The 72,089-nt window shown below is 38.0% G+C and overlaps 1 protein-coding gene and 1 pseudogene across 2 annotated transcripts in view; both read left to right on the top strand.

Annotated features, from left to right (window-relative positions):
• Positions 1–26,488: 26,488 nt before the first annotated feature.
• LOC121100489 lies at positions 26,489–37,351 on the top strand (annotated as a pseudogene).
• A 32,360-nt stretch (positions 37,352–69,711) lies between these two features.
• USP25 (ubiquitin specific peptidase 25) overlaps positions 69,712–72,089 on the top strand; it is a 111,350-nt gene continuing 108,972 nt past the window's right edge. For both annotated transcript variants that reach the window (XM_008701929.2, XM_040621092.1), the window contains exon 1: positions 69,712–69,788. The gene's annotated coding sequence lies outside the window, so the exon portion shown is untranslated. The remainder of the gene's footprint in view (positions 69,789–72,089) is intronic.

Raw genomic sequence — 72,089 nt, 5'->3', positions numbered from 1 at the left:
GCTTTTCCCTCTTCCTTTGCCCTTCCCCCTGCTTGTCCATGCTCTCTCTTTCTCTGTCAAATAAACACATAAAATCTTTTTCAAAAAAAAAAGAAATTTCAAAATAATCTGTAAGTTGAAAACATCTCACCTTCACAGAAAAATATTCTGGGAGAAAGAAAAACTATAATAATTCATGTATTATTTTCTCATCAGAAGAATATTATAGAGTTCATATTTATTCCTGGGTTACTGAACTTTTGGATTTTATATTACATTTATCTTTCTACTCTGTAGCATTCGGATATTTTACGTGGTGCCACGTGGTAAGAGAGATTCCATTCCCTGGGCTTCTTAGCTGGAATTTGTAACCAAACTTATGGAGCCTTAAAGACTTAGTGGTATGGTGAGCAATTGGTTGCATCAGCTCCAGGACTTTTGATGTTGTTTTCATACGTAAGTATTTTGAACTTTAGTTGCTCTGTATGTATGGTTTACACCTTCAAGTTAAATTATGGATCCCGGCGCTCAACACGGAGTCTGCTTAAGATTCTTTTCCTCTCCTTTTGCCCCTCCCCCTGCTCACACTCTCTAAATGAATGAATGAATGAATGAATGAATGAAAAATCTTTAAAAAGAAGAAAAAAAAATTACAGCTCTCAATGCTCACTATCATGATTGGAGTTGGCTATGATGTAGCCATTCTTGCTTTATCATAATAGTCATAGAACAGTTATACATTTTTTCTGTATTTTTATCACAAATATAATATCCTGACTATGCCATGTATTAAATAGGCTTCTGTAGGTTAGCCCGGGGACTAGAGTGTTTACAGTAAAGTAACAGGTCCTTTGTTCCAAATAATCAGTTTAGAAGTTTACCTTTAAAACATAGCTAATTGATACGCTAACCTGCCTATATCAATGCACAGTTGTAAAAGGGATAGGTTTATTACTGCGTTACAGTGCTTAGCAACACTGAGCACTCTAAATCAAATTAAATTCAGGCCTTGTTTCTTTATTACAGATATTTTTAGCTGTTGGACTCTCTCTCACTAGTGCTACTTTGTTTCTTCCAGATTAAATTAAATCAAAGGCATGACAAAATATTTTGGCAAATATAATACGTTTTATTTATTTCTGAAGAAAAAGATATATTTCCCCTTTGGAGTTGCAATTGATGCCTCCCCCTGTCATCTAGCTTATTCCCTTATCTCAAAAGCATTGACACATTCACAGAGGAATGATTCTGTATCAACCGTGTTACAGATCCCCCTAGAGGAACCGCATAAGGAAGTAAAAATTGAGTCCATTTCTGTTTTTAGTAAATTAAACTGAGTCATGTTTCCCTCATGATCTTTTTTGTTTTCTGTTCCAAAATGATAATTCAGTCAACTAAAGGATCTTCCATCTAACACACATACAGATACGCTTTATCTTCTATGGGAAGGATTTTTTTCTTCCGTTTACATCTCTAGTGAGATTTAACCATTGATAGGAGGCTGTCTTGAATGCACTGAATGGAGTCCTTTCAAAAACCAAGTGATCCTTCAGTGCTTATTGGTTCTTCACTCTAGTAAGGAGAGAGAAAAATATTTCACCAAGATGCATTTACCGAGGCTAAATTATTCATTAAGATACAAACTATGTATTGAATATCTTAATGTGCAAAAATAGCACATTGTAATGAAAACTTCCTGAGAAATGCAATTTATGTGCAGAGATCCACAATACGTAATCTACAGTATGCATAAAGGAAAAAGCATTTAATCATGAAAATATTCACTACTGAGCTCAAATCTTTTCCTTAGAGTTAATTAATTATAGTTAATGTTTGTCATTAATGAATTTAATGAGGTCTTCGTGGATCTCTTTTGAGCTGTGTCTATAATTTAACAAAGTTAAGTAATTTAAGATTAAACTGATCTCATCAACACCAATTGTGAATGAAAATTTTCTTTTTTTTAAGATTTTTATTTATTTGAGAGAGAGAGCAGAGCAAGAGAGAGAGCACAAGCACTGGGGAGGGGCACAAGGAGAGGGAGAAGCAGACTCCCCTCTGAGTAGAAATCCTGACATGGGGCTTAATCCCAGGACCCTGTGACCATGAGCTGGGCCACCCAGGCGCACTGTGAATGAAAACTCTCAAATGATTTTTTCCCATCTTGATATAAAGAGGAGAAAGTAAAATTCAAGATTATTCATTCCGGTTTTATGTCTGTTGCTATTTTAAGCAAGGTTTCCTTAGGCCGCCATAGCAAAGTACAACAGATTGGGTACTTTAAAACAACAGAAATGTGTTCCCTCACAGCCTTGAGGTTCTGAAATCAGGGTGTTTGCAGAAACTTGCTCCCTCTGAAGCCTCTAGAGGAGGACTCTTTCTTGCCTCTTCCAGATTCTGGTAGCCCTGGATATTCCTTGGTGTGTGGCAGCCTAACTCCAATCTGCCCCATCTTCACATGGCCATCTCCCCTGTGTATCTCTTCTCTTCATCTTATATTGATGACGCACCGCACTCCGGTATGATTGCATTTTAACTTAGACCAAGTAAATCTGCAACCACCCACCTGCTGCATAGGGTCACGTTCTGAGGTACTGAGAGTTGGGACTTCAACGTATCTTTTGAGGGGACACAATTCAACTCTTAAGAGGGAGCTACCAACATAACACATTTGTTTCCCACATGAGTTCTGAACCAATGGAAAAAGAAATCTAAAGAGACGACAAATGGTGAGCAAAATATCACTTTTATTGACGCTAAAGCTCATTTTGGAGAATCTGATTTATCTGAAGGCAGATGAGCACGGTCCCCCGAAACTCTGAAATCACATTTACTTCACCTGTTCAGTAGCAGATAGCATTGGACTGTCACGGATTTCTTCATGTGATTGCTTGCCCAGAAGAACGAATAGCACGGAGGAACAGAGCAAATGTGTCCTCTCTGCAGCTTGGGCTAGTGGATCCACAAACCCACCAGAAAATAAAAGAGAGAGAAAGAGAAAGGAAAAAACTCACGTGTCATGTTAGTATGGCTCCCCCCACATGAAAGAAACATCAGGAGTAGGGAATAAGCTTCCCTAGGACAGTAATTGCGTCTGCTTACCAAGACAGTTTCATGACTGTGAATAACCATCAGTAAGGCTCAGATCTTTTTTCCGGGGGCTTGATCTTAAAGATTTTTAAATATTCATATTATGAATGTATATATATTCTGTTCTATCTGTTCTGCAGAATTTTATGTTCTGTTTTGCAGAATTTTAGCCTAAGTTTAAAGTAAGGCTGTCTATAGTATTTTGTGTAATAGAAAAAAGTTTGGAACCCCACAGCACTAAACCCATTCTATATTGAATAACTTCGAGCTTGTCACAAGAAAGTTTACCAGGAGGATCATTTGGCTGAAACTGCATGTTCATGAAGGGCCTCAAGCATTGACTTTCATATATTTTCCAAAAGGAGTAACATAAACTCTTACAGGATTAAAAGAAACTATGTGTCTCATAACTTGAAATTTGTATCAGTACTAGACCATACCATATATAGTAGGCTACTAATAGCTTTTTGTAAATTCTGAAATTAGCTTGTTAAATAGAAAAATATATACATATTTGCATCCTGAAAGGGTTAGGTTGTATAATGTAAACAAGAAAGGTAAATTACAATTTTATTGACTCTTTGTATATACCTTTATTTTTAGTATGTTACAAGTGTTAAAAATAAAAAGAAGGGGGCCTTCTTCTTCAAAACTCTAAAAAGTACACAAACTTTTAGAAGGCTTTTGTTTCTGAGCAGGGAAATTTCTACTGAGGGCAGGATGTGGTAGGCAGCCTCTAAGATGACCACGTGTGAACCCTGCCTCCAGGCATTCACCCACCTGTATGCAATCCTCTCCCCTTGAGCACAGGCTGGACTTAATGACTTGCTTCTAATGAATAGAATGGAGTCAGTCTGATGGGTATCACTTCCAACATTACATTGTAAAAGAGCACGGCTTCCTTCCTGTTGGCTCTATCATACATTCTCTTGGATCGCTTGCTCTCGGGTAGCCCTGTGGGAAGATTCCTGTCGTGAGGGAGCTTAGAAGATTTCCTCCTAGTTGAGCCTTCACAGGAGACTGCGATCCCAGTCAACAGTTTGATTACAACTTCTTGAGAAGCCTTGGTCCTAAGGTACGCAATTGAGCTATGCGAGGTCTGATCCACAGAAACTGTGAGATAATAAATGTTTGTTCCAGGCCTCAAGCCACTAAGTTGTGAAGGAATTTATTATGCAACCACAGATAACTAAAAGGGGAAAAGCCAAAGATTCTGGTGTCATTTGCTGTTAAGATTATGGGTTTAGAAGTCAATTTGTCCAATAACTTAGAAACATTTTAAGTAATACGTAACATTTTCTTGTCAAAAAATTTCAGATATTGAAGAGATATAAACAATAGAATTCAATCTCCAATCTCCCTAAATTCACATCCCTCTTCTGAATTAATCATTATTTTTCCAGACCTTTTTCTCAGCATTAACATTTTCAAAATACATGGAGTTTTACTTCACAGAAATAAAAAAGAATATTCATGTTTTTTTAGTTAAACTTGTCCTAAAGATCTTCCCACAGCTGCACGTTAATATCTAACTTAGTCTCTTACCTTCTAGAGTAATCTATAATGGAACCATAGCACAACTTTATTTAATCCACCCCCTGCTGATGCATTTGAGTTATTTCTAGTATTTCACTTTGACCAACACTGCGGCAAGTACTTCTCTCTTTGTGCTTATGAACTGATACATCCCTATTCTAGACTTGCTTTCAAAGGACATGGGCATGGGATCTCATGTCAACTACAATTGAAATATATAGTGATTACCTAGAGCCCAGATCTTGGTCCTAAAAAACATGACATTCCTTAGAGATATGACTGAATCCACAGCTAGTACAGGGGAAGTATGAGATGGACTTGGAACAGCTTGGTACAGAAAGTATGGAAGCACTCAAAGAAGGATGGGGACATGCCAAGCCACACAGGAGCTGGCTTGAGTTTTTTGGATTTTAATAATTATATATCCTTCTTAGAAAATACACACTGGGTACTTAGGAGTCAAGCCGCAAGATTTCTGCAACTTGCACACAAATGGTTCAGGAAAAGTTGATTGATGATAGATAGGTAGATAGATGATAGAATGATAAAATAAATGTGACCACATATAAACAGTTGATCAGTCTGGGTCAATAATATATGGGAATTATTCATATGATTCTTGTAACTTTTCACTAAGTTTGAAATTATATCAAAATATAATTTACCCAAAAAACCAAGGTTTAGAACTTGTTTCTCATAATATTAGTAATTAACGTTCTTTGAAAATGGAATTTTTTTTTTCTCGAAGCATTTTGGCTATAGCTGTGTCTCTTAGATACTTAATTCAGCACAAAATTCACCATTTAATTCTCTAAAAAAAAACTTGGGAGCTCTTTCCTACAGTTAAATTTTCATTTCATCTTATGATTGCTATGAAATTTATGATTTATAGGTTTCAAATTGCTGCAAATCACAAATGAAATTAATTAAGAGTGTTCAAAATTAGGAGACTAGAGTAATATTCTAAAGCCCTGAATTTTGTTCTTCTGTTTGAACACCAGGCAATATAAATTAACCCTACTTTATTCATATGAATACTATGACTCTTACTGTTCTTGAACTCTTTTATACTTCTATTAACTATTTTTAATTACAATTCTCATTGCATATGTTGAGTTTTAATGTAGAAAAGAAAGTAAAACTCCTCCAGAAAATAATGGTGAGGAAGATACACATGTAGGCATATTTTTAGTCTTTATAAAAGCAACAGAAAAAGAACAGCCCTTCCTAGTCCACTCATTGACCAGCCTTCCTTGAAACCTCTGTTTTTTTATGCATGATAAAATTCAGAAAATAATTGGGAGAAATATCTCATTCTATAAAATATTAGTTTCAGTTTTCATTCAGGTTCAAACGTGAAAAATGCAAACCAGAAATATTATTTGTTCAATATTGTTAATTAAAACATTCTGTATCGGTGAGCTACAGTTTTCTGTGAATTACGCTTTCAGAGATCCAAAACAACAATGGATACATAGAGTATCTTTTCAGAAATGTAGTTTGTTATTCAAAAAGAGGAGAAATTTTGACATAGGCAATTTTGAAAATGGATAGATCATACCGTGTGAAACTGTATGGCTATGATTCTGAATATGGATGCAATTCATTACATATAAAAATAGTTATTTCGTGAAGAATTACTCTTCAGTGGAAAATATGATTTAGAAATTACTATTCTTTAAACATCATTTGCTGTTACTAAAGGTACTTGTGATCTTCTTTAATAGTCTTACAAATTCAATCCCATCTACAATGGCAATGTAAAATGTCTCTATTACCTAAATTCTAATTTAAGAAGTTGACAGAGTATTCGTGCGTTATACGCTGGTGATTCACAACCTTAAGATCTTTGGCCATTAAAGGAAAATAGGCTCTAAGCAAAGCCTATCATGAAAGGGTTAACCATACTATACAGGTGATTCTTGTAAACTGAAGCATTAGCTGCTCTAATGTGAAACGTAAATGCACTTGTCCGCAAGTGTTTTGAACAATTATTTGGGTAATAGGGTGAAATAAGAACTACAAAACCATTCTGTTTTCTAAATACTGTTTGGTAAGTACTTGGATTTAGAAAATACATTCCAAACTTAAAAATCTCTAGCCACAACCATAACATGATTTCAAAAAATGGCTTGTGGAGAATGGCAGTTACCCCACGGAATACCTTCTTGTGTAAGAATTCTGATTCATTTGCAGTATTCATGTGTCGAGTTGCATTTTGGTTCCAAGAACTTCAGCCCAGTTCCATGGCTAGTGTCCTGATTCAAGCAACTAGAACCTCTTCCTAAGGCAATATCCTCATTGATCTCTCTCCATCTTCTCTCACTCAATTTTAATTTATTTTCCATGGCAACGCCAGAGTAATTTTTTAAACATTATGTCACTGCCGCTCGAAACTCACCTGTGATTTTTCAATTGCCCTTAAAATACCAACCTCCATGATCTGGCCACAACCTCCCACTGTAGCTTCGGGCCATCTGGCTCTCTTTCTGTTTCTCTGATACGCCAACATGGTTGCTGCCTTCAGTCTTCTGCATTCCTTATGCCTTCCGCTCCTCCTCCAGCTCTTTGCAAGGCATTCCTCCCAACATTTGGATCTCAGCCCAAGTGTGTCCTTTCTAGAACAGCCTTCCCTGTAACTATTCCAGTACACCCTCACACTGTCATCATAATATTTATCACTAGCATTCATTACCTTGTTAGTTTCCCCTCCTAAAAACAAAATCCATGAGTGTAAGAACATTTGTTCCTAGGAGAATGGGTGAGGATGCCTAGCATAAAAGAGGAACTCAATAAGTATTTGTTTTATGAATGAATCTTCAAAGTAGGTATCATTTTTCTTCTGACGAGAAGCTGTTCACTTTGGTGAAACCCTGAAGTTCTCATAAAGTGCCTCTTGACTGTACATCGAAAAAGAGTTTCTTTAAAACTAAAATAGAAGTCTTCAGTTTTGTTTAATGTTTATATTCTCATTCCTTTTAAAATTAAATATATATATATATATATATAGGTAAAATCTGTTTTGCAGGTTTAGGGGAAACATCAAAATGTCTGCTTTGTGTTCAGATCCAACTGCAATGGAAACGTTATGGCTCGAGTGTTGTAAAGTGTGCAGGTATTATCTTTTAAGCATTTACATAACACAGATTCTTGTCATTGTTGAGTTTGCAAACAACACTTAGTTGAGAGGAAGAGGTGGCCAAGGCTCTGTCATGATTCACTGAAGTGGAATACTATTTATCTATCCTATTGTTTAAAACACAGAGCAGGCAGTCCACACAGATGTTTATCCTGGAAATGACATGAGTCAGATACTAACCTTGCCCTGGCTGCATATTCTCCATTGGAACCATAGTTCAGACACAAATGAAAACTGTGTGCAAACCTATCTCAGGTCACTTGAGCAGTCAGCAGGGGGTGTGTACTGGGCTCAGCTGCCCAAGGAGAGGAGCCCAGCCAGGTCCACACCCATATTTCCAACACCTGGCAGAGTACCTAGTGACAAATGAAAAATGAATAAACATATCATATGGGTAAGAACTGATCAGCTTCACATATGACTAGTTACCAATGAATTAAAAAAAAGCGTTGTTCTAAAATTGCATTTCCAAGTCAGCCATTTTTGTATTAGAAAAGATGTCCCTGGTTCTAATGCTAGCTGTCTAGGCCCATTAAGAAAGCAATTTTTCCTTCATTCCTTCATCAATATTTATCAAATGCTTTCTCCTGTGCTAGGCAATATGGGTACAGTGTGGGGGAAATAGACGTAAACCTGCCCTCATGAAACATATGGTTAATTAGGGAGAAAAAGTGTGGTCAGACAATCACCCAAGTATATAATTATGCCCTGTGATAAGTGCATTTGAAGACGCTCTGAGGGTACGCCTGCGTGGCTCAGGCAGTTAAACGTCTGCCTTCAGCTCAGGTCATGATCCCAGAATCCTGGGATGGAGCCCCCATCAGACTACCTGCTCAGTGGGGAGTCTGCTTCTCCCTCTGCCCCTCACCCCACTTTCCTGCTCTCTTTCACTCTCTCTCTCAAATAAATAAACAAATAAAATCTTAAAAAATATATAAAGCTTTGAGAGTGCATGGCAAGGACTCACGATTTAGTCTGAGGAGTCGAAGAAGGCTCTCAGGAGATCGTGGCTTTTGAGTTGAGATTGGGAAAATGATTAGGAATTAAAGTGAAGTGTTTGGGGAGAGTTGTATTTACAAAAAAGAAAAGCACCAACACAGGCCTGTGGTGGGAAGGAGAATGGGATATTGAAAGAACTGAAAAGAATAGCAGTGTGGCTGGAGATGAAACAAAGAAGGAGAGAGACTGCCACAAGGTGAGACTGGAGGGCGAGGCAAGAGGCGGACCACGGAGGGAGGAGGTCCTCGCGGGCGTTGTCAAGGGGACTTTGACATGCTTTGTACTAGATAATAGGAACAGATTTGTTGCACTGTTGTTCTGGCAACATGTTGGATGTGGAACCCTGCCAAATGCAAGGTTTCTACTGAAGGCTCGGAACCTCTCAGGCAATGACAGCAGCAGGAAAAGAAGCTAGCTAACGGCATCTGACCTCTTGATCCTATCTTTTCCCGGTACACGGATCAACAAGTCCTTGCAATAAGATAGTGGAAGCCGAATTGGAAACATATGCTTGGCCTACACACTCGGAAAATACAGTTTTTCACGATCATGGAGTCATCGAAACAGAATTGTTTCATAAGGCCATCAGCAATTGCAAATAAAACTCATAATCTTAAGGTCTTGTCATTTTATTTGGATTTTCACTTCCAAATAATAATTTTAAAGAATTTTCTCTTTGCTCCGTAAACCAAGATTTAGTAAGTACATTATTTTGCTATATTTAATTTATAAAGGCATAGAATTCAACCATTAGATTCTACTGTGACCCTTAAGGTCTCCTATGACTTTGATGCTTGAAATATGGTCCAGGGACCAAGAGCATTATCATCATCTAGAAGTGTAATAGCAAGTTAGACTCTTAGAATCAGCCCTACCTGAACCTTCTGAATTAGAATCTGCATTTTAATAAAATCCCCATATGATTTGTTTGCACATTAAAGTCTGAGAAGGATTGTCTTAGAACTTTAGTCACATCCAGTATAGAAATCTCTATTTGAACAATATAAAGGGTTTAGACATAGGATGTTTAATTTCATTAAGCATAATACTCTGCCTTTTCAATATGTAGGTCTTTAATGCTGAGTTGTAAGAGTCAAACTGGAAGAGTTTGGGGGACAACTACAGTGTAATATACACAAACATATTTTAACATCTTCCTGGGAAAAAGATATTATTTCTAGAACCATTTGTTGGACAGGGTATTTGTGACAGAAATGAAAAACGTTCCCATAAATATGGTAAGAGAGCCTGAACAGGAGAGGGCTCTTTCCCATTTTCATCAAAAGGATGAATAGCTATTTTGTAAAGGAAAGTTTGCTAATGTTCTTTTTAATTTGGCAAAGAAGGTCCCAGAGCTCAGGCTGCAGCAGATTTTGAGTGAAAGATTTAAGATATTTCCCATTAAAGTGAATTTGGATTTGTTGTCTTGGTTTTTGTATTAGTGTTCTATCTGTTACTGTAATGAATTACGACAAACTTAATGGCTTAAACAACACAAATTTATTACCTTACAGTTCTGTAAATTGGAACTCCAACATCTTAGGGAATTAAAGCCAAGGTGTGAGGAGTGCTGAGTCCCTTTCTAGAGACTCCAGGAGAAAATGCAATTTCTTGCCTTTTCTAGCTTCTAGAGGCCACCAGTATTCCTTGGGGCCCCTCCCATCTTCAAAGCCCTCAGTGACCAGTGGAGTCTTTCTTAACATTACATCACTCTGACACAGACATTGCTACCATCCTCTTCATTTTCGAAGTCCCTTGTGGTCACACTGGATTTTCCTAGATAATCTGAGATACTCTCCCTATTTTAAGGTCACCCGATTTGCAGCCTTAGTTGCCCTTTACCATGTTACATAATATATTCACAGATTCCAAGGATTAGAACATAGACATCTTGGAGGACCATTATTCTACCTACCACAGTCCTTGGTGGGAGGGGTAAGCTTCATGGCATGGAGAGAAAAATAAAGAAGTAATTTGAGGGAGAGAGAAGGCAAGGGCAGTTGCAAAGGGTGGCATATTGTGTTCTTATGAGAAAGATATCCAGTGAGAATTTCCCTATCTTAGGGATTGATTGTCAATGAGAATTTACACTGGTTTTTACCCTGCTTTTTAATATCCTACTTTGTGTTTTTTCCTTACGCATTCCTGCATTTCTCCATTAAGTCCTAATGTGCAACAAAAAATCTCTTACTTAAGATGACTTTTGGAACGAAGAGAAAGGATAAGTGGAGCCATGTATGCAAAACCTGGATGGAGTAAAGCCAAGTTCAGGGAGAAAAACAGCTACAGGGCAAAGACGATTAGAAGGGTTAGTGAATCAAGCAAGCCAAGACAGACATTCACAGCGAGAGGACAGGGAGATCACCTACTATCTCCACGTCCTGCCACTCAACAGTGTTCATAGGACGTATGCATATGACAATTCATTTAAATAAGCAGAAGTGACTATTAGTTTAACAAATACAAACCCATGGATGAGGCTGTGAAATACAAAGGCAATTAAGATAAGCTTCTACCTCCAAAGTGCTTGCCATCTAAAGGAAGAAACTGAGGAGTAAATGCCTATTATCGGACAAAATATGCACAGAGCACTGCAAAGGGAGCATCTGGGAGCACGAGGAAAACTTCTAACGCAGACTACACATGCCAAGGAAGTCTTTCCAGAAATGCTGTTTGAGTTACATATGGGAATATGGCTGGGAGATATGTGTACTTGGAGGGAGGAAACTGGGTATTTCAGAAACTGCAAACAGCAATGTATAGAAACGTGCAGTTTTACTATAGACCCCAGAGACATACTCCAATTTTACTTTTGTTGCCCATTAATCCTTCCTTATTCTGTCACAACGGGGCAGAGTTTCTTTTCTTATAAAAATGAATCCCATTCGACCTCATCTGCTTCCACCCAGGGGTTTTTCTGCTGTATTGGTTATCCCTTCTCCCATTCGAGTCTTCAGTCTTTCCCTCTCTTCTCTATCCTTTTCTGTACATAAGCAAGCTCTCTAATTATGTTAGTAATTTTGTAGTCTTTGTTCTAGCGCCATATCTCCATTCAGCTACTGCCTCCTCTCTCTCTTTCCCCCACCAAATTTCTTGAAAGGACTCCCACCACTAGATTTTTCTGCTTTCTAACATCCTGTTTACCTCCAGCCGCCAGCTGTCTGCGTTCCAAAGGCTCCCTGCAAACCTGCCTAAAACTGGTTTCACTGAAGATACCAACTTTTGTTGAAATTAAATGGTATTTTTCAGTCCTAAATTTTCTGAACACTCTGACACATCTGAAACTGTCTCTAACTTCCTTCTGGGACTGTTCTCTACCTCTTTCTTCAGGGATGACAAGATTCTGACTTCCCACCTCCTTGGCCAAGCCTGCATCTCTTTAAGAACCAATGTTCTAAGGTACATTCATATACTTTAAAAAAATTATTTTAAAGAATATTTAATGAAATCGGTTTCTTGTTAAACAAATATTTGAAAGGTGTCTTAGAATTTATTCTAATAAGATTCAACCAATACAAGGTTGCTTCAAATATACAAATATTGCTTCATAGGGCTGACATTGTAATTAGAAAAACAAGTGAAATCTACAGAGATTGCAAATAGTTTTGTTATAAGAAATAAAGTATGAGAAATATGATGGTTTATGCTTGTCCCCAGCCATATTTTCTCTCAGACATTTCTATTACCTCTGTTTTATGAAAGCAAATAGGCCAACTTGACTTGGAAAATTCTATTCAAGAGTGTGGGCACAGAGGAACTTAGGGAAAGGGAGGGGAGAGGAAGAAATCAGAGAGAGAGACAAACTATTAGAGATTATGGACTCCAGGAAACAAACTGAGGGTTTCAGGAGGGAGTTGGGTGGGGGGATGGGGTAACTGGGTGATGGGTATTAAAGAGGGCACGTGTTGTGATGATCGCTGGGTGTTATACGCAACTAATGAATCATGGAACACTACATCGAATACTAATGATGTACTATATGTTGGCTAACTGAACATAATAAAAAAGAAGGAAAAAAAAAAGATTCTCTCCCTCCCCGCCCCCCCAAAAAAGAGTGTGGGCACAGGATAGTATAACGGAGAGGAGAGACTAAGAAGTAATCATGGTTATGAACTTTAATTTGAAGTACTTAATGAGTTGCATAAGAATAATCAAAAGTAACTAGCTAACAATATTTAAATTTAACCCCTATTTTATTTTATTTTTTTAGTGAGAGGCAATTTTTCAGAAGAAAATATTAAATCACCAACTTAAAAAAAAAAAACAAAAAACCCTGCCATCCCTCATTCCTCTCAAATGATTGAGGTTGATTTTTTTTAAACACAATACATCTTTTTTAAAAAGTCCAGAGGATATTTTCTGGCATTTAGAAACATTTTACTACGTATAAGACTCTACCACAATTCTCTGCTCACATAAAATGTGGTTTTGAAATAAGAGTTCATTTTTTAAAACATTTTATTTATTTATGAGAGAGAGAGAGTGCGAGAGCACAACTGGGGGGAGGGGCACAAGGAGAGGGAGAAGCAGGCTCCCTGCTGGGAGATGTGGAGCTCCATTCCAGGACCCTGAGATCATGACCTGAGCTGAAGGCAGATGCTTAACCAACTGAGCCACACAGACACCCCAAGAATTTATTTTCTTGAGAAAAATAAAGTGCTTATACAGAGCTAGCCAAAACAAGTCTCTACAGATTAGATAGATTAAATGGTTGGGAGTACTGTAACTCCAGAGTGCCTTGCATGGGGAATCCAGTGTGAATGAATGGAGACCCTGGGCTTAAGTAATGGAGCATTACTCTTATGGTTATGGAGTTATTCCTCATGTGCTATAGCAACTTGATTTTGTAGGTATATCCCTGTAAGTGGAGATACTATAATCAAATGGTGTTTCCATTTTGACTTAAATGCTGTAGAAACGCAGCAATTACACTAAAGATAAATGGCATTTGCCTAATTGCTGTATTCCCCAAGTTGGGTTGGTAAATTGAAATTATGTTTTTTAAGATTTTATTTATTTATTTGAGAGAGAGAGCGAAAGTGAGAGAGAGAGCACAAGCAAGGAGAAGGGGTAGAGGGAGAGGGAGGAAGCAGACTCCCCGCTGAGCAGGGAGACTGACATTGGACTTGATCCCAGGACCCCAGGATCATGACCTGAGGCAAAGGCAGATGTGTAACTGATTAAGCCAACCAGATGCCCGGTAAGTTGAAATTATTTTGTGAAGGTCATCATTTTTTTAATATTCCAGATAAACTCAGTATTTTATGAAAACATTGATTCTTTTGAAATTTGAATTTGTTATATCCCTTTCTTTTTAAAGATTTTATTTTATTTATTTGACAGAGAGAGAGAGAGAGACAGGCAGCGAGAGAGGGAACACAAGCAGGGGGAGTGGGAGAGGAAGAAGCAGGCTCCCAGCAGAGCAGGGAGCCCGATGTGGGGCTCGATCCCAGAACGCTGGGATCACGCCCTGAGCCGAAGGCAGACGTTTAACAACTGAGCCACCCAGGCACCGCTGAATTTGTTATATACTAACATATCTTGTAAGTATGAGTTTTTTTTATGTCTGGCTCAAGCTAAGATTTCTTTTTTGTACTTTACAGTGGAGTGAAATTTTAGGTGTGAGCTCGGTTCTGGAGTGAACTTGAGATGTGAAAAACTACATGTAGTCAACATTGTCCTTGAAAATCCCTTAAATTGCTAGTAAAATAGACTCCATGGTAAACCATATTAGAATATAACCTCCCATATCTAGAGTCCAGTGCAGTCAGTTTTCCTTTAGCTTTGGACCGGATTTTTGTTCTTCAAATAACATAGTTTGCTTAAGTTTGAGACCACAATGTAATAAAAATATTTATATTTAAACATTTGAATCACAGCTCAATGAGGGAGATGCTTACAACTTGAGAGGGTCCTAAGAACAAAATAATTGAGGAAACAACAGATAAAATCAAGCAAACTATTTTGGAAGGGGTGCTATCTTGTACAGTATCTATTAGTTTGCTAGGATTGTGATAAAAAAGTCACATAGGCTGGGTGGCTTGCACAACAGAAATTTATATTCTCATATCTAGAGTCTAGAAGTTTGAGGTCAAGGTATCAAGAGGTAGGTTTCTTCCGAGGCTTTTCTCTTTGGCTTACAGATGACCCTCTTTTTTCTGTGTCTTTACATGCCCTCTCTCTGTGTATATCTGTGTCCTAATTTCCTCTTATAAGGACATGAGTCATTGGATCAGAGCCCATTAATTACCTTTGTAAAGACCCTCTCTCCAAATATATTCACATTCTGAGTTACTGGGAATTAGAACTTTAATCGATAAGTTTGGGGAGGATATAATTCACCCAATAAAATAGTAGAATTTAATTATATTGTGTCTGATTGTATTAGATACATTTCTTTTTTTTTTTTTTTTTGATTTTTTGTTTATTTATTTGACAGACATAGACAGCCAGCAAGAGAGGGAACACAAGCAGGGGGAGTGGGAGAGGAAGAAGCAGACTCCCAGCAGAGGGGCCTGATGTGGGACTCTATCCCGGAACGCCGGGATCACGCCCTGGGCGGAAGGCAGACGCCTAATGACTGCGCTACCCAGGCACCCCGTATTAGATACATTTCTGATGCACTAAAAGATCAGGTAGCCTAGTAATCAAATAGGTTCTTTCTATGACTTGTGGAAAAAGGCCACCATTACTATTATCTATCTATATCTCTAGGCCCGCTACCACAAACATCACCATCACCACCATCATCTCCTTCATCAAAACAACATGGCCACCATTCTACTACCATCACCATCACCACCACCATCACCCCATCCCCACCTGATAAAAACTACTCTGGATAATTCAGCCTTAAATTCTAAAAGACCTCAGGTAGAGGTTTAAACCAACTGTTGACCAAGTCAAAAAGTTTCCATGGAATAGATCAGATACATCAGGTCTTCAAATTGAATTCTACAATAATACAGATAATATCTCTTGGTTAGTGATAGCTTTTCTAAACATAACACTAATATCATAAATTATAAAGGAAAGTACTCACAGATTTAATAACATAAAATCCAGCATCCTTGGCATGTCAGAAATACAGCAAATAAAATTCAAACAATAACAAGTCTCGAGATTTTGCTTGTTACACATATGTGAGAGAGGGTTAGTAAAGTACACTTATAGGTTAGATAGAGTAAGGATGCCTGGTGCTACAACTTACTGAGATGGAAAATCTTGGAGACAATTAGGTTTGGGAGAGAGACCAAGAATTTTATTTAGGGAGTACTAGATTTGAGTACTAGTACCACATACAAGAGATACTGCGTAGATAATTGTGTATCATATTTATGTAACCCAAAAGGCATTCAAATTGTTATTTTTTGCTATTAAGATTTTACTTTTAATATGCCATGAAAATCTTGATTTTATATTTTTCAAAATATGTTCCCAGATGCATCTCTCAATGCTCCAAAGACTGCTCCCACTTTCTTGAGGCAATAGAAGATGCTGGATATAGTTCTGTCCTTCTCTTTTTATAATATTAAATATAACTTTAGTTGCCATATATCTTTATGTGATTAAAAAAAAAACAGTTTACAAATGTTAGAATCCCGGGTTTGAAACATTTCCATTGTTTTTAACCCACTCAGCATTTTGTGGGTTTTTAAAAAAAAGAAGACAGCAGTTTGAACTCAAAGCTTACTAGTCAATACATTTCTGCTGAAGGAAGGGTAAGATTGAAGAAAAGTAACTGTTCATTTCTTCACTGGCCTCAAAAGTGTACAATACCCAAAAGGATACATCAAAATGAAACCCACAATGATTATTTTGAAACTTAGACAACTATCAATTTTTACCCCAAGCAAACAATGTGAACAAGACACTAACTATGTTTGCATATAGTAACTGTAATTGTACAGCTTCTTAAATCATCTAAGAAGGGTCTTCTAGTCAATAATCAAGAAATCATTCTAAATTAGTAGTTATTTTCATTTAAAAAGGCTTCCCTTTTTTCCCACAAGTATTCCTCATGAAAGAATGTGTTTTCTTACACAAATGTCATACATATTTGAAGCAGCAACAGTAGTCAGCAAAAATGTGGCATTTCTGTTTACAGTTGCTCCAGAGTATGTTTCGATTTCACAAAGCCATTATCCAGTGTGGCCGTAAAATAGACACTGTAGATTCTAGGGAGCAAAGATTATTTCTAAAATCAATGTTAAGTCAAAGAAATACAAAACAGGACATGACCCTAAATTTCTGAATCTAGTCACTAAGAATAAACACCTAAGAAAAGTTTCCTGCTATTTTCTCAAAGAAATAAAGACCTGAAAGGGCTTGTTTTTGATTGAACAATATTCTATGTGCTGTATGGATATGGAATTTAAATAGACATACATTGTATCTGTCTCTGCTCTATTTCCTGATAGCTCTCCCTTTCCACCCCCAACAATATATACTACCTTTTACCAAGTTACAGACATGAACCGAAATCATCCCACATGGTCCAGGGGAAGAGGTAATGTAATGCACTGATGTAAAATGTGAGGGGAGAAAAAGTCCTTTTCAAGCTTCTCGAAAGCAAAATATATTTATATCACAAGTCCCTCAGGAAACACTGATGTCTTTAAATTTTTTGGTAGTATCTTTTTCCTGATACTATACTTAAATGTAGTTGTCTTAGTCAGCTTGGGCTGCTACAGCAAATTACCATAGAATGCATGGCATATAAACAACAGAAATTTATTTCTCATAGTTCTGGAGACTGGAAGTCCAAGATCAGGATGCCAGCATGGTTCTGGTGAGGACCCTCTTCCGGATAACAGGCTGATGACTTATATCCTCGCATGGTAGAGAGAAGGCAAGAAATCTCTCCGGGGGTCCTTTCATAAGAGGTACTAATCTAATTCATGAAGACTCCACTCTCATGATCTCATCACCTCTCAAAGTCCTCACCTCCTAATACCATCACTTTGGGGGTTAGGATTTCAACCTATGATTCCTGGGGGGACACAAACATGCAGCCCATAACAGTGGTTCCTATGAGGACTTCCAGTTTCTGCAGCTCTTCTCCCACCACTTCCGCCCCTTCTTCTTGAGCACCAGTTTCTAGAACTCGTCCATTTAACATCTGAATCAATATTCCTAACATTGGCTAATTTGCTGAAGTCTTTGAAGATTTTTTTTTTTAAAGATTTTATTCATTTATTCGACAGAGATAGAGACAGCCAGCGAGAGAGGGAACACAAGCAGGGGGAGTGGGAGAAGAAGAAGCAGGCTCATAGCGGAGGGGCCTGATGTGGGGCTCGATCCCATAATGCCAGGATCATGCCCTGAGCCGAAGGCAGACGCTTAACTGCTGTGCCACCCAGGCGCCCCTGAAGATTTTCTTGACCTGTCTGTTGGAGGTAGCCATACTGGAAGCAGTGAAAGATTCTGCTGATTAATGTATCTTATCTCATCCAAGGTTGAGTTCATAAAAATTCAAGGGTAAGTCCTACAGAAGTTGCAGCTGTAGCCACTGCTCAAAACTGAGGACACTAGTTGTCACTGCTAAAGGAGTCAGCCATAGCCTGACTTTCTCTTTCCAGCCCTTCCCATGAAAGGATACTTGTGTGGTTGCAAAGAAGCCACAGACCGGGAGAAGATATTTGCAAATCATGTATCTGATAAAAGACATGCATGCAAAATATACAAAGAACTCTTTTTTTTCAAAGATTTTATTTATTTATTTATTTAGAGAGAGAGTACACACATGAGTGGTGGGAGGGGCAGAGGCAGAGGGAGAGAGAGAATCTCAAGCAGACTCCACACTGAGCACAGAGCCCAACTCGGGGCTGGATCTCACCACCCTGAGATCATGACTTGAGCCAAAATCAAGAGTTAGACACTTAACTGACTGAGCCACCCAGGCACCCCTATAAAGAACCCTTAAAACTCAACAACATGGAAAGAAATAATTATAAAGTGAGCTAAAGGGGCACCTGGGTGGCTCAGCCGGTTAAGTGTCTGCCTTTGGTTCAGGTCGTGATCCCAGGGTCCTAGAATTGAGCCCAGCGTGAGGCTCCCTGCTCAGTGGGGAGCCTGCTTCTCCTTCTCCCTCTGCCACTCCCCCTGTTTGTGTGAGCTTACTCTCTCTTTCTATCTCTGTCAAATAAATAAATCAAATCTTTAGGAAAAAAAAAAGTGGGCTAAAGATCTGAACAGACACCTCACCAAAAAGATATACAGAAGGTAAATAAGCATTTGAAAGGATGTTCTTCATCATATGTCATTGGGGAATTGCAAATTAAAATAATGACGAGATACCACTACACATCTGTCAGAACAGCAAATATCCCAAATACGGACAAGACCAATGTTGGCTAAGACGTGGAGTAACGAGGACTCTCATTCACTGCTGGTAGGAATACAAAATGGTATGGCCGCTTTGGAAGACACTTTGGTGGTTTCTTACAAAGCTAAACATGCTCTTATTATATGATCCAGCAAGTGCACTCCTTGGTATTTATCCAAAGGAGTTGAAAATGTATGTTTCCATAAAAACCTGCACATGAATGTTTATGGCAGCTTTATTCATAATTGGCAAAAACTGGAAATAACCAAGATGCCCTTTAGTAGGTGAGTAGATAAATGAATGGTGCTGCACTCAGACAATGGAGTATTATTCAGGGCTAACAAGAAATGAGCTTTCAAGCCGTAAAAAGACATAGAGAACCATGAAAATGTATTACTAAGTGAAAGATATCAGTTTGAAAAGTCTTCATGCTGTATGTTTCCAACTATACGACATTCTGGAAAAGGCAAATTGATAGGGACAGTGGAAAGATCAGTCAGAGGGAAGGAGAGGGAGGAGGAATGAATAGGTGGAGCACAGAGAATTTTTAAGGCAGTGAAACTAATCTGTGTGATACTGTAACACTGAATACATGACTTCACACATTTGTCAAAGCTCACAGAACAGTACAACATGAGGGAACCCTAATGTAAACAAAGGAGCCTAGTTAATAATAAGGAATATATCAATATCAGTTCATAAATTGTAACAAATGTACCATACCAGTGCAAGAAGTGAATGGAAACCATGGCAGGGAGAAGAGAGGTATGGGAACTCTCTCAATGTCTGCTCAATTTCTCTGTACACCTAAAACTGCTCTAAAAAATAAAGCTTATTAGTAATTTTTAAAATATTTGATAAAGTAAAAACGTACTTTACTGCTCTCTCAGGGTTGTTGAAATCAGCTCATTGACAGGATTTCATTGCCAAGGATTCATAAGACCAACCTGTTCCAAGTGCTCTTTTTGCACTTCCAAAAGGTTTTTACTGAGAATTCCCTAATGTGCCATTAGGTTGGTATTGGGCTAGTGGTAGTCACTGGAGTCTCCACTGGCTTCCATGTTTAAGTGCACAAGGAGATGCAGGTTCAGAAGATCCTGTCCATGATGCTGGAGCAATGGGTACAGATCAGAAGTGGGAACTGAAGCAGAGACAGCTGGTGGACTTGAGCTAGAGCTACTACTGTGAATGAACCAACTGGAACAGTGGTCACAGGATTTGGTCTCTGAGTCGTAGCTGGGGCTGGTATTATATCAGTGCTTTGGGATTTGTCATCAGAACCATCAGGAACTTTTCCTCATCTTGATTATATTCTTTGGGGGCAGTTAATATCATTAAGAGTATTATCACCATTAAGGGCTTTGTCTACAGAAATTGATTTTTTCCCTCTGCTCTAAATGCATTATTCACCTTCAGTGCTGTTACTACAAAGCTGCAGCCAGCTCCACAGGGTCTAGTTGCCTGCACTTCACTGAATTCTGGAACCAAGGTCCTGACTGAGACTGGAGCCCGCAGTCCTATCACATTCCCAGAGCCAGACTCCCCAACTCCCCATCTATAGTACATTGTCCAGACCTCTAGAAAGCTCTGTTCTCAGACCCATTGCTGCACACAGCCCAAAGTATCCTTTAAATGGCAATAGAATCGGTATTTCTTGGTTTAAAAAGAAAAAAGGAAGAAGGAAGTCCTCTGTTAGCATGTTAATTTTCATCACCTTAAAATAAGAGAAATTTTCAGTTAAAGGAGCATAGTTCACACTGGAGAAATTATATCATACTATATTTTTAAAAACAAATTTTAACTATTAAAAATGGTTTTAAAACTACCTTTCTGTTTTTTGGCATTTAGAACCTGGCAAATAATAATACCCAAATGCATACAGTGGAAGCTTAGGGAAGAACAGATCTAATCAAGAGTTGAGTTTAAGACAATCTATATGTATGGTACTTGTAGGTATCCACATGGAGTTGTTGAGTAGGTAGACATTGATTTTAAAATTGTTACACAGATGGCATGAAAGCCATGTAAATAAATGACATTACCTAGACAGGGAATATATAGAGAGAAAAAAATTCTCTGTGGTAGACCAATGTAGAGATTACTAGGACAGAATCAGATCTTACAAAGGAGACCGGTAAGGAGCGGCCATTGAGATAGATGACAATCAAGAGCAAGAAGTCCTTGGCAGGGACTAAAGGAAGTGTTTCAAGAAGGAAGGGATAACCATTTGTGTCAAAAGCTATGAAATCATTTGTGTGAGTCAAAAGGTGCTTCTAGGTAAGGCAGCAACAGGACTGAGAATTGACGGATTTGGCAGTATGGAGGTCACTGGTGATTTTGAACAAACAGTTCTTGTGGGAGGAAAGAGACAGAAACAGATTTGGAGTAGATTCAAGGGAGTGTGGGAAAACAGGAAGTGTAGAGAATGAGTATAGACAATTGTTTTCAAGAGGTTACACTGCAAAGGGAAGCAGGGAAATGGAAAATGGAGCTGAAGGAGATGTAAAATCAAGAGTTTATTGTCCTGTTGTTGTTGTTGCTGATGGAAGAGAGAGGGGACAATTGCAGGCATGAAGTCTCTGAGCAGATGAGAGGTGATGAGATCAGTACAGCAGAGGAAGAGTTGACTTTACGACAAAGTACTACCCATCCTGTTTAACCACAGGAGGTAATATAGGATATATGATTATGGATGCAGGCTGGCAGATTGATATTTTTCCATGAAATGAGAAACAAGGCCATCAAGTTAAGAATGAGGAAGAGAGATGAGGTGTTGAAGGCTCTTGTAGAGAGGAGAATGTGTGTAATAGCTTTGAAAGAGAGGGAGATTGAACTGACTCAGAGATATCTCATGCACTCTCCTCTTAGGCAAGTAACATACCTGTCTCAAGGGTTCTCAGACAGATAAAATAATTTGGGGCCTTTCGGTAGAATTTAATTTCATAGGAAAGAAGTGAGAAATCCCAATTTGTTTCCATTCTTCATAAACTGTATCCAAAAGTTCTAAGCCCCAAAATTTGCTTTCTTCATTGTCCTGCAGAATTTCAGGGTTGTAGTTTACTTCAACTAAGAATACAACACCATTTAAATTTATTTCTATTTAAGCCTATACTTATAGAGCAATTCAAGAAACCAGAAACCATGAAGGTGAGTCATTCAGAGGCACTTTGCTTCCCAGGACTAGCTGATTAAAACCACAGTCTTAAACAAAGTATCCCATCTCTGATCTACAATTGGCCCGGCATAAGACACAAGATATCACAGCAACTTTTTTCATGACACATCTCCAAAAGCAAGAGAAACAAAATAAAAAATGAACTTGTGGGACTTCATCAAGATAAAAAGCTTCTGCACAGCCAAGGAAACAGTCAAAAAAACTAAGAGGCAGCCCACAGAATCTGAGAATATATTTGCAAATGACACTACAGATAAAAGACTGGTATCCAAGCTCTACAAAGAACTTCTCAAACTCAATATACGAGAAACAAATAATCAAATAAAAAAATGGGCAGAAGATAGGAACAGACACTTTTCCAATGAAGACATACAAATGGCTAATAGACACATAAAAAAAATGTTCAAAATCATTAGCCATCAGGGAAATTCAAATCAAAACAACCTTGAGATACCACTTTACACCAGTTAGAGTGGCAAAAATCTACAAGAAACAACAAATGTTGGAGAAGATGTGGAGAAAGGGGATCCCTCTTATACTGTTGGTGGGAATGAAAGTTGGTACAGCCACTTTGGAAAACAGCATGGAGGTCCCTTAAAAAGTTAAAAATAGAGCTGCCCTATGACCCAACAATTGCACTACTGGGGATTTACTGCAAAGATACAGACGTAGTGAAGAGAAGGGCCATATGCACCCCAATGTTCATAGCAACATTATTCACAATAGCTAAATTGTGGAAGGAGCCGAGATGCCCTTCAACAGACGAATGGATAAAGATGATGTGGTCCATATATACAATGGAATATTACTCAGCCATCAGAAAGAATGATTACCCAACATTTGCAGCAACATGGACGGGACTGGAGGAGATTATGCTAAGTGAAATAAGTCAACCAGAGAAAGACAATTATTACATGGTTTCACTCATTTATGGAACATAAGAAATAGGAAGATCTGTAGGAGAAGGAAGGAAGAATGAAGGGAGGGTAAACAGAAGGGGGAATGAACCATGAGAGACTATGGACTCTGGAAAACAAACTGAGGGTTTCAGAGGGGAGGGGGGTAGGGAATTGGGATAGGCCAGTGATGGGTATTAAGGAGGGCACATATTGCATGGAGCCCTGGGTGTTATATGCAAATAATGAATCATGGAACACTACATCAAAAACTAAGGCTGTACTGTATGGTGACTAACATAACATAATAAAAAATTATTATTAAAAAAAATAAATAAAAGTTAAATTAGGCATTTGAAAAAAAAGGTATCAACTCATCATAGAACCATTCCAATGAGGAAATCTTCCTTATAATATGCCAAAATAATGATTATTTAAATTGGGAGAATATTGTTGATTTGTTAAAATACCTCTCAGTGACCACCTCACACTAAAAGAGAGAGAGAGAGAGAGGGAGAGAAATAAAACTTTATTTGTAATGTCAGGAAGAAAAACGATCTTTTTCCTTCTACCCATCTAGGTTTTTGGCTGGATCTCACAGCAAAAGACAGGTTAACAAGAGAAAAGCATATACATTTATTTAATATAAGTTTTATGTGACACAGGAGGCTTCAAAAGAAAGTGAAGGTCTGGGTCGCCTGGGTGGCTCAGTTGGTTGTGTCGGACTCTTGATTTGACTCAGGTCATGATCTCAGGGGGTGGATTGAGTCCCATGTCAGGCTCTGGGCTCAGGAGGGAGCCTGCTTGAGATTCTCTCCCTCTCCTTTTGCCCCTCCCCACTCCACATTCTCTCTCTCGTTCTCTCTCTCTCTCTCAAAATAAATAAATCTTGAAGAAAAAAGAAGGAGGAGGAGGAGAAGAAGGAGAAAGAGAAGAGGAAAGTGAAGATCCAAGGAGGCAGTTAAACCTGAATGTTCTTATGCTAGTTTTGATGAGCAGTGACAAGTTGTGGGAAAATGACGAAAAGGGTATTAGCTAAGTATAGTAAATCAGGGGAAGCTTAGCAAGACCCATTCATTCACAGTCAGAGATAAGGATACTTCTTTCCTTTGGGTGGTGGGGGGGACACCTCTCACATGAGGGTCTTATGACATGCTTCAGGGAAAAGAGTGAGAATCGCTCCAGCACCTGCTCTTTCTCAAATTCTTTCCGCTTAAAATATTCAATCTTCCAGGGGCGCCTGGGTGGCGCAGTCCTTAAGCATCTGCCTTCGGCTCAGGGCATGATCCGGCATTCTGGGATCGAGCCCCATATCAGGCTCCTTTGCTAGGAGCCTGCTTCTTCCTCTCCCACTTCCCCTGCTTGTGTTCCCTCTCTCGCTGGCTGTCTCTCTCTCTGTCAAATAAATAAATAAAATCTTTAAAAAAAAAAATTCAATCTTCCAAAGTGCCATATTTAGGGATAGCGTGTTCTGAACCCTATCAGTAACAATACTCTCCCTTTATTCCAAGAACTTCAATAAAGAGAATAATTCTTAGATTGTGACACTAAATGTAATTTTAAAAATATTTTAGGTTAAGAAACCAGAACAAATAGTTTCATAAATATAAGGTGAAATGCTGAACTCAGAGCATCAAGATATGATTTATTTAAAGAAATGTATTAATACTCCAAACAAGTAACAAAAGAAGAGCAAATATTATTCGATTACCGGGAGTATACATCATGTAGCCTCTGAGGAAGAGTTCATGACGTGGCAGATTAGGATTGCTATATTTGTTCACTGAGAAGCAATTGTTCTATAAACGAACAAAAAACAATTTTCACTATCAACAATAGAAATTGCCAAAAATTAAAGCATTCATTTTAATATTAAATATTAATACTAATTTACTAATATTCAACATGGACAGCCTTTTTAAAATAAGCCTTTTTAGGTTTTAAAATATACTTAAATGACAAGATATGTAGTCTGGACAGAATACTCTAAAATCTTGAATTACATTCGCCTACAAGTTTAGAAATATCCAATTAGAAATAACTTATAATAACTTCTATGCTCCCAGCTTCAGCTTTGACATGTGAAGAACTTGGACGTTGTTACTGCTATCCTCACAACATGAAAAAAAAACTGGATAAACTGACATTCATGACTCTTCTTGAACTCCTCAGAGAAGTGAGGCCTCAGGGCAGATTGTCCCCCAGGAATCTGAACAGACAGGTTTATCCAGAGACACGCAGCTGACACTTGCTGATCGGAACAGAAGCCTCAGGAGCAGAACGCAGGTAGGAACACTGTCACGGTAACTCTGGTGAATGGCTAGAAGCTGAGCAGGGACCAAGGTAAGATTGAGAACCGTCTGGGGGCTGGAGTCTTAAGAGGGTCCCCCATTTTCATGGGCTTTGATTCTCCTGCCTGTACTAGGTTCTCACTGTGAAGATCCAAGAGGGATTGTCGTGGTCCTGGCAGGGAAGGGGCAGAGTAAGCACCATGAAATAAACCGCCAGTTTGAACCACAGTGAGGGACTGCTCTCCTGCCGGCGGAAGGGAATTCCTCCTTTCATTGCACCCACCTCTGGCCTTCCTGTTTCACCTAAAGAGGCAAAAACAAAAACCAACCCCCCCCCCCAAAAAAAAGTAGAGTCAACAAGGATCAGGACTTGAAGGAAATAGATTCCTACAGCTGCAGCCGTGGAAGGGAGTCCGGGGTGGGAGGTGGGAGAAGCTCTACCACTAGGGAAAAACTTGGGAAGGTCACAGTCCAAGGACAAAGGCCCACTAACACCCGGAAATGTAAAGATTATGGAATGCTTCCCCTTGCCCCCATCACACCGCTACACCAACAGGTTTCCAGTGTAACAGTGGATGACATCAGTAGGTTCTGCCAGGAACAGGCCTTTCCGGCGGTGGCGTACTTAGGGAAGCCCAGTGTCAACAGGGAAAATAAAACACAGACACGAGAGGAATTTGAAGCTTCTGGCATCTACAGCTACAGCAAAAATTAACATAAAGCCTCACACGAATGGCCTACTTAGCTCAGTTTTAATTATTCATGCATAGCATATTCCCCTTTCAACAACAAATTACAAGACCTACCACAGGCAAGAAAAAACACAGTCTAAAATGACAAAGCAAGGGGGCGCCTGGGTGACTCCATCGGTTAAGCTTCTGACTCTTGAGTTCGGCTCAGGTCATGATCTCAGGGTCATGAGAAGGCCTGAGCTGGGCTCCGTGCTCAGCAGGGGATCTGCTTGCCTCCTTCTCCCTCTCCCTCTGCTCCTCCCCCTGCTCACATGCACCCCCCCCAAATAAATAAACAATCAATCAATCTTTAAAATGACAAAGCAAATGTTAGAACCAGCTTCAGATATGACACGGACTTAGGGATTATCATGCAGAGAATTTAAAGTAACTATGATCAGCCTTCCTGTACTATCCAGAAAGGTCCATACAGCATTGTTCTGGGTTCCAGTTGTAACTTAAAGGGAAACTTCCGTAGTGTCTGGAGCCCTTGACATCTTGCAGATAAAGGAGGAGGATGTCCTCAGGTTCCATGCAGCAAGAACCCACTCCGTTGGCACTGACCTTGACTTCCAAATGGAAGGGTACCTCTACAAAAGGAGAAGTGATGGCAGCTATATCATCTGAAGAGAACCTGGGAGAAGCTTCCGCTGACGGCTCATGCCATCGTTGCCACTGAAACCCTGGCTGATGGCAGTGTCGTGTTGTCTGGGAAAACTGGCCAGCGAGCTGCGCTGAAGTTTCCTGCGGCCATTAGAGCTACTGCTGTCGCTGGTCTCTTCCTCCTGGAACCTGGAACCAGATCCAGGCAGTCTTCCAGGAGCCCAGACTTCTGGTGGTTACTGATCCCAGGGCTGACCACCAGCGTCTCACAGAAGTGTCTCATGTTAACCTGCCTGCCACCGCTCGGTGTAACACAGACTCTCCTCTGCTCTGTGTGAATGCTGCCATGCTGTGCACCGAGGGCGCTCACTCAGTGGGTCTGAGGTGGTGGGTGCAGGCCGTGGAAGTTCTGCACATGCGTGGCACCATCTCTGGACACCCATAGGAGGTCATGTCTGATTTCTCCTTTTATAGAAATCCTGAAAAGAGATTGAAAAGGAGGAGCAAAGGGGTGTCTGGGTGGCTCAGTCAGTTAAATGTCAGACTCTTGGTTTTGGCTCAGGTCATGATCTCACGGGTCGTGAGACTGAGCCCCTGCGAGGGGGCGAGGGGCTCCACACCCAGCAGGGAATCAATTTGAAGATTTTCTCCCTCTGCCCCTCCCCCCACTCTCTCTCTCTCAAATAAATAAATCTTAAAAAAAAAAAGAAAAAAGAAAAAGCAAGTCACTGCTGAGGCTATGTGACTAAGGAGGAATTTCAGGGTGAATGGACTGTTTCAGCTCCTAAGTTCACTGCTACTCGACCCAAGGTCACAGGCTGGTCCAAAGGCACGCAGGTGTCCTCTGTGCCCACCCAGCAGTTATCCACTAAAGACTGGAGCACTCCGCCTGCCACTTAGGACTGGTCGGCAGCTCCCACTGCTCCGGTCACTCAATGGGTAGGAACACTGAGTGGCCTTAAGTTGTTCATCCACAGACTCTCAAGCAGAAAATGGAAATAAGGTTGATAGAATAAAGTTTCTTAAAAAACTTCTTCAATAAAATAAAATAACTGATTAATATTGTAGCTGGCCAGTGGAAAAAATGGACAATGTGCAAGAATGTAGAGGTGATATAAGCAGAGAAATGGCAAATCTAAGAAGGATTGAAAAAAGAAATGTAAGATATCAAAAACACTATAACATAAATGAAGAATGCCTGCTATGGGCTCATTTGTAGATGTGACATGACCGAGGAAAGAATCAGTGAGCTTGAGGATAGATCAATAGAAATAATTGGAAGAATCTAAGGGTTAAAAGAGACATTAAAAGTTGTCTAATATATTTACTCGTTTTCCTTCTGAAAAATTGGATTAAAAATTCATTCTCTTTCCTGATGGGATGTCAGTGATATAAACAATCATCTAACTCTTGCTCTCGGGACTTCTGCAAATAGCAGCATATAATTTAACAGAACTAGCATAGATGAAACAACTTTAGGCATTTAAATATCATTTGCCTCTAAAATGCAATGCAATACACGAGTTACAGGCAGTTGTGATTTAATTAAGAGAGTTAGAACAGGATCCTGCATTTTTTCCACTATTTTATAGCATCCTGACCAAAAATTTTTAACATATTTGCATTGTCATTGTTTGACTAAATGCCCTGCATTCTTTATGCTGTATCCTTTACACTTATCTACTGCGACTTTGATCCTTTCTGGGATTAAGGATTGGTTGTCAAACATTGAAACTAAAAGCTCTTATTAATGGCCCCGTCTCTTTGGATTTTAGTATTTAACATCCCTCCAGTCAGTGTTCAGTTTCAGTTCTGCTGTTCCTGTTTGCACTTTTTCAAAACTTGTTTCCAAGGATTCATTATGTTGAAACACTGAAGGTCAAGTTACTGCTAAGTGGATTTTTTAATATATATTGTAATGTCAGAAGAATAGTGCAACAGTTTAAGATTATTAGCTTTACCTACTTTCAGTGACTGAAATTAGTATTTGAGCTCACATTTACATATTTCTCATTCTTGTATTTCATTCCTCATATATGTAAAATTCTGTGCTGGTGTTGAGGTGGCTAAGAAGAGGTTTCCCTGTCTTCAAGGCATGATTAGGCTATAACTGTATATTAGAATTAACTTGGAAGCTTTTTAAAAATTCTGTCATTCAGGCCTATTTGAAGTGGGGCCTGTCTGAGTTGGGGTCCAAGTACTAATATTTTTAAGAGCTCCCCAGATAATGTATAAGCAAGATTAAAATTATTGAAAAATATAGTAAGAGAAATATCATACAGATAGATTTGAAAGTGATAGATAAGATTTTCGCTTACACACACATACTCATGAAATCTCAGAGGATGAGGAGTTCATTTCCAATGTCGCAATCAGCAACAAGGGTTTCTGAGCTTAAAGGGCTGTAATGATTTTGGAGAGTATTACCTGACTGAATGGAGATGCATGTCTGGCAGGAGGGCACTATGACTGAAAGAAGACAAAGAACTACTGGGTGTTTACCCCAAAGATACAGACGTAGTGAAGAGAAGGGCCATATGCACCCCAGTGTTCATAGCAGCAATGTCCACAATAGCTAACTCGTGGAAGGAGCCGAGATGCCCTTCAACAGATGACTGGATTAAGAAGTTGTGGTCCATATATACAATGGAATATTACTCAGCTATCAGAAAGAACGAGTTCTCAACATTTGCTACAACATGGACGGCACTGGAGGAGATAATGCTAAGTGAAATAAGTCAAGCAGAGAAAGACAACTATCATATGATTTCTCTCATCTATGGAACATAAGAACTAGGATGATCGGTAGGGGAAGAAAGGGATAAAGAAAGGGGGGGGGTAATCAGAAGGGGGAATGAAACATGAGAGACTATGGACTATGAGAAACAAACTGAGGGCCTCAGAGGGGAGGAGGGTGGGGGAATGGGATAGACCGGTGATGGGTAGTAAGGAGGGCACGTATTGCATGGTGCTCTGGGTGTTATACACAACTAATGAATCATCGAACCTTACATCGGAAACCGGGGATGTACTGTATGGTGACTAACATAATATAATAAAAAATCATTAAAAAAAAAAAAAAGAAAGAAAGAAGGCAAAGAAATATACTTGACAATGACCTTTTTGGATGATGTAGAAAAAAGATGGCTTCAGAAGAGAACACTGTATGGAATCGTGGAAAATAGCTGAGACAGAGATCCCAAACCGTGAAGACCTTAAAAATTTCAGGGTGACTTACAGGTTGGTATCATTATTAGGTATTTTTTAAATAGGTTTTGTTGGTGGGTTTTTTTTTTTTTTTTGGTATTATGTAAGTGTTCAGAAACTTAAATACGTGATCCTGTTACTTAGCTCAAAAATTAAACATTATCAATGCAGTTGAAATCTGAGTACTTCCTTCCCCGATAATAACTGTCCCACCCTCTGCAGAGGTAATTATCATCCTAAATTTGGTATTTATTATTGTCATGCATTTCTTAACACTTTAGAGACATAGGTGCTTATGTTACCAAACAAGATATATTTTCCAAGTTAAAAAATATATTGTAAAGTATGGAAGAGAATGAATATGGCACGATGAAAAAGGTGTTTCAGGATATTGGGCCCAGCAGCAGTATAGAGGAATCATGAAGGAAGGGCTGGTTTCTGGGAGAGTAACTATTGTTTTGTGGAATTGGGCCCTGTTGACCATTCCCTCATTGCTAAAGCACTCTCCTCCCTAGCCTTCTCCTGTACCTCCTTTTTGAGTTTATTTCTACCTCTCTCTTCTTTGTCAGTCTCTTCCATGGCCTCCATTTTTTTTTTTTTTTTTTTTTTTTTTTTTTTTTTTACCACTTCTTACAGCTCTTACTTTGCTGGGTAGACTTCCAGGTCCTTAATACACAAATACTGATGACTTCCAAGTCTCTTTGGTCAACATGTGTGTCTCCTCAGCTCCAGGCCTGGATTGCCAATTGCCTGTGGTTATCTAGCTCCAAAACCATTTCCATCATGTCCAAAATCAATCTCAGTGCCATCTTACTCTCCTCCTGCTTTATTCATCTCCTTTATGACATATTTCCTTTCCCTTTACTTTCTATCTCTGCAAATGATCCCCCAAATTAGTCTTTTTACCCAAGCTAGAAAACTGGGAGACTTTCCCACACTTCTCCCTAATCATCAGTTGTGCTCAGCAATTAATGGCACGTCTTGCCAGGTCAACCTCCTTAATCATACTTGTATTGTCCCCCTCCCCAATTCTCTCCACTGCCCTAATCTCAGGGTCTTTTTGTCACTTTTCTACTCTGAGTCTGTAAACTTATCTCCCCAGCCCTCATTTTGTCCATTTTATCTGTCTCTCATCTGCTCTCAGAGTGATTTTCTTAAACACAAATCTGCTTATTTTCCACTCCAGGTAGAAAAACAAAACAAAACAAAACAAAGAACAACTCCTCTAGCTTCTACAGAGGCTTCCCATTTTGTTCTTTTGAGCCCTAAGGATTCTACAGAGTTGACTCAAAGATATCCAATGGTACCGAGTTAGGGCAGATGAATCTTTTGGGGAGACGTAGAAGAGTTGGGTTTAAAGCACAGACCCTTTTTACTCCTCTTATCTTCATATCCTGCTGCTAAGTAATTCATTCACCAAATATTTTTTATTTGATAAATTTCACACATAACAATTTGTAAATTTAAGGTGTACAGTGTATTACTTTGACATACTTATATATTGTAATTTGATTACCATTGAAGCAATATTTATCACATTACATCATTATAGTACAGAATTATTGACTATATTCATTATACTGTTTATTAGATTTCTGTGGCTTATTTACTATTCCTTACAACTCTGTACCCTCAATCAATATTACCTCCCACCTACTTCCCTAGCTGGTAACCAACATTTTACTCTTCCATTGTGTATGTATATCACATTTTTTTTAATCCATTCATCTGTTGATAACCACCTGAGTTGTTTCCATAGCTTGGCTGCCATTCACCAAATATTTATTGACACCTACCATGTGCGAGACACTCTTCTCTGTGCTATTTATATTAACTCTTTTAACTTTTACAACAACTCATGGATGTAGGTAATAGTATTATTCCCATTTTGCAGATGAGAAAACAGTGGGTATCAAATTACCCAAGGTCATAGCTTGGTACAACCCAGAATGAGGACTTGAACACAGGAAATTTGACTCTAGAATTTTGTCACCCAAAGTGGGGTCATTGGACCAGAAGAATTGTATCACTGGTAATATTATTAGAAATGCAGATCCTATGCCCCCATTCTAATCTTACTCATCAGAATTTCACTTTGTATGAGATTCCCAGGTGATGTATGGGTTCATTCATGTTTGAAAAGGACTTGTGTCTGAGTCTGGGTTTTTAACCATTATATTGCCCCCATATATCAAAAGTTACTCGTTCCTTCTTCTTCACCTCAGTTGGTTCTTTTCATGGGCCTGACAAAGACAGAAATAACAATCCCCAAATCTTGCCCCTTTTACTTTTCACTGAAGGGTTGATAGCAGGGTGAATGTTATGTGTGTGTGCTCTGAAGGTGAGCCCCCTGGAACTGAGCTAAGCCTCCTCCTTTCGGGGCTGCTTCTTCATTTGTCCTCAGTCTGGCATTTGATACTTTCAACAGAGCTAAGACGGGAAATTAAGAAGCTGGAACTTTTCTGGCCAGGGGAAATATGAGCTTGTATCCCTAGTAGTTATTATCCTAATCAGTTCTTGGTGTAGGTAAATTTTATAGCTCCTAAAGAGGGTCCGAAGGACTGACGTTCAAAATAACCCCTGGTCCCTTCATGGTTGTCCACAGTTGGTACGAATTCAGTACCAGTCGCTAACCAAGCAGGAGGAAGAGGTAAAAGCAGCTACGACTTGGAATCCAAGTAGCAGGGAAAGCTTGAGATCAGATGGCAGTATAGCCCTAATTAACAACACAACCATAACAGTTAGTCAAAGCGACATATATCTTCTAAGTTAATATGGCAGGAAGGGGTGGGTTTCAGAATAAACTCTAAATCACTCCATCTTCCAAAACTCACTCCTGGAGTCTTCTTGGCCAGCCTCACCCTTGGCTCCTTATCTACCTGGAGGCTGTTTTCAGCATGTTGTTGGATCTCTCACAGAACACTCAACACTCTGTCAAGCAGTAATGAGAAATGGATGGTTTGTTAAGGTTTTGCAGAGAGAAGGAGAATGTGTCATGTTACATACCACCCTGCAGAAACTTAAGCAAAATCTTCATTAGACATAAGCAAAATCTTCATCAGACATTAGACATTTCTGTTTTTCTTTCTCAAATGCTTCCTTCCCAATCTAAATAGTTTTCCCTCTTCTCTTTCTTTCCTCCTTTCTTCTTTCACACAGAATCTAGCAAACCTCTGTTTTGTTACTTGCATCAACTGCAATCCCAAGTTTAAAGAACTGGAACAAAACATAAACTGGAGAGTTCAGAGAGTAATGCATTTCCTAGCTGGCTTCACTAGCCACTGCATCCAACCTCATTCTCAGGACCCTTTCAAACAAAAGCAGGTCTCTTCCCAGGTGGGGGTAGAGGTGTCTAAATTAACAATAGACACCTTCCCCATATGGCTTCATTCTCCCCTCTTGCAGCACTTCTTCATGTTTTTTATAGAACTGGGAATAAAAGTCTTTATCCTGTTGGCAAAGGGCTGAGTGGACATGCCATCTTCAATGTTCAAAAGACAAGGTGCCTGCTCTTTGAACATATGTATTTATGTAACAAGCATTTGAAATGGGTCTTTGTATCACTATAGTGACTCTGGACACCTCGCACTCAATGAGAGAGGCCTCACTTAAGTATAATTTTATACATTGGCTTTCTACATGGTATTTCCTAGGAAAAGGAGCTCCAATTCTAGAAGTAGTTCTAAAAATATTGGAAACAAGTAATAGACAACATAATGTCTTACAAGCTTAACCTTCTTTTCCTGGTGAAAGGCTCTACATTTCCTGGCCTCTACCAGCCTTCCCAGCCTTATCCCACCATGCTTCAAACTGCCAACCAGCACCCTTGAGGTTCCCAGAGGGCACTTGATGCTTCAAGTTTCTGTGCCTTTACTTGTGTTCTTCTGTCCATTCACCCGGGAGCACTTACACCCATTTGGGGTACAATTTCTCTCAGTGCTGCTATGAAGACTTTACTCTCTTAGTCTGTTTTGACTGCTGTAACAAAGAGTCATAGACTGGGTGGCTTAAACAACAGACGTTTCTTTAATCACTGTTCTCAAGCTGGAAGTCCAAGATCAGGTGGTCAGGTTCCAAGGAAAGCATTCTTCTGGGTTCAGGCTGCTGACTTTCATTGAATCCAATGGTTGAAAGAGGGTGAGCGAGCTCTCTGAGGTCCCTTCTATAAAAGCATTAGTCCTTGCCTGAGGATTATTTCGTTCATGAGGGCTCTGCCCTCACAACATAATCACTTCCCAAAGGCCTCCACTTCTTAATACCATGACAAGGAGGATTAGGATTTCAACATATGAATTTTGTTGGGGGACACCAGTCCACCGCATTGATCTTCCCCATTTGAAGGGATCACATCTGCCTTTGTTACCTTGAACATATTCATTTCATTGCACCTATCCTCACTTTGTATTTACCTGTTTTGTCTCTAGTAGAAAATAAGCTTTTTGAGAGCAAGGACTATTGTCCTTATTTGCTCTTGAACCTCGGCCACTGCCTGGCTAATGTAAATATCCTTTGACTCTTTGGCTGAATATTCATTTGAGTGTTTATTTCCAAACTTAAATGGCAGCAGGCTTTGATGAAAGAAAAATAGTGTAGGTGTATAGTCTGCGTTAAGGCAGACTTCTGCTTGAGAAGAGCTAGTATGTCATGGGCTCTTTTTCCCCCCACTTTTGTATTCTATTTTTAAAGTGTGTTGGGTAAGTATCCAACCTTAGTAGTTTAGTCAGAGCTAGCATCAATAGTGTATTACAGGATGAATGTGTGATTTTCAACTACTTCTTAAAGTCTGAGATGGCTCTCTAAAGTCTGGGGAAGAAAAATTGAATGGATCCTAATTTAAAACAAAGTTTCCTGGAAGTCTCCATTCTGTTGACAAATAGAATTGTTCTTATTAAGAATAATTTCATACACCTCCAGCTATAGTGTTGACTTATTAAAAAAATAAACAACCTCTCCACTATCGGAGTGTATGTAAAATTGGCATCTATATGTATAACATGATAATTAGCTGGCAGCTGTCTTCTAGAAGTGTCATTAATGATCTAATAAATTATCAAACAGAAGGGCAATATTTCCCCTGTGTTACAAAAATCAATTTAAACTTTAAAAATATGGTTGAGATGCCAGGAAAAATTGATAAGCAATAAGAAAGACTTCTAAATTAAATCCCATTCTAAAAAATAGGACATACATTTGAGTTTGAATGTATGTCACTAAAATGGAATGCCTCACAGACAAGAATTTTGTGAAAAATTATCACTATCTTTTAAAAATGAGAACAGCCTGGGGCGCCTGGGTGGCACAGCGGTTAAGCGCCTGCCTTCGGCTCAGGGCGTGATCCCGGCGTTCTGGGATCAAGCCCCACATCAGGCTCCTCCACTATGAGCCTGCTTCTTCCTCTCCCACTCCCCTTGCTTGTGTTCCCTCTCTCGCTGGCTGTCTCTATCTCTGTCAAATAAATAAATAAAATCTTAAAAAAAAAAATGAGAACAGCCTAAGCTAAGGCAATAAATCATTGCAGAACAGACCACTTATACCCTGGAATTAGCATAGACCTGAATTCAAACTTTGAGATTGTTAGAATTCTTTTTCAATTGTGGTGAAATGGGACAAATCTATTTCTAGCCCTGTGATTTATTCATATTCGTTGTATGACTCACATTTATGATTAAATTTAAGGCACTGGCTGGTTATTCATCAAGATACAAAGAGAAGGGGGAAAAAAGTCTGTTGATCACCTTAATAGAATTAGTAAAAAAAAAAAAAAACCCAACAGATTAAGATGTGGAAAATGAGCAACTACTAATATGCTATTTTTCCAGAATATGAAAGGAAACTATTTAACTTTGTAAATCCAATAAATGTTTGTGTCACAAAATATAGGCAGAATATACTCACCCAAATGCCAACTTTATGTTCAGGGAGGACCAAAATAACAAAAAATAATAAGATATCTGAAAAATCTTTATACCTCCAGAGAGAAGACAATAATTCCCAACCATGTACATTTTAGTTGCATTCCACAACCACCTAGTTTAAGAATGAGAAAGTGTACTAAGTTTTTATTTAGCTGAGTTCAGGAATAAGAATATGTCAAATACCCTGGATTTTTAGTTATCAATCTAAATATAGTTTATATATCTTATTTTTGGCTTTGAGAACGTCCCTGAGTGCAACTTTTTGTCATTGTTTTCTTTTTCTTTTTCTTTTTCTCAGTTGTTCCCAAAGAGAATATCAATATTGAAACTCAGAAACCAATTTCAATTTGTTTTAGTGCATGCCTAGTATCAGAGAGGATTTCTTTTTAATATTTAAACACATTAATAAATATTTAAAGAACAAAGTACTTGTGCCGGGTAAATTCTAACTAAAGTAAGATGGAAACTATTTTACTGTTCCAGTGTTACTAACCATAAGTTGGGGATTCTCAGATATGAGGCTTTTTGATGTTTGTGTGCATGTGTGTGTGTGTGTGTGTGTGTGTGTGTGTGTGGTCCTTGCAGTCTATTCAGTGTAAAATATTTTCCACCTTAATTTTGGCCCAAGTTGAATAAACAATATAACTAGTTGGAAAATTAAGATGGCTCTTCTTAAAACTTTTGTTTAGCTATATGCTTTTGAACAAAATACAAATTTCAAGGGGAAAGAAAAATCCTTTTTATATTGAAATTTGTAGTTATTGATATTTAAGTCTGCTTTTTTCTTTTGCTTATTTTTGATAATAAATTAATATCTCACCATCAAGTATATAATTTAGACTTTAGAGAATAAAAGTTTGCAAACAAAATCCTTTGCAATTCTGTTAACTGTTCAGACAAATATCAAAAGTGGGAGTCATAAGAAGGCTAGTACTTTATAAGGGATAGTTATTTCCTGGGTCTTTAGGATCAAGGTCCCAGTGTACCAGCCAGTCCTGTAAGAATTCTGTATTTCAAATGAGCAATAAAACAAATCACAAACTTAGATTGATAGGTAACAATAAAGAGAATGTGGATTAAATGGGATTTGATGAAATCAGTGTGCTTCTAGTACAGAATTGCCCCCACTGAAAGTTGGAAGAGCCTAGCGCACACCACAGATTTTTACCAGTGTCTTCAATCTATGGAAATGCTTTGAAAGTCTGTGTGGGTTTTTTTTCTCTTTATCTCTTCTGCTCATCCCCCACCCACCTTCCCTCTGGCAACCGCCAGACCTAATCACATGGGCCCTGTTCCAGAGGGTTAGAGCCTCTCTCCTTCCTTCCCCTCTTGAAGAAGGAAACTGCCAGCCTTGGGGCAGCCACACGGAAATGGATTCTGCCAACAACCATGGAAGCGTGGTCGAGGACCTCCAGCCCAGTGGAGACCCCAGTCCTGGTGACTCCTTGCTTGCAGCTGTGTGAGACCCTGAGCAGAGAGCCCAGGGAAGCTGGCCTAGACTCCTTGCTCACAGGACATGTGAGATAATACAATGAGTTATTTTAAGCCACTGAGTTTGTGGTAACTTATGATGCAGTACAGAAAACTAATGCCCAAGCCTCTGGAATATCATAGGTAACTATGACAGCTTTGTGTCATTATATTTTTACATATCTCTATTTTCATTCACTTCTTGAGAGCTGGACTCCTCTTTGGTTCTCTCTGTGTTTTCCTTCACGTAGACACAAGCATTCTTTGAATATTCCTTGAATGAATTAATTAGTGGATGAGTTCTTTCTTGTAGTATTCTGGTTCTTTTTATGTTCAACCCTGCTAAGAAACTGCTCTGCCCATCTCCTACTTTTATTCCTTCCTCTGCCTGTTCACAACTGGAGAATGAGTTGTATCCATTAACCAGGTATGTTTTGGTTATAATTAGCAAGCATCGGAATTGCAAAGTCTAGTGAAAGTTTATCCCCTTGGGTTTGGGAGTCCAGCTACTCAAATCAATGCATCTTTCTTCATATTCAACATAAAGACATCCTTCCTTTGGGATGCCATCACCTGTCACTTAACAATTGTTAAGAAATTCTTAAAATGCATTTTTTCATAGAAATTTTCCAATTAGAAGTACTACAAGATGCAATTACATTATACATTCTGTTACTTAGGGAAAACTGGGCCAGTTAGGGCTCCTTGTTATAAGTGACAGAAATCAATTCTGCCTTTAACAAAAAAGTGTGTTGGAAACCTACTTGGCAGCTGACAGAATAAAAGGTAGCAGAGAGAATTCAGCTTGGAAAATGAATAGGAACTAAGGTGTGGGGAAGGTTAGAACTCCAGTTAAAGAGATCACCTTCAGGCCACTGAGGTGTATTGCTACGTCCTTGGCTTGATAGTAGACACTATTCATGAAGCACTCATTATGACCACCACTTTCCATTACCCTCAATACTCCCACCATTAGAAAGAATTCTAAATTATCTCTTTCTTTGTCTCACTACCTAGAGATTCAGTGAGCCTGGGGGAACATCTGAATGGCAGAGTCCATTCTGTGGCTCTGAGATACCAAGTATCTGTCATTTTTGGTTTCTGTGGCAGTATGTGGGGCCCTACCTCTCACCAGGACACAATGGTCAATTGTCCAAACATGGGGGTCGGATAGTGGGCTGCCTTTACATAATGCCTGATACATCCAATACAAAGTGTTGGCATTTTCAAGAAATAGGCTTAGTTTGATTGTATTGTTGATAAAAATGTGAAGCAGATATGATTCGCAAGAAAGACTTGAAATCAAGTCAGAGGATTTTATTTTATTTTATTTTATTTTATTTTATTTTATTTTATTTTATATTTTATTTTATTTTACTTTACTTTACTTTAACGTAGGCTCCACACCCAACAAGGAGTGCAACATGAGACTTGAACTCATGATTCTGACATCAAGACCTGAGCTGAGATCAAGTGTTGGATGCTTAACCAACTGCACCACCCCGGTGCCCCTAAACTCAGAGAATTTTAAAACATAACAGTAAGATTATTTAATGGCCAAGTGTATGGCCATTTTTGGGCAGTAGTTACATGAAGAAGGAAATAACACAAAAGGGTTCTGGAGACTTCCTGTCTTCCCAGAAGTTGCTATTCATATACACAGCTGTGAATGATTCCATTTAATTGAAATGATGGTTCTGCAATGTTCAAGAAGTATGATTGCCATTCTTGAGGGTATCTCCTGTCCTTGTCCCCTACTCACCAGCTTAACTGTTGTAGAGACTCTGTCAACAGGATTTCCTGCTCAGCACATGTGGGTAATTGGATTAAAAAAAAATTACAACAGGTTCATGATCTTTTACTTCAAGTTTCTGTGAGGGAAAGGTTAAGTTTTTAGTAGGCTGGGACCTGAGGATCCTGTTGTCAATTACTTCTACTTCATTCTTTTTCCACAATGCCTATATCAAATGTCACCTCTGTGAAACCTTGCTTTATTTTCTCAGACTGAATCCATTTCTCCTTCCTCTGACTTCCAGTAATTTGTAAATAAATTTGCTTATTAACATCTGGTATTCTGTTATCTATATTCCTGATTTTCTCATCAGATTGTGAACTGTGTCAGAGTAAAGACCATCTTATTAGCAAGAGTTGGATTAATCCTATTCCTAGTTTCCTCATTACCTTGTACATTATGACACTGTGTTTGTAGCTGACTCCCCATCAGGCCATAAGCTTTTTGGGGGTAGAGATTGTTTTCTTTCCGTCTTTGTCCATGGTACTGAAATTCTAAAGAGCCAATAGGGTGGGATCATTGGTTTGTCTTAAATGGACTTGTCATAAACAAGATGTATACTAGGGGCGCCTGGGTGGCACAGCTCAGGGCGTGATCCCGGCGTTCTGGGATCGAGCCCCACATCAGGCTCCTCTGCTATGAGCCTGCTTCTTCCTCTCGCACTCCCCCTGCTTGTGTTCCCTCTCTCGCTGCTGTCTCTGTCAAATAAATAAAATCTAAAAAAAACAAAAACAAAAAAAACAACAAGATGTATACTAAACTACCATTTATTTGGCAAAATTATCATACTTTTGAAATTCCAGTGAAACTCATGTGTGTGTGTGTGTGTGTTCCTGTTTTTTTAGAAGTTAATCCTAACATGCCATGTGAAAGACAGTTAGCATTACATCACTAACTCTTTGAAGATGGAAAAAAAATAAATTTGAGGATTGACTACAAGCCCTCAATAAACGAATGCATATCATCTTCATCTGTTATTGCTCTCCTGACAAAGATCTCCATAAGTGAGTTCTAAATGAATACCCACAATGTGCCTTTTTGAATTCATTTTGAATAGTATTGGCAAGTGAAGCAGTGTTGCAAAATACATTGCCCTGAGGTAAGACACTGGACTAGGAATTAAAAGACCTGATTTTTTAATTCAATAAATATTTGTTGATGTATTATGCTAGGTAAAAATTTTAACACAACCACATACTTGCTGTGTACTCTTGGTAAGTCACTCAGCCACTCTGAGACTAGGTTTCCACATTTGTAAAATGAATATAGAGTAGGTCCTGCACTGTCTCCTATTACGGCTAGTGAGAGTCATACTGTATGTTCAAGTGACTTATATGTGGTAGAACACTTAAATGCAAAATTATTTTATTTATTATATTTGTTATAACACATATAATATAGTAATATATTATATTAGTGCAATAAAATTATATTTATTAAATAGCACTATGGTTATCTTCTAAAGCCAATTCCTAAGTACCATCATTTGATTACTACCAAAATATTATATTATAATAACTTATAACAATATGCATTTGAATCATCTTTTACCATTTTCAGGCCACTTTGAAATAATTCATCTTCGATCCTTTCAACAACAGATACTTCATTTTTTCATCCACACATTTCTAGGGCTCTAGTTTTCTGCATGGTAATTTCTAAACCTAGAAATAAACTAGTTTTTGAATTGTACTTGGATAAGTAAGAAATTTTGATTCAATTTAGTTCTATTTCAATTTCTTGAAGGATCACAATAGTGATACATGATCCCTGAGAGACATAAAGAGCTGTCAGATCAGTTTTATTGCTAGTTCTTCCAAAATGACTGATGACGATGGAAATCTAAAGCAGTGAGTCTCAACATTTTTGATCCTAGGACTGCTTTACATGCTTAAAAATTATTGAGAATCTCAATGAGGTTTTATATCTGTAAGTTATATCTATCACTCTTTATGGTATTAGAAGTTAAAACTGGGAATTTTCAAACATTTATTATTTCATGTAAAACCAAGAAGCCCATTACATTTTAACGTAAATATTACTTTTATGACAATAACTATATTTTTCAAAATAAAAAAGATCAGTGAGAAGAATAAGACTGCTTTACAGTTTTGCAAATGTTTAATGTCTGGTTTAACAGAGGACAACATAATTCTCTAATCTGCTTCTTCGTTCTGTTACCATAAATTGTATATATACACAGATATATAGTTGGAAAAGGGAGAATCCTGCCAGCCCCCTGGAAGGGTTTTGAATATCTCCAGGAATCGATCAGCTACACTTAGAAAATGGCTGGTCCACAGTGTAGGGGGTTTAAATGCTGAAGTTTTGAAGTCAGACAGACCTCCCACCTGGGTTCACACCAGGTTAGTATGTTTCGGTTGTGTGTGCTTGGGCAATTTACTTAGTAAGTCACAGCTTCGTCCTCTGTGAAAAGAGTGTAATAATTCCAATTTCATGGGGTTGTTATAAAGATTAGGTTGTTTGAAGTGTGAAGTACTTAGCATGGGTCTTGGCACATAGTAAGTATAGAAAGAGTAGTAGTTGACTCTAAAGTATCATAGACTGTTTCTTGTATTCCCCTTAAAAGAGAAGGCCTAGAATAGCCGTTTCAACTCACCTGGCTGTGTGGCCAGTCTTGGAGCAAAGGTTCTGAAGTTGAAACCAATAGAATCTAATTTTAAAACATCCTACCCTGTTTTTATTTATACAGCATTTATTCCCAGTCAGTATTTCCATACAATTATGGATGTTTATAATATGATAACCCAAACTGAAAGCTATGGTATATTTGAACAGTACCATTTAACTACCATATGTTGTTCTTGATGAAAGACAGACCAAACTAATATGTTGAGACAATAGATTATTATTTACATCTCATTTTATAAAATGATATCAGATATACTAAACATACTAAAAACATTTCCCGAAAGCCTGAAAAGTGTGAAAGGAGATTTAAAAAATTTGTTTTCATTTTTGTTTATAAATTCTTTTCAATTACACATATTGAGCACCCTTTCAGTATGTCACTGTGCAGAACCAAAAATGAGTAGCATTTTGGCCTAATATTTAAGTTTTTCCCTTTGTTCTGTTTCTACTTGCTAATAATATTGCTCACCCAAAAATAAATTTTGATTTGCCGTATCTCTAGTATGTATTTTTAAAAATTAAAGGCGTTTACATCTGACCTTTGTGTCTTTTCTACTATCCAAGAAAGAATACAAATAATCACTAAGTGTCTGAAACTAGTGGTAAAGTAGTTGCCTAGGAATAACTAACCAGGTTCTTTTGTACATGATTTGATATGAAATTATTACAGAAATGTCAGTGAAACAGTCTCTTCTTAGACTGTAAGATTTTGTAAAGTGACCTCACTTAACTCTGCTTCATGTCTTGTTTTTCTAGACTAAGAATATTCAACCCTAGTTGAATATTCTTTTTGGTGCTCACCTAATGGTTTTAACTTCTCAATGTACAGGTCACAAGGAAAACCTAATAATAATAGTTATTATTATCATTATTATAAAAGCAAGAACCTGCTTACTTTTACTATGCACTCACTTTGTGCCTTATGGTGTTTTAAATACTTTATATGTACTTAATCATTTAATCATCAAAATAGCCCTATATTATTATTCTCATTTTATAGATGACAGAACTGACCCAGAGAACATATGTCAATAAAGTTCATGTCAGAAAAACAGAATACTCCCTCAATATTTAAATCAAGGGATACTTAATCCAAATAATTGGTTATATCAGTAGTGAAAGACCTAAGAAGCCAAACAGGGACAGGGAGTTAAACCAGTTTGGCAACATCGAGAAATCATTATGACTCTTAATTTGGAGGGTGATAGAAGGAGGCAAGATTTCCAGGGCTCAGGGACCTGCCTCACCAGGAGGACCTTGAGCCAGGGTAGGCCAGTTTGGTGGGAGCTGGACCCACCAAAGAGCTACAGCCCAAGGAGAAGCCACCCAAGGGGAGAGGGAGAAGGAGAAAGAGAAATAGCCTGGATTCTCTTTTTCTCTCACCCTCCTATACCCCACCTATGCCAAATCCCTTCTGAAGCCAGCTGACCTGAGAGCATAGGATATGCAAGGGTAGTCCTTTCTGTGATTCAGAGCAAAGCAATGAAGTGCAAGAAATGTACTGAAAGCAAATAGACAAGGATTACGCAGAAGGTTTAAGCAATCTGCCGAGATTACAGAGCTGTCTGTCTCTGGGTTGTTCTTTGGGATTTGTATATACGCAGCAATCATGTGCTCTGAATCATGTACTCTATCCCCTGTGGGATACAGGTTTTAGGAAGTGACATTAATCACTTTTGACTACATACTTTCCTCTGTCCATATACATGATAGGATACCTTCAGGGAAATGTGTGCCTACCACCATAGAAGCAGAAGAAAGGTAAGAAATGAGGAAGGGTCTGGGAACTGTAAGTCATTTTCAGTGTCAGAGTACGCTTTTGGGCTTGTTCAAAGTACGGGGAACAAGTGATTCATGCAAGAAATCTGTACTTTGTGCTGGCTTTCTGTTGATAAAGTCTAGTTTTTTTCTCCATATTGACCTTACTTTCAAAGTAGATCTTGCAAAGAAATAGTTCATATTAGATTGGATTCCTTTTTCAATTCACAGATCTTGTTCCCTCAAAACTACTCCGACTAGAAGTGTGAATATTGACAGAAAATGTGGAGGTACTATTCTTTAATGTTTTAATGCATTTCTTATTAATCTAAGGGGTTAGGAGATGGGGCAGGAAAAATGGTATTTGCTAGTACATAGGTATGAAGTGCAGGATTAAGTGAAGTAGATTGAGTATGACTGTTATGGGCTGAATTGTGTTCCTCCAAAATTCATATGTTGAAGTTCCAATCCCTAATACCTTAGAATATAACTATTTGGAGATAAGTTCTTTAAGAGGTGGTTAAGATGAGGCTGTTCGAATGGGGCCTTAATCCAATATGACCTTATAAGAAGAAGAACATACACCAGGTAAGTGTGTGCACAGAGGATCAACAATATATGAAGAGGCAGCAAAATGGTGGCATCTGCAAGTCCAGAAGAGAGGCTGCAGGAGAAACCAACCCTGCTGGCACCTCCATCTTTGACTTCCAGCCTCCTCAACTGTGAGAGAATACATTTCTCTTGGTTGAGCCACCCGGTCTGTGGTATTTTGTTTTGGCTGCCTTAGAAAATGAATATGCTGACCAAAGAAGCAACATCTGGAGACTCTCAGTGTATGAGGTACCACTGAAAGCTGGAAATACCAATATTGATATGCCTTGTCAGATAAACAATATGGCTGCTGGGACCACAGAGCTGTCCAGCTGGAATGAGAAGTTAGAGTTAGCCATGCCTTACAAAAGCATAAATAAACTTGTTTTCTCTCCTTCATGACTACTCATTTAATTCAATAGCATTTTATTGTACATATATTAGGCAGATAGTACTCTTACAGGTTCTAATTTATGAGTACCTTATCAGTGAATGGTACCATTGTGACATCATCGAAACCTCCTCTTTCAATTATTGTTTATGGTTCCCTTATTGGTGGAAATAAAATCATCCTAGAAAGTCAATACACCTAAAGAAGGAAAATAACTCTGCTCCTCCTCAAGAGGAGAGTTAGGAACCAGACTTTTGTCAAGGAAATTGTTCAAATCTACACTGCGATTGAAATGTTTCTCTCTTACTCATGGCTTACAAATGTGCTTTGGCAACATGTTAGACTTTTGGTGTTCAGAAATGGATATTCAAACTCCTTCTAAACAAAGAGAAATAAATAGTCAAGATAGAATACCAATTGCCTTGGGTCACACAAGACATAATATGGAATATTGTTAGAAACATCATTCTGATCCCACATAGAAAAACAGACTTGGTGTTAAAAACTAAAATTTTAATTTAATTTAATTTTTTAATAAAGATTGTATTTGTTTATTTCAGAGAAAAAGAGAGAGAGCACGAGCAGGAGGAGGGGCGGGGGGAGAAGCAGACTCCTCGATGAGCAGGGAGCCTGACTCAGGGCTCGTTTCCCGGACCCTGGGATCATGACCTGAGCTGAAGGTAGAGGCTTAACCAACTGAGCCACTGGGGAGCCCTTAAATTTTTAATTGTAATGAATTCTGTCGCTTTAAGTGTTAACCTGCATGTCAAAAATCCAGATTAACACAATTTAGGAATTATTAAATAATATCATAAGGTTATATACTTCTAATGACCATACATATTAAGGCCGACTCATGAACAGAAAAACTGACATTGGGAACTATTGTTGAAATGAATTAGGGTATCTGGCAATGTGTCATATGTGCAAATTTATCTCAAATTTTCGAATTTCCGTCCTCTATTCATTCAAATAGGCTTTGTAAAAAAGAATGCCTATAAGGACACTTGAAATTTTAAAATTTTAAAATAAAGATTTTAAAATTTTCAGTAGGAAACCATCAAATGATGGTGGGCAAGTATGACTATCAAAGTGGGCAAGTATGACTATCCTCTAAAGAGATTTATCTAATTAATATCTGGTAACCGCTGGTAAAATAATATTTTTGTGGAACTAACAATTTAACTCAGAGGAACATTGCCAAATTCTTGAAACTTAACTTTAGTATATGGCAATATCTTTTTTTTTTTTAAATCACAGTACTAGATTTTTGTTAAATTTAACTTTCTTGTATTCACATGTCATGAACTAGATAGAGTTCTTTTTTTTAAAATCCATAATACAGAGAAACATGAAGATGATATGTTGGAAAGAACTTTGGTCTATAAATGAGGTAAAGTGGGCTCTAGTTTGCTTTCTCTGGCAAGTAGCCTTCTTTGGGTCTCAGTGTTCTCACAACAAAATTGTGCATTCTATCAGGACTGTTGCATTATTCCTAAAATTCTGTATTTCCAGCCACTTCACAACTTTCCAAATTCCTCTGGCAAAAACATAGGATATCAATAAAATAAAAATTTGTAATATGTCAAAAATCAAATGAGCAAATACATATGAAGAATCAAGGGAAAGATCTCAAAAGGTGGTTGAATATATCTGAGGTGCAGAGCAAAGAGGGCTGTAAAGTGCACAGATTTGTCACAAAACCTTAAGAATCACTATGATCCATGATTATTATATAAAACCAGATAGTATTTCAGTGATCATTGCATTTGTGACAATATGCACTGATTATTCTGCCCCCCTCGCTGCCATACCCTCACCTCCTAGCCCCAGATTAGCTTGTGAAGCTAAAGATTTTTTTGAGGGTAGAGATCGCTTTCTCGTTGTAAAGTTTTTCTTATGTTTCCATATACGGTCAAGTATTCCATGCAGGAAGGTTAATTGCTAATTATTTGGCAACTAGTATATTAGAATTATGTACCGTCTCGGCAGTGGTACTTCTGTTATGTTGTATAGACCATATTCCATTTTTATCAAATCTTAGGGAAATAAACCTTATTTCTCCAGAGCCTCGCTGCGATGGGCACGTGTTTGCGTGAACGCAGTAGACGGAGAATGTCAATATTCATTTATGTAATGATTAGTTAAGGAGAAAAGTACATTCCAGCGTAAGGACTTCTGACAGCCCTTTGCTTAAATCACAGTTGACTTTTCCCTTCGGGCAAGTTTACTGCTTGTGAAATTCCTAGAAAGGCGAGAGGAGAGGACCGGAGACATAAAAAGGAGCCGGGGTTCGGGACCCTGCACGGTTTTGGGACGTTACCAGACTCAAAGGGAAAGGTTATGTCTTGGAGGAGTTCGGAAAGCTGGCGATCCAAGTCCTGGGCACAGAAAGAACGCTGTCCTTGGGCCTCGGCTTGGAGCTTCACAGAGCCAAGGGCAGGCATCGCGCAACCTGCCGCAGGGGCGGCTCCGAGGCAAGGCCCGCGGGGCGCGCCCTCGCCCCACCCCGAGAACGCGGGGCCCGCGCAAGGCGGGGCGGGGCCGGGATTGGGGGCGGGGCTCCAAGGCGGCCCGGCCCCGCCCCGCCGCCCCGCGGGTCACAATATAGGGTTAGGGAGGCCGGCGGGCGGGGATCGGCGGGGGAGGAGCCGCGGGGCGGGGGAGGTGACGGCGGTTGGGGGAGGGGAGGGGAGGAGGAGTCGGGGAGGGAGGAGAACAGCGCCATTCCGGCCCGCCGCTCCCTCCGTTCCCTCTCCCTTCCCCGCAGTGGCCCGCGAGCCGCCAGCGAAGGAGCGCGCGCGCGTGACGCGGCCCGGCTTGCTTGCCCCCTCCCGCGCCCCAGTGTCCGCCGCCCGCTCATGGTCCCGGCCGCGGCGCACCAGCCGCGTTGAGGCGGGCAGCGTGAAGTCGTGGGGCCGCCGCCGTGGCCCTCGCTGTCCGCGCCTCGCCGCCAGCCCGCGGTGCCCGCGCACGCCGGCCGCCATCGCCTTCGCGCCTGGCTGGCGGGGGCGCTGTACTCCCCGGCGGTCCGCGCCGCTCCCTGGAGCTCGGCGGAGCGCGGCTGCCAGGGCCGGCGGAGGCGCGAGGAGCCGCACACCGCCGCCTGTGTCGCCGCTGGCGCCGCGGGGGCCATGACCGTGGAGCAGAACGTGCTGCAGCAGAGCGCAGCGCAGAAGGTGAGGCGAGCCCGGGAGCCGGCGCGGCCGGGCCCCGCTCCTCCTTCCGACGTGCTGTTCTCACCCGCCTTGGCCGGGACCTCCCCGGCCTTCCCCTCCACCCCTCGGGCCTCGGCTGCCCCGGGCTTGCTCCCCCGCCGCCCGTCGCCTTTGGGGGCGTCGCGCCCAGTGCGAGGCTGTGTGTGGGAAGTGGGGTGTAGTTAGTGGGTTTCAATCCACTTCCTTCTTGCCGATTGTTTTCCTGTAGCAGACAGTGCCGGCTGTGTATTGAGAGCGACCCTCACATTCCTACACTCCTCTATAGGGCTTCTGAATTAAACTTTATTCACTTCGTCCCCCCCCCCCACTTTTTTTTTTTTTTTTTTTGAAAAATAGCCAGTTGTCATCCTTTGTGCACACAATTTGTATTTCGAAGGTGGGAGCATTCCAGGCCTGCTATTTTGCAAAAGGGGTCGCCACTAGAATTGAGTTGCCCGCCTGGCGGGGCAGGTACATTTACCAGGTGGACTTTTGTAGAAGTAGAGAATTTGGTTTGTTCTTTTTCCTTTTTCTGTTTTCTTTCTGAGTATAGAAACTGTCCCTAAGAAAGGAAACCTTTCTGGCCATGTTTATTCCAGGAATCTTTTGTCCCCTAAGTTTGACCTTATTCCATCCTTCACCCTGTACTCTTGCCTCAGTCACATATTCAAATGGTCACTCACTTAAGTAAAAAAATAAAATCTGTGAATGTGAAGCTTCAGGTCTTTTAGAGTGAGTGGTGAGAGATGTTCCTTTTATTGGAGATTCTGTTTTCAGAATGTCAAGTGCACTATCATGGCTTGCACCATATCCTGAAGAGTTGTTGGCTATGACTTTTTTTTTTTTTTTTTTTTTTTTTTTTTTTTTGTTATTTTGTGAAAAGCATTTTGGGCAAAAGGAAAACATTGCTTTAGTCGTCTTGGAATTTGGGGGGGTAACTAGGGTTTACTGTGAGCAGCTGTCAAAGCTGTGTTTGGTTTATCTGGGTGAGTAATGAATGCCCCACCCTGTTGTAATTTTGGCGTAGTTTGTATCCTACCTGTGCTTGATTTCAGAATAAGGCCTGCTGTCCTAAAGCGGACTGTCTATACACTCACTGTCTGCTAAGTTTTTGCTTTGAGATTATTTTTAGAATTCTATGATAGTACTTGAGGTAATTGAAGATGCTCAGGAATTTTGGAAAGCAAGGATAGGGCATTGTTATTTTAGGCACTTTGAGAAAGTTGTCTTTGGAACTCTTGTGTAAGTTAGTTAACTGTTACCGGTAAATTCAGAAGATTGTTGCAGACTGCAATTTATTTACAGTGAAATAATTCTAGATTTAATAATGGGAGTTTAGAACAGTTTATCTCCTAATCCCCTTATTCTATTTTGAATACCTTAAACTTTAGTTTTTGATGTTAAGTATGTGATAAAGTGTTAATACCTAGAGCAGGATCTTGTGTTCATATGTATGCTAAGCAGTATTTAATAGGTTTGGTATCATTTTTGTTTATAGTTCTCTTCAGTGTTGAATATTAAAGCCTGATTGTTTGAAAGTGGGAAACGTGGCTCCTATTTTTCACATCTTTTAAGTTTGAACAATGGCAAGAAGTTTGCATTGTTTTTTTTTTTTTTTTTAGTTGATTTTGACTGAAGTACTTTTTAGCGTAGCATCAGATAATGCAGATCTGCCTGGTTCAGAGGTTTATGCATAAAATTGTAAGGTCTAGAATCAAATTACTGAAAATGATCTTGGCCATCAAATCCAGTTTCCTAGTTTAATGAGTACCCTCCTTACATAAAGGGAGTAGTTGTTAATCCAAAATATTACCATTATGATGCTGTTGTTAGTGTGTGTGTCAGATCATTTTAGAGATACTGGGGAATTTTTTTAGAGCAATATTATGCATTTATTTTTATACTTTCATAATGGTATTTATGGGTTTTTTGAAAAGAAACATTGTGTTTGTTTGCTTTTTGCATTAATATACTATTACTTTGTTACTCATATTAGAACTATTTAAAAATATTTATATAGGTGTAAGTACTTTAAACCATCCAGTACAAATAAATTGATAGATTAAAATTCACCAAATTAGAAACTAGGAAGGGGACTACAAGCTCGTAACTAGGAAGTGAACTTCGTACTTCAGAAGAAACAAAAGTGAAACTCTTTGTTTTCACTTAGAAACTTTATGAATTATCAGGAAAACAAGAAGTGTCTAGTGCATATTGCATAACCAAAATTTTAGCCTATTTTCTGCTGTCCTTAAAAAAGTTATGTATGTGAATGCACATGTGTATTAGTTTTTTGTATGTAGTTCTATTCTGGTGTTTGGAATAGTTTCCTGTATTTTCAAGATTCTATTTTTCTTTCTTCCAGAAGGATGATTAGTAATATATACACACACACATACACACACACACACATATGTATGTATTTTAAAGCAGCACAACACAAAGTTTTCATAGGTCTTTTGTTCACCTGCAAAGTAGCTTGTCATGGTATAAGGTAAGGGGCTGGCAGTCTTTTCCTCTGATGTGTTCTTTGCTTGATTACTGAAGTTTGGCCATGGCAGGGTGTTATGAGATGTAGTAAAACTGCAGAAAGGTCCTTTTCTGAGGTTTAGGCTATCCAGATTAGGTAGAGTTGGTTAAATCCTGTTCATAATTTTGGTCTTGAACAGTTATCTTCAACATTTGTGCTTGATATTTTACCTAAGTGTAGCATCCTTAGATCTCAAAAATTGGATACATACATAGCTTCAGGTCCCAAATGAGGATTCTTTAGGACAGCAATAGAAGGCTTGTTCCTAGGGACCAAATTGATTTATAGAGGGAAATGAGCTGGGTACTGTTACATTAAATGCGTCCAAGATTCATAAAGGCAGTATTTTGCCTATTTTGTTTCATCCTAGAGCTTAGAATGGTTTCTTGCACATAGTATGTTTCAGTAAATATTTGATGAGTAAAATAATGAGCGAATGTTTTCTAAAAGGAATGTAAGTGCAGTAATTATTTTAGTTTCCTAACTGAATCTCAAGATTTAATTATTGAGAAACTGTGGACTACTGTTGGAATATAGGCTGTGTAGTGAAAAGACTGTAGGGTGTGGTTTGGGTCTAAATCACCATTCTATGACCTTGGGCAAGTCATTAATTGCCTCTGACTCTTCCCTTAAAGCCTTAAAGTTAGTATGATTAGACACGAGCAACTCTTTTAGATCTGAGGGTTTAGTGGAGCTAAGCACGCATTTTTTTCTGGACAGGGGGCACAAAAAAGAAATAGTAGAGGATGAAGCAGAAGCAATTTTACGGATCAGCGATCAACTTTCACTTAATTACAGTGGGGGGTCAGGTGGCACAGATGTCACAGATCAGCCAATTTAAGAATTAAAGCAAAACTTGGAAAACAATACAAGCTGGATCCAGGGTAAATTTTTTAGTTAAATTATGTAGTATTTTCTAATTTAGGCATTATTTAAAGTTGTAAAAATGCAATATAGCATTTCAAAGGACAGTGAACATTATGTAAATCACTGTAAACATTGCATAAAAGGGATATTCCTTGGTACTAAATAGTTGATTATGTTGTTATTAACATAAGACTTGGTTTGGGCAAAGAGACGGGGATCCAGCTGCTTGTTCGCTTATTCCTTCTCTTTCTCACCTAATTTTGATTTGTGTACTAACATTGTATCCAGCTGCCTTAATGAAGTCTCATCAGTTTTAATAAATATTCTGTTGATTTTCTTTGATATTTTGTGTATATAGTTCATGTCATTTGCAAGTAATTATCACTCTGATTTATTCCTTGTTAATACTCAGACTTTTTTCATTTTTTTGTTGCTTTAGCTAAGATTACAGAATACTGCTAGGATTAGTGTTAGTTTCTGTTATGTATTGTTTCATTATGATATGGAGATTTCCCTATAGTCTTAATGTTTTGAAATGTTTTGAAATCAGATTTAGATGTTAATTCTTTTTTTATAATATTTTTTTATTATATAATGTTAGTTCTTAAATGCCTTTTTCCTTTTTCAATTACTGATGTGATAATTTGTCAAAAAATAAACACAAAAATTGTAATAGATAATATATATGGAATATATTATATATACGTATGTTAAGGAATTGTGCTTAGATTTTTAAAAACTTTTTATTCATTTAATCTTCCCAAACACATTATTATTAGGTGAGCATTTTTTTTTTTTTTTCCCTGCATGTTGTGGTTGAGGAAACAGTATTAGAGAAGAACTAAAGGAACATTTCATTGCTAGAATGTGTTGGGGGTGGAATTTAAACTCAGGGTCTTGAGACTCATGGGCTCTTAACCATTATGCTATATTGCTGTCTGGTAAACTCTCATTTAGTCTTGATGCCTCCAGATTCAATATGCTAAATTTTAATCTGGAATTTAGTATCCGTATTCTTAAATGAGATTGGTTATAAAGTATGCTTTTGTGCATGCGGGCTATCAAGGGAAGGTTAGCTCATAAAATCATTAGAAAGCTTTTTAGGTTTTCCTTTGCTTTTGGAATTGTTTAGTGTAAGATTAGGTTAAATCATTCAAAATTGGTGGTATTTAGCCATGTTTTATTGTTTAACTTCAGTACTTATTACTTTGAAGATTTGGTGGATATGACTATAGTAGGCTGACCATTTATCTAGAGCAAGTTTTAGATAAGCTTTCCACATTTTGATAATTGACTTTTAGGTATTCTACCTCTTCTGGAGTCAGTTTTAAAATTTAGATTTGATTTCATTCAGATGTGTATGTATGTATATATGTATTGGTCTGATGTTTTCTGTTAAATCTGTCTATGTAGATAGACTCCATTCTTATTCCTGATTGTTTTGTTTTGTTCTCAGTAATGTTTGCCAGATGTTGATCTATTTTACTCATCTTTCTAAAATCCAGTTCTTTGTTTCCTTTATAAGTTCTGTTTATCTTCTAATTTATTAATTTTTGCTTTTCTGTTTAATATTTCCACCTTTCTACTTTTTTTGGGGTAGTTATTGTTGCTCTTTTTATATGTGAATTCAACATTTAGTGAGTTTCCCGTCATGTATTAGTAACAAGCATTTTGGGCTGTGGGTTTTCATCTGATTTTGTTTGGGATTTGACTTCATTTTTCTTTCATTGTTTAAAAGATTTTTTTTTTTTTTTCTGGTATACTACCTAAGATGTTGTATTTTTTAAATTGTTGCTTTTTAGTTTCAATGTATTGTTTAAAAAACATGATTTGTAATAGTTTTAGGAATTAAGATTTTCTTATGACTGTGAGGTTTTAATGAGCATATGAAAAAGATGTGTATTTGAAAGTTAGAGTTCTATATGTATTAAATGAACACTTATAGTTTGATTTGAATATTTCATGTTTTTTTTCTCTTGTCTTCTTAAATTCCGAGAGATGTTGATTTAATTTTAATGTAGTTTCATCAAATTCTTTTATTTCTAATGGATCTACTCTAAACTTGGGTGCTTTTGCTAGTCTTTTAGTAGGATTTCATCATTTATGTATGTGGTGGTAACTGATAAAAATAATTCTTTTGTCATCTGAGTTTCTATTTATTAGTTTTGTTTTGCCCACTCACTTTTGATGGATTGATGAAGTTTTCACGTATCACCTCCCCCACCCTTGCCGCTTTATATTTTCTATGATTAGTAAATCTCTTTCTCCTTTCTCCTTTTTAAATTTTAAACAAATATATATCTAAATCTATATTTTTCTGATAGTGTCAGAATAGTTTTTCTCTCTTTCCATCTGTCCCCAATAAGAAAGGCTTTATAGCATATTTTTATTTACAACATTCCTGATTTTGTTGGGTTAATATGGAATTGTATTCTAAATGATGGCATTTTAAATTTCTTAAGATACACCTTACATCAAAAATATTACTTGCATTATAGGCACATTAGTAGCCAATTGGTTTTTAAAAATTAGGTACTTAATTTTATGTTTTTCTGGAAAATTTAATACTGTTTGATGTTACTCTACTTCTTTTTTGTAGATAAGTTGTTAACTCTTTGTGTAAGCTTGTAAGATTTTCTCTTTGGTTTTAGAATCCAGAAATTGTGTGTGTTTGTGTGTGTGTGTATCTTCTTCTTCTTCTTCTTTTTTCTAATTTAAAGATTTTATTTATTTAACAGAGAGAGAGAGTACAAGCAGGGGGAGCGGCAGGCAGAGCAAGAGGAAGAAGCAGTCCCCCTGCAGAGCAGGGAGCCAATGTGGGGCTCAGTCGCAGGACCCTGGGATCAGGACCTGAGCCCAAAGCAGATGCTTAACTGACTGAGCCACCCAGGGGCCCCTGTGTGTGTGTATCTTCCTAACAGTTCTGCCTAGGATTTTTGGTCTGAAAACTTTCACATTGTTCTCAGGAAAAAGATACATATTTTAAAATTATTGTTACTACTCTATTCCTTCTCACCTGCCCTCCTTCTATAGTGACATTATTTGAATATTAAATAGCATTCATCTCTTACTTACTACAAATTTTATTTTATAATTTCTCTCCTTTTTTGTCCTACATGTTGAGATAAATTTTTAGTTTGATTGTACAAATTATTATTTTTGTAATGCCAGTTCTAAACGTACTACTTCCATGGATGGTCATATACTTTTTTGAGGGTTTGTTTTAGCAATCTGCATTTTAGTTGTGAAATAAGCAGAATTAGATTAATCATAAATATTGGTTATGATCAGTTTTCCATGCAAATATGTTTTCATTTATTTATAAAATGCTTATTAATTTTTAATACTCATGAATTTTTACTTTTTAATAATAAACACATGAATCCTACTTAAAACAAAAGCTATAACTTTGAAAGTAACCTATATCTAACCAAATAGTCTCCTTTTCATTTCCATCCCTCTATATTCATTTGAGATTGTAATAATCTAAAATCCTGTGTTTATCCTCCCTCTGATTTCCTTTTTATTGCAGCTCTATGAGTTCTTAAAGGTGTATAAATTTAATTTTCATTGTTTTAACTTTAGAAACTTTTCTCTACCTTCATAGCTAAAAGATATTCACCTGTTTTTTCTACTGAGAGTTTTAAAATTATGTTTGCAACATTTAGACCTTATTCCATCTTCGGTTGCTTTTTGTAGCAGGTGTGAGGTGGGAATCCAATTTAATTTTTATTATATATGATTTCTTGTTTTGGTGTTGTTAGTTTTACCTCATTGAAAAGTTAATGCTCTCCCCCACTGAACTGACATGCCATTTTTATCATATACAAAAGCTTTCCATGGTGCTCTTTTCCCCCTTGCACTGTCTTTTGTTTCATCATTCATTTGTGAGTACCATCCTGTCTTCATTGCGGTAGCTTCATAATAATCTCTAGTACTGGAAAAGTAAGTTTGCTTTTCTTCTTCCAAAGTGTCATGAAACTTTATTTTCCTTAGAAATATTAGAATAATTTTACCAATTCCTCTGAAAAACGCTTGTTTGAGATTTTTATTAATTCAAGTGGTTGTGTAGACCATTTTGGGATCATTAACATTTATGGTACTGAGTCTTTCTGTCCTCGAACAGAGTATACTTCTTTTATTTAGGTCTTCTTTAATATCTCTTCAGTTTAGAATTTTAACTGTAGAATTTCTGTACATCATTTATTCTAAATAGTTGGTAATTTCTGATAATAATTATATGGTGCTTTAAAATATTTGTTATTTGTTACTGGTGTGCACACATACAACTGGCTTTTGTATGTTGGTCTTGTATCTAGCCATCTTGCTAAACTTTTCTATTTTAATACTTTTCCAGAGATGATTTTGGATTTTCTGTGTAAAAGATTATATCATGAGTAAATTATGATAGTTTTATTTATTTCTAATTTTTATGCCTGTAATTTTATTTTTTTCTTTTTGTACTAGGTAAGACCTCTTAATGTTGCTTAGAAGCGATGATAATGGATATTGTCTTATTACGGATTTTAAAGGAAGTTCCCTACTTTGGTACCTAATGAGTTTTTACATGCGTTAGTTGTATAAACTTACATGTTAAAAAAGAGTTCTGTTTCTAAAGAACTAAAGAATATTGTAGTATTTTAAGTTTTGATGTGTGCGTATACTTTTTCCTTTGAGTCCTGGTGACTCGTGAAAGTTTCACTCCAGGCCCCCTGGGAGATAGTTGGTTTGTCAGGAGGTAGTTGGTTTGTCAGTTACTTACTTCTCTGTCATCCTGCCTCCTGTAAAATCAGACATGGTGAGTATGGTATCATAGCTTACAGTCGTCATTAATGCATATAATATATGAAAGATCAAATTTGGCTTGTGAAAGCCATTTTGGAATGTCACTACGCAATGTGGCTAAGTAGATGAAGTGAAAGTTGAACTTATAAAATGACCACTTGTGTTTATTTTGGCAAACTTGTCCTAATTTTCAAGATTATTCTCCTTGTCAGGATATCTTGTTTTATACATATGATGGGTAATTTTTGAAAGTTCTCTCCTTTTCTTCCTTCAGTTAACTGTTTTAGCACAGTCTATCTGCTTTTTAAAAATTACTTTGTCTTAATATTTAAAAATGTCCAGCAATATTTTCCTTGTCTTTTTAACCTTGTGGATATAAGTTTAGATCAGAGTTTCTTATAGTGTGGTTTGTGGACTATTCATTTCCTGTAGTGCTTGCTAAAACTGTAGAATTCTGTGCCTCACCCCAGACTTATTGTTTCAAGCCCAAGGGTTGGACTAGGGCATTCTTAATGGGAATCCCAAATGATTCTTCTGTACTTAGAGTTTGAGGACCACTAGTTGAAATTAATTAGTATTCTTACCTATGAGAACTCTTTAGCACTTGTGTAAACTGACATGCAGGGCTCCTCCAGGGGTTGAATTATTACAATACACCCAATTTAACAGCGGAGCAGTCTCTGAACATATAGGCTTTCTTCTATTTCAGGTGTTTCTCCCCATCAGTTCACTGATATGCTTTCCTGTTGTAAGGGAAATGCCTCCTGCCTCAGGCTTTCATGGCCAACCTCTGTATGGAAACCCAAAGCTCTAGGTGCATAAGTGGGAGACTTGCCCCGCACTCCCAACCTCAGTAGGGCACATTTAGTCTTTTTGTTAATTGACTCACACATCAAGGAGTTGGGAAACAATTGTACATGCTAAGGTTTCATGTCTTCCTGTTTTTCTCCTTTTTGGGGTGTGTGTGTGCGTATGAATCATTTCTGAAAGTTTGTGTGTGTGTGTGTGAACCAAAGCATATGAAAGCTTATATATATCTTAAAAAAATATAATAACATTACTACCCTTTGTACCATCTTAGGCATAAAATAGAACATCCCTTTATTCTGGAAATTTCCTTTGTGCCTCACTCTGCTGGTCCCTGGTCCCTTCCTTCCACATCCTGCTAGCTGCTATCATGACTTTTCCAAGTTAATGTTACTTTGGTATAGTTTACAAAAAATAAAATAAAAACACCCGTTTAAAATATATAATTAGATAAATTTTGGCAACTCCAAAAGATATCCTTGTGTCACCCTATTTAGTGTCTCCACACTCCTATTCCAGGTAAGCATTGATCAGATTTCTATCACTACAGGCCAGTTTTGGTGGTCTTAGATCTTCACATAAATGGAATCTTAAAATTCTTCTTCTTCTTTTTTTTTTTTTTTTGCATTTGACATTTTTTTCTCAGCAAAATGCTTTTGAGGTTGAGCCACATTATTGCATGTATTAGTAATTTCTTTTTAATACTGAGTAATATTTCATTATATGAATATTACAAACCATAAACATGTTTTAGAAGAAGCAGCTCTGCACAGGCCTCCTGGGGTCAGTGGATACTCTTTGTGCCTATTCTAGTCATACCATATGGATTCTCAGAACTGACTTCTGGGCTTCTTCCCCAGTGGGACCAGGACTTCAGATCAGTGATAAAACTGCAGACCTAACAGAAAACTGACAGTATGTGTTTCCATTCTTGTTGGCGGCATCAGAGGAAGGGCACCCTTGCACCTGAGCATGTTACAGCTCTGGCTGGATAGATGAAGGCAGCATGTGAGATGGCCACGTTCAACTCTTGGTAGGAAGTCTAGATTTCTAGGGATGTGGGAACCAGAGTAGCCCCCTCAGGACATGGGGTCCTGTGTGAGGAGGTATGGTCCTAGGTCTCTGTGAACATTGATTCTATTTGGTGTTGCCATTGGCTTGCTCTTGGCCATCTTGAGGTTGGAGGTTGGCTCAGGCAAACTTTAGCCTCAAGGTTTACAGTTTTCTGATGGAAGCGAATGCCTCCTGTGCATTCTAGGCCGTGCCTGTGGTGATCAGGGACCTTCTACCCCGTGTACTGCTGCAAGAGCTGGTAGAGTTCATAGAGCTCTCTCTGGGTTTAACGTACAAAGGGAGGGGGCTACCAACAGAACCTTTGTTCTCCCTCTTACTCCTCCATTAGGATTTCAGGGGGCTCTCAGTAGAGAAGAGGGAGTGGGGCTGTGGGCGGGTCTGGAGTCAGGCAGGGGGTGTGGTGGGGAAATACCGGGAACCAGCTGCCTCCATGTTTTCCTTATTGATCATTTTTATATCATGTACAAATAATTTGTATGTTGCTATTGAGTTGTAGGAATTTATATATTCTGAAAGTGTCTTTCATTATATGTATATATTTTTTTCTTAATGTGTATGTAGCTTGTTTTTTTATTTTCTTATCAGTTTTTCTGAAGGCTCAGTATTTTAACATTGATGTTAATTGTCCCATTTTTTTCTTTCACAGTTAGTGCATTGACCCAATTTTCTTGAACCTTAGTTTATAAAAGTTTTTTTCCTGTGATTTCTTCTAAAATGTTTTATTAGCATTTACATAGGTCTGTGATCTATGTAGAGTTTACTTTTGTGTGTGTTCTGAGGTGTAAGAGTCAAGGTTCATATGAAATAAATGAACCTTTGTGTTGTAGTTCATTTATACACCAGAAGTGTTCTATTGCTGATAAGTTATTCATTTACCTTTTTATGTTTATGGACCATTGCGATTTTTTTTTTTCTGTGGAATTCACATTTGTTTCTTCTTTTGGGTTGGTTTTACCTTTTTTTTTTTGTCGATTTGAAGGAGTCTGTTGTAGTCTAAATACTTTTCTCCCCCCATTTACGTGTTTTAAGAGTATCTTTTCCCATTTTCAGGAGGCCTTTTTTCTCTCTTTATGGTGCTTTTCATGAACAGAAGTTTATTTTAATTTGGTCTCATATGTAATTAGTTTCCTTGAACTTCCATACCTTTTTTCTTTTTTAAAAGATTTTATTTATTTGACAGCCAGAGAGAGTGAGAGAGATCAAGAGGAAGAGGAAGAGGGAGAAGCGGACTTGCCGCTGAACAGGGAGCGGGATGCAGGGATGCGGGCTTGATCCCAAGACCCTGAGATCATGACCTGAGCCAAAGGCAGACGCTTAACCAACTAAGCCACCCAGGCGCCCTCCCCCCCATACCCTATTTTATAAAGATTCTCTCTTTTATTGTCCTCTGCCATTTTTCTTGTTTTGCCCTAGTATTTAAGTCTTATTCCACTTGGATTTGCATTTTACACATCGTTTGAGTAGGTGGCCAAATTCACCTCTGGAAGAGCGGCAACTTTATTGAAAAGTTCGTCTTTCTCCCCATTAATACTCCATCCACCTAATGACAAGATTTTTATTCTTGACTTGAGACCTTCTTTAAAGGAAAACTGATCTTAGGGACTCTCAAAGTTTTTTTTTTTTTTTTAATTATAGCTTTACTGAAGTTTGCATAAATATAATTAGGCATAAATTTATTGTGTTCTATTGTATGGCTCTTATGCACTAAAACCAAAAACCAACTAATAAATTAGATTAAGCAAAGCTAGAAAATTAGTAAAATTTAGATTAACACAGTTAACTTGACAGATGGGAGTGTTTTACACAAGCTAACTTAAGCACTTGCAACTCAATCAAGGAAATTAATAGATGTGTATCAGGATATTCTTGTAAGATATTATTCTTCAACTTTGGAAGTAGGTTTTACTCTGTTGTCATCCACATTACTTTTGTGACCCTGTTAGTCAGTTGATAGCCATTGTCCTAGAGTGGTGTTCTCCGCCTTTTTGTTGTAAAATCTTCACAGATGTACCTCCATGTTTGATCCCACTTTAAAGTATTTTTGTCTTTTTATTTTTATTTTTTTGCTAACGCTCTATAAATGTAATTATTGCAGTATCTTTGAAGCAGAATGTTGAACTGAACAGGTTGTGTGATTTAGTATAGAGTGGAGTATACTTCCTGTGAATCAGAGGTAACAATTATAGCTTACTTTTAAGTTAGTGCCCAATAAATATTGTTTATTAGAACCCGTGAGTACTTTGCCTTCAGAACATATCTTAGGGCCTGGACAATCAAGAGGATGCGATACTGCTGTGCATGTGATAACTGCTTTTGCAGACACCTTGAGATAATATTATATACTGGAGGAATAATGTGTTGTAATTATTGCTACCTGCCTTAGGGGTTGTTGTACTTTCTCATGGTGAAGGTTTTAAATCTTTTCAAGTGTGCTGCCAAAAATATTTAGTGTCTGAATGCATATGACAAACACAAAAATGTTGAGAATTATTGGGTAAAAAGACAGCGTATAGGCCCAGCTATTGGGCAAGATTTCTGTGAGTATGTTAGTTTTTGCTAAGTGAGCTGTCAGTACATGTATATAAACTGTTCACATTTGGGCTATGTTGTACAGTAAAATTTGGCAGCTAATACAATACAGTGTGTTTGTACATGTTAACTGGGGGGATTTTCTAAGGTTTAGTCTTTGATTTTCTGCTCTCTTCCTTTGTAAGCTGTCTTTGAGAGATCATGTACTTTCTCACTCCAATATGTTCATTACACTGAGTCTGTATATTCAAAATTAATTAAATGTTACACGCTTGCATAAACTCTAGTTTCAGAATGTCAGTTGCCTATTGTACATTTTTGTTTAGATATTTAGTCATCTCATTATCATGTCCATGCATTCAGTTATTCTTTCTTTGTTTTAAGTAGATTGAGAAGTAAGTATTACACAGAAAGCTTATAGTTTGGTGGTGGTGGGAGCCAGAAATGCATATATGATATTAGAAGTTAAATGAAGTATTTATAAGATGTATTGGCAGGACTAAGAAGAGGATCTAAGAAGAGTAGGAAAGGCTTCGTCAAGGAGGGAGTGGTTGAGGGGCCCAGGGCGTGATGCCGGCGTTCTGGGATCAAGCCCCGCATCAGGCTCCTCCACTATGAGCCTGCTTCTTCCTCTCCCATTCCCCCTGCTTGTGTTCCCTCTCTCACTGGCTGTCTCTCTCTCTCTGTCAAATAAATAAATAAAATCTTAAAAAAAAAAAAGAAAAAAAGGAGGGAGTGGTTGAAATGAAAGGAAGACTGCTAGATAAATTGATAGTATTCTAGGCAGGGAAGTCCATGAGCAAGGGAAAACAAACAGAACAATTTGGTGCCTTCTGTTATCTACCAGTAGCTTCATGTGGCTAGATATGGTAAATAAAAAAATATTTAGTCTTTTTCCCTGGTTCCTGCCACAGAGTTTCTAGAATCCTTGGAATTTGCTGTCTTTTATATGCTAATGAGTTGACTCCCAGTTGGGAGACTAGGCAGCTTCTGGTGTTGGTTCTAAAACCAACCTCAGAAAACCAGCCACTTGTGATTAATTAGAGGGTTAGAATTTTCAGCCCACTCCCCAGTCCAATGGCCAGGAGAAGGGCTGACGATTGAGTTCAGTCACCAATGGCCAATGATTTAGTCAGTCATACTTATGTATTGAAATTTCTAGTGCCTTCCATACTTTTAATAAGTACTCAGTTAAAAAAAAATGCTCAATGGTAGTTCTAGGCTAGAACTTAGTATATATGGTTAATTTTTCCTTCTTAATTGTTTTTGAGACTTATTCCCTTAGAAATACAGAATTACGTCATTAATATATTGTTAGAATATGAAAATTGCTTTTAAGGAAGTTGTATTAATAAGGGTCCAATTAGGATACAGAAACCACACAGTAATTTGAATAGGGGAAGTTTAATATAAGGAAGTATTGACCAGTAACATATGATTGGCTACAAAAATGTAAAGAGAACTCTAAGAATAATGGAAGGAGTAAATTTGGGAGAGGTCTGCACTCAAGACTGAGTTTCAGTTCTTGCTGTAGATGTTGTGATCAAGGCCCACTGGATGGGCCACATGTTCGCTGAGGTGCTGAAGACTGGAACATTTCTGCAGATAGCTTTATGGGTCCGAGAAAGAAAGTCGTTTAGAGCATATGCTTTATTAAACTTAGCACTATGTCTAGGTGATTGGAGCTCCTGGTAGTCAGTAGGGTGTATTATGTATGTAATTAGTATGACCAAAAACTATATTTGCTTTAACAAAGGAATTAATTGTGACACATATAGCTGTGAGGAATTATATAGTATTCTTGTTTGAGAGTTCTATGTAGAGCATATTATACTAATAAAACAAAATATTGTTTTATTTTTGGGCTGCAAGCTCCTTATGAAAGTTTAAGTGAGAAACTAGTGATAACATGATTATATATTTTATTTAAACTTCAGATCTTATAGTTCAAAGATACGATTTCATTCACAAAGCTTTTGTTTACCCACATGTTTTCCAGAATATAGGCATTCTAATTTAAAAACATTGTCTATCCCAAAAGATTGGGATAGTTGGGGTTTTGGAATGCATGTTCCCATAGAAGTCATGTTTCATGGTATTGCGTTCTTATTTGTCCTGGAAATGTATTTAACTCTATGAACTTAGATTAGAGTACTGTGTACAATATTTTTGGCGAAAAATGCATTTAGAATTTCTGTTTATGATGCATTTCTATTATCTGCCAGTTAATACGGAGGGGGACTTTTATTAGGGGCATGGACATCAGGCAGCTGTTAGATTGGTTGAAGAGTTGGGGTGGCAGGTAAGAATATGGACTGAGGTGAGGAAGGATGGAAAAAATCAACTGTATTGGTTGCTCTTAGCTACCTATCTCATTTCTTTTCTTCTTCCTCTTTTTTTAAATCTTTTAATTTTATTACACAAGTGCTTAAGATTGTTAGTGGCCCTGGGATTCTATAAAATGATAGGGAAAGTCTTTCTAAGCTCAGAATTTCTGGAATATTTAAGCCTAAATGTAAATAGCGAAGAATGAAAATGCATGCCTTCAGATTTATACACCCATAAAGGTATATGATTAATTTTGTTTTAAAGGTTTTATTTATTTATTTGACAGAGATAGAGACAGCCAGCGAGAGAGGGAACACAAGCAGGGGGAGTGGGAGAGGAAGAAGCAGCCTCATAGCAGAGGACCCTGATGTGGGGCTTGATCCCAGAACGCCGGGATCACGCCCTGAGCCGAAGGCAGACGCTTAACGGCTGTGCCACCCAGGCGCCCCTGATTAATTTTTTTTTAATGCCAAAGTGCTGTTAACCCAAAAAGATTGAGATAAGCCTTGACTGTGTGATGTTAGAAAATACAGCATAACCCCAACCATTATGGAGTTACTGTCTAGATTATTTGCAGTTGAAAGTTTTAACAATATTTTACTGTATACTCATGTTCAGGTAGGATTGACAGGACCAAAACTAGGAAATGAAGCTTTCTGTGGAGTTCTAGATAGACTGTAAGGGGGTCTGGAAAGTTTGTTTAGTAAGTGGGCCTGATTTATGTGTGCTTCTTTTTATCTCCAATAATCAGTATGTTCTTTCCTGTGGATGAGTTCAAGGCCTATGATCTGACCTACTCCAATTTATTTCTGCATACTCTGCTATAGTCATTTATTCAGTCAGTATTTCCTGAGTGCCTACACATGCCTGACACTGTACTAGTTACGAGGAACACATTGATGAGCAAAATAGTCTGTGCCCTCTTGAGACTTAGAGTCTGGTGATTAACCATGGTATATTATGATGATCTGTGGTAAGTTCCAGGAGACCCTCCAAACTTAACAGAAGGCAAGTGGTACGTAAATTTGGGTTGGTAGAGAAGGATAAAGAGAATGTGGAATAGGTGGTATCTTTTGAAATCAGTGTGGTTCTAGTACAGAACTGCTCCCATAGATTATTGGAAGAGCCTAGTGCACGTTGAAAGGTTTTTACCAGTGTCCTCAATGTATTGCAGTCCATTTTGTTTTGTTTTGGCTTATATAACTGGTTAGAGGCAGAGGCAGGTTTGGGGCTCACAAGCCCCGCGATGGACAAATTTATGTATTTGGAATTATCTGTCTAGTAAGTTTGGGGATTTCTTGTTATGGGAAGAGATAACATGAACATGGGCAGCTTAGTGTTATCAGGTAGATCCAGAAGGTATTTGCAAAAGTAGATGTATACACGTATGGTTGTGTGCCTTGAAGGTAGTGGTATGATCGATCCTTTCATTGATAGATGACTGAAATACCACATGGTGCCTGGCAGTGCTTTTTGGTGAATGTGATCCTGAAGTTTAAGAATGCCTTGGAATTTTCTATCAAATTAGGATTTTTTTCCTCTTTTTCTTAAAAAACTTGAAAATATTTTTAGAGGTCATTCTAAGAGTTGTCTTTTTTTTTCCTCCTGAAGATGGAAACCTTTGACTTTCTTTCTTTTGCACTAAACCAAATTTTATATATACTTGAAAATTCAGGAGCCATTGGCTTATGAGTCATTCTCCCCTTAACTGTAGAAAGCTCTCCTGCCTTGTAGTCAGTGGTGTTCCACTTTTTTTGTGCCATTATTTAAGTATTTTACATGAAGATAATATTGGATTTTTGCACCAAGTTTTCATTTTTCACTGAATCTTTAATCTCAAAATCAAGTATAGAGAAAATTTGGAAAGGGCACAGGCCGTGGAATTTGAAAAACCTCTTTTCATTCCTGTCTCTGTACTTAATAATCTCTTGAAGCCTTTGTTAGCCATGAAATAAGAGTAACTTTTTGGAGGGTGTGTGTGTGCACGCATGTGTGCATGTATGTGCCTATTAAGTGAGATTATAAACTGGCAGCACTTAAAACACTTGGCATACAGCAAGAACATAATGAATGCTTACCTTCTTTCTTTGGTCTAAGCCAGTGATTCTTTTTTTTTTTTTTTTTTGCATTCTCAAGAAGTTATACCAGTGTTAAATATGCTGTATATTTACTGAAACAGATTTAAAACAGACCCAACATTAGGTAGGGTCAATTGGGGAGGAAAAGAATTTCTGTAGAACTCTGATCTTAATTTATATTGGAATTACTGATGCTTCCTTTTCCCAGAAGTGTGTATACTACTGTATTTTGCACATAGTGGGCACTTAGAGATGTAATCATGCAATAAAAATAACATTGAGGAAGGAATCTGAAGGCCTGTGTGAAGTCTTGGCTTGTTAGCTTACTGAGCTCTGTGGTGTTTGCAGCTGCTGAATTTCTTTGAACATTGTGTCTTGCCTTTCTTGGTCCAGCAGTGTGAACAGATTGCATCCTCCTCCTTATATTTTAGTATATAAATTCATACAAAAAAGACCTCAGAGCTCAGAAAAGGAGCTCTAGAGAGGGAAGTGGGTTGGATCCATCTTGGATCCAAAGTTTCTAGTCCAGGAGTGGAGAACCCATATGCAGGACATTTTTAGTCGAGGAGCTGGGCATATGCAGACCGGAAGTGTGATAAATAGAAGGGTGCAAACCTTGAAAGAAAGACCAGGGTCTTAATTACAACAGAAATAGCAACCATAAAGACATATAATTGTAGGAAATGAAGGTGCAGGTTTTCAAAGACAGGAAAAGCACAGCTAGAAGATCCCAGTAACAAAGGAGAAAACTACAAATGAGGTGGCTTCTGTGCCATAAACTTAGAATTTTCCTCATAGCTCACCTCTTCTGATCTCTCTCCCATTTCTTGCTAACTAAACTAAGAAAAAATTTTTTCACCTTTTCTCCTTCCCACTCAGTCTTCTTCTCCACCTGTCATTTTCTCCTCGTTTCATTTTTTTGCCCAAATTCCCGAGATCATGAACTATGCTAGAGATACGCCTGGGGGATTATTTTTTTTTTCTAATATATTTAGTTGACTTTATTGAAAAGATAAACAAAACATCAAATTATAGCTACAGGCTATAAAATTTCAAAGACGTTGCTTCTCTTTAATACAATACTAAGTAGCTTATTAAAATTTAAATAATTTTAAATATAAAAATTGCAGTCTCTATCAGTCAACTCTCACCATAGCAGGCTACTCAAAGTTAGTGGTGTACCACAATACTGTCATCATATTCGCAGATTTTCAGGTTGGTTGGGGTGGCTCTTCTCCACACGTGCCTCATTCTTCTGGGGCAAGTGGACTACCCAGGGTCACGTTCTTTGTAAGGAAGTTAAAGAAGTTCAGGAGGGAAGCGCAGTCATGCAAATACATTTCATATCTCCATGACTGTCTTTAATATGTCATTGGTCAAAGCATGTCACATGGCCTAGCCCATCATCAGTGCAGCAAGGAAATTGTCTCTCTAGTAGGAGGAAGTTAAAAGTGGCAAAGGGTATGGATACAGAGATGAGAGAATGGGAGTCTAACACCAGCTCTTTTCATGTTTACATTTTACCTTATAGTCATTAATGTGTATATATACTACTTTGTGTTCCATCACTTTAGCTAAATAGGATTTTGTGAAGGTAATTTCTATATAGGTTATATATTTGCTGTTTAAAAATATGCAGTTGTTTGCTTGACTCAAACTGTGCCTTTAGGTCTGTCTGTATAAAAATGACCTGAGATCCTTAGTAAAAATGCAGATCCTTTAGCCTTCAACCCTGACCCCTCTGGAATCAGTCTCTGGGGCTGGGGCCTGAGAATCTTGATTATTCTTGAACTCATCAGGTTATTCTTCTGCACACTAAAGTTTAGGACCACTTCCTTAGTGGGAGGACATTTGTATTATTTCCATTTTTCCAGCATTATAAATAATAGCTGGTAACATTTGTATAAATGACTGATTTGGGGGAGATATTCAGTAGTTTTTCCCTGATCCATGACCAGGTGATTTGCAGTTGAAGGAAGTAATGCTCCGTGTAAAGAATGGAGTTTGGAGTGCTGGTTGTGGTGAGATTAGAGAGAGGCATATTTCTAAGTTTTTTGTGTTCAGTAAAATGAGACTTTAGATAAGAAGAATTTCTGTAAAATTTTTCTACATCTTTAATATTATGATGTTCAGTATTGAGTAACTTAGTCATGTTACCATTGGTAGCTATTGGTACTATTTTAAATGAACATAGGAAAGTTGACAGGTTTAAAGAGAATTCTTTTTTCACCTCTGTAAGTTTGACAATTTGATTTTTTTACTCAACTATTTTATTCTTCCTGGCATTTTATATGACCTTGTTTATATACATTATTATTTTTATTTTATTGTTAGATAGTCTTGGTTATTTCAGCTCTTTAATAAGGTTTTTGGAAATGAAAATTCATTGATGGCATGGTGGATACTACCCATGCTTATCTAATACACATTCTTTACTTTTCCTCACGAACAGAACCCTGATTTCATTTTCAAAGTGGCTTTTTGCTTAGCTGAAAAATACATTTCCCGGCCTTCTTTGCAACCTTGAGTGGCCATGCAGTTTTGTTCTGCTCAATGAAGCTTTAAGTGGAAGTCACTAGATGGGTCTTCTTAAAGAAGTCAGAATTTCTGTATTGGCTTATGCCCTCTGTCTTGTGCCCTTCCTTTTATGCTACCTAGAACTTGGACGGGATGCTTGAGGAGACCTGGAGTGACAGACGTTTGATGAATGTCACATATAAGAGTGTTCAGTGGGAAGACAGAAGGCGCTTAGATCTTTTTTAACATGTGGGAGGCCTTATCAGATCTGGATTGCCCACCTCCAGTCTAATTATATTAGAAAAAAACAGACACTGCAGCACGTCGAAGCTGCTATTTAGATGGGACTCTGTTACATGTAGTTGAATATAATTTCTAACTTATACATGTGGTTTCTATAAAAGATTTTTAGATGTAGGTTACCTCAAACCTGATTTTCAAATGGCTCTTTATTTTTTCATTTCATTTTATAATTTGTTTAGGACCCTTCAACTCTGAAGGTATATATATTATGCATATTTAAATTGTCAAGTATGTTTTGAAATGCACATTTTACAATTATAACATTAGCAAATCTATATACAGAATATTTTAAAACCTTATTTTGAAGTAATTTTAAATTTAAAGTTGCAGGGTTGTACAAAGAACTTCTACAAGCTTTTTTTTTTTTTTTTTTTTTTAAGATTTTATTTGTGTATTTGACAGACAGACAGCCAGTGAGAGAGGGAACACAAGCAGGGGGAGTGGGAGAGGAAGAAGCAGGCTCCCAGCAGAGGAGCCTGATGCGGGGCTCCATCCCAGGGACCTGGGATCACGCCCTGAGCCGAAGGCAGACGCTTAACGACTGAGCCACCCAGGCGCCCCTACAAGTTTTTTTTTCTCTGAACTGTTTGAGAGTAAATTGCAAACATCATGCCCCTTTAAAACTTCAGGGTGTATTTCCTAAGAAAAAAGATATATTTTTACATGCAGTTCTAACTATAATGCAGTTATCAAATTCAGGAATTTAATATTAATAAATATTATTAGTAAACAATTCATACTCTTATTTCTCCAGTTGTCCCAGTAATTGTTCTGTATAGCATTTAGCGTTAGATGCAGTTTGTTTTTCAATTTGTAATTGAATTTGGTAATCAATTACATTTGATTATCATGCCTCTTTTGTCTCTTTTAATCTGGAAACTCACTCTTTATCTTTTATGACATAAACATTTTAAAGATAACAGAGGAATTACCTGTAAAATGTCCCTCAGTTTGGATTTGTCTGATGCTTCCGCAAGTTTAGATTCAGGTTATTGAATTTTGGGCAGGAATACCATAGGTGATGCTGTCGTCTTGGTGTATCACACAACGTCAGACGGCATATACTGTCATTTTATCCCATTATTGGTAATATTAAGTTTGATTACTTGATTGAGGTGGTATTTGTCGTGTTTCTTCATTATAAAGTTATACTCTTTCTCCCTTTATAATTTGTAGGAGTTTGAAACTGTGTAACTCTCCTGTTTTTCATCAAACTTTTACCCCGTAGTTTTATCATCTGTTGATTCTTGACTGATTCATTACTGAGATGAACGTAAAACATCTTTGAGAAAGATTTCAGCAGATCCTTTTATTCTAGTGATGACTTCTTTTCCATTTCATTTCCATTGAGCTTTCTTTAGTTTTACAGTTTTGGGGAACTTGTTTAAAGAAATACGGAGATGGAGGAAGGAACACGGTTCTTAATTAGGCATGTTCAGGGCAGCGTTTGATAGTGGAATCCCATCCCCTTTTCTCTTTTTCTCTCCAACAGAGTATAATAGGTCATAAAGACCAACAGATCTGAAGCAAATAGGGGCAAGTGATTAATTCTGTGTAGTATCTCTTATGACAGATTAGAGAGTGAGATGATCTTTTTCCTCAAATAGATTTTAGGATCCCCGTGATGTAAAATGCATCCCTCGTGCATGGCCTGTCCTTTGGCGTGTCTTTTTCAGACATCCTAGGTGACCAGGTGTTGGCTGACCCAAGGGGGCACAGGGAGATGCTAGAGCAGCCAGGATGTCATTTGGGGGCCTCAGCCCCTATTGAAAGTAGCCCATGGATAAAACTGGTTTCCTTAATTCTTCTTAGGCTTAATCATTGTGCATATCACTCCTTTTCTTGTTGGGAGGAATAAATTAGTCAGTGAGGAAGGGGCCAGAAGCCATGAATTCAGTAAGACTTCTTGGGAAGTAATGTAGAAGTTCCTTTTTGGAAACAGGAGAATGGAGTAAGGGCTCCCCACTGCATGGTTTATTTTTCCTGAAATAGTGAAATTTGTTGAGTCTTTCGTCAAGTTCTATATTTTTTCTTCTCTATACTAGTTTATTTTGTGTTTTCTGTTTTTTTTTTAACCCAAAGTTCATTTATTTTCTTATTCTTGTATATTTTCAGATTTTAAAAGTGTAATGGTTTCGGTTTTTCTCCTCTAGCACCAGCAGACGTTTTTGAATCAGTTGAGAGAAATCACTGGGATTAACGATGCCCAGATACTCCAGCAAGCCTTACAGGTATGGCCTCTGTTTCGCGGCATGCAGTTGAAGTTGCACTCTCATCCCCACTGCCTACGGTATATTTGAAAGGTTTTTAGTTACATTTTCTGGTGTAGTAATAGAGATAGAGGAAAGAACTTTTATAATGTAAGAGACTTACTTAGGCTGTAATTTTGAGCATGTTTGTTTTTAGCAGCCTAATGTTCCGAGATAACCTTGGAGTGACAGATAATCTTTCTCCATGTGGAACACTTTTCATGCAAAATGGAGGGATAGGAATCCAAATGCAGTGGCTGATTTTACTCAAGAGCTATGATGTTAGAGTTTAAATGGGGGTAGAGAGTGGGGTGGGGTAGAGAAATACGGGGAGGGAGAGGAGGAGAGAGAAAATAGAGGGTAAGAAGCTTACATTTTTTCCTTCCAAGGAGAAATAAAACTTGGCTAACATTGAACTGATTGCACCTTAAGAACATTCAACAGCAAGTTGAATGTTAGTATATGCAGTAAATAAAATGCCTCCTTTTGGTTGCATCTTCTGATGGTCCCTCATTTCCACATGAAGAAACCCAAGATGAGTCAAATCACATGGATATGCCCTCTTGAAAAAGATCAAGTGAATAAAAGATGTTTAAGAACTACAACTGCAGGGGCACCTGGGTGGCTCAGTCAGTTAAACCTCCGATTCTTGATTTCAGCTCAGGTTGTGATCTCAGGGTAGTAAGACCCAGCCCTGCCTTGCGCTCATTGTTCAGTGGGGAGTCTGCTTGAGATTCTCTCTCTCCCTCTCCCCCAAACCGCCTTTGCTCTCTCTCTTATAAATAAGATATAAATAAATCTTAAAAAAAAAAAAAAACGAACTGGAACTGCATTTTAAGGTTATTTCTATATTGCTCCTGAGGGCTAACAGCAATATAGTATTTTTGCTGTTTTAAGGCATACATACAACTTCAGTCCTTTGGAACTTGCTCTATGAGATGAGTTTAATTATGTAGTTTTTGATTCTTTTTTTTTTTTTTTTTAAAGATTTATTTATTTACTTATTCGACAGAGAGAGACAGCCAGCGAGAGAGGGAACACAAGCACGGGGAGTGGGAGAGGAAGAAGCAGGCTCATAGAGGAAGAGCCTGATGTGGGGCTTGATCCCAGAACGCCGGGATCATGCCCTGAGCTGAAAGCAGACGCTTAACCGCTGTGCCACCCAGGCGCCCCGTAGTTTTTGATTCTGAGCCAAAAGTCCTTCATTTGTTTCTAGAAATAATCTTATCTTTTAGATTATTGTAATCAGGATAATAATAACTAGCGGTTATTAAGCTCCTATAGTACTGGTGCTGTTCAAAGTATTTTATGGGGCTAACATCCTCCTGTTAAGTCTGTTGAGGTAGGTGCTGGAAGAGCTGGAATAGAAACCAAGCAGCCTGAGCCTGGGTGCCACACTGAATTTCCACTTTTACTACAAGCTTTGCTTCATCTTTTTGTCCTATCAGGAAAATGATGAGACAGTACTGTTTAGAGCATTAATGCAGGGTTTATGAAGCAACTGTATTTGGAGAGGAAGCAAAAATGTCAGACCTCAGTTTTTATGATTATGACATTTAGATGATTGCCAGCCCTTTCTTTATTCTGATAAATATGACTCAGTCACTCCATGTCTGTTTTCAGAAAGTGCCTTTACCATTCTCCATTTCTGAGTGTGAGGCTATACCCATCTCTTGTCAGGGCAAGTTTGGGGAATTCCCTTTTTTTAACTTGGGAAACATGTAAAATATGTTCAATTAAATGAACATAAAGAGTTAATCAAATGAACTATTGTCCACATTTTCTTTGAGGTAAGTTGTGTGCTATAGTTTTTTTTTTTTTTTTTTTTTTTTTTTTTTTTTTTTTTTTAACTTTGCTCTCAGTTACCAGTAGTTGGTGGAGGGGGGGGAGTGGTCAGTGTACTTAAACCTTAACCATCACCCAGTATAAATTTGTAAGATGTTTAATAATGAGTTGACTTCCTCAGTAATATACTGACGAAGAATCTACTTTTGGGAAACACGATGTCATTGATTTCAGTACTTTTAGTTTAAGAATCTATTTTTAGCCCTCCAAAGTAAGTGATCTTCAAGTTGTATAAATCTCTGTTGCATCCAATTTATTATTATTATATAAGATGGTATATAAAAAGCACTTAGCACATTTCTTGGCATGTAGTAAGTGTTCGATAAATGTAGCCATTGTTATTGTATGTTACTTTACCGCTATTTTACTTATCTAGCTATAGATTGTATTATATCTATATTTCTGGTGAGTCATTAAGAGTCTTATAATGGTTGTGAT

This window comes from Ursus maritimus, unplaced genomic scaffold, assembly GCF_017311325.1.
Source record: "Ursus maritimus isolate PB19 unplaced genomic scaffold, ASM1731132v1 scaffold_4, whole genome shotgun sequence".
In the NCBI taxonomy this organism is placed as follows: Eukaryota; Metazoa; Chordata; class Mammalia; order Carnivora; family Ursidae; genus Ursus; species Ursus maritimus.
The sequence above is the reverse complement of the archived record's forward strand: the minus strand, read 5'-3'. Positions and strand labels throughout refer to the sequence as shown.